The 72,089-nt window shown below is 40.0% G+C and overlaps 1 protein-coding gene and 1 non-coding gene across 2 annotated transcripts; one reads left to right on the top strand and one right to left on the bottom strand.

Moving 5' to 3' along the window:
• Positions 1-27,884: 27,884 nt before the first annotated feature.
• On the bottom strand, positions 27,885-49,160 carry LOC112801670 (uncharacterized). The gene is made up of 2 exons (XM_025844546.3): positions 48,108-49,160; positions 27,885-27,938 (listed from the first exon to the last, which is right to left on the bottom strand). Exons 1-2 carry the CDS (start codon positions 49,158-49,160, stop codon positions 27,885-27,887), a joined length of 1,107 nt encoding a protein of 368 aa, XP_025700331.3.
• On the top strand, positions 34,817-34,924 carry LOC112804527 (small nucleolar RNA R71). Its single transcript, XR_003203139.1, has one exon. It is a non-coding gene; the product is annotated as a small nucleolar RNA R71 (small nucleolar RNA).
• Positions 49,161-72,089: the final 22,929 nt, after the last annotated feature.

Here is a 72,089-nt window from a genome sequence, read left to right on the forward strand (position 1 = left end):
TCAAGGTCCTTTCCGGACTCCACATCAACAGAAGGCTGCGGAGGAAACATAGAAATCGGGACTGCATCGACGGCAACGTCATCCCGGTTTGAAACCTCCACACCAGAGCCATCCCCGGCCAAGGGTAAGGTCGGGTTCACAAACGGAACTTTGGGGTCGGACACCGGAACCTCATCCTCGTTGGGAGCAGGAACAATCTTTCCCTCCACAACGACGTTATCCGTACTGAATAAGCTCAGATCTAGGTCGGGAGCCAGAACCCGGACCTGAGCCTTCAGATTTTCAAACATAGCATCCATACCCTTGGCCACATGACCTTCTAGCTCGTAAAAACCATCCTGAGCAGATTGCAACTTCTCCTTTGTCTCCACAAGCTCGGCATATAACCGAGTATAATTCTCCGTCGCCGCCTTCGCCATCTCCTCCGATGTCTTCGCTGCCGCCACAGCCGCGGTAGCCTTAGCTTTCTCTTTCTCCAAAGATGCCTCCAGCTCAGTAATCCTGGCAGCCTTCAGTTGACTAATCCTCTCAAACTCAGACTGAGCCTTCTCAAGTCGGGAGCTGGTCGCACCAATAGGGGACTTCTTGAACTCCCGGGCAATAGCAGCATGAAGACTGGCCATCCGGACACAGCTCCGCGCCATATACTGAAAATGGTGCTCCATAGACACATCATCAGTAGAAATGAAAGTCTGAGGGAGAATATGCTGTTCAATCCAACCAAGAGCATCGAAATCCTTATCATTAAAACCCGCAAGCTCTTGAGAGGTCTTCTGCTTCTTGGGAGGAGGACCCGAAGACGAAGGAGGAGAAGAAGCAACAGGCCCAGAGGTCGGAGGATCTTGACTTATAGCTCGGAACTGGGGAGTCGGAATAGTCTTCGACCGAGTCTGAACACCCACAGTAGTCTTCTGCGGAGAAGATCGGGCAGAAGCCTCCCCGGCCTCGATATTCCGAGCAGCCACAGACTTCTTCGTCTGACGAAGGAACTTCATGGAATCCGCCTGAGAAGACATCTCTACAAGAAATAAAGAAAAGGATTACCACAACAGAAATTCCACCAAAAACAAGCAAAACCAAAATACTAAAAAAGATGAATCTCGGAAGAGGTCGGGAACTACCTAACTCGGAACGGAGAAGGCTTGGATCTCCCAACATTTTCTTCGTGTCCAAGTGAGGTGCCCGACCCCATAAACTGCTCACCACACCCACAAAGCCTGCTCCACCTCATCTAGACTCTCAAAGGTATACTTAGCAGACACTACATTCTCCTGCCAACAAAGAGGAAAAGAAGGCTCCCCACTCTCATCTAGAAAGAAAGGTCGGACGTCTCCAGTAGCCCGAACCTTGAAATAAAAGTTCTTAAAATCATGAAAGGACTCATCATAAAGGGTACAAAACTTCCTTCCCTGGTTAGCCCTAAAAGAGACCCAAGATACCTTCCCTCCACCCGACCCCGGCTTCGTCAACACAAACAAGTAGGAAAAAGAGAAATAGAGGGAGCAACGCCCAAAAACTGACACAAAAGTTGAAACAGCTTTAAAAACGCCCAAGAATTTGGATGGAGCTGCGTAGGGGCAAGGTTACAAGACCATAACACCTCGGACTCCAGGTCGGTAAAAGGAAGTCGGACACCCAGCTTAGAGAAAAAACAGTCATAAGCGTAAAAGAAGAGCTTCTCGGAACTATCTAGGGGCGGGAAGCACACTCTCTCCTCGGAATCCGGGGCTACTAGTTCATAATCCCTCTCAGACTCTCTATCTTCACATATGCTACATTGCCTACGAAACCTAGCTAAATACTCAGAATCTACCACAGAAGGGACTCTTAGAGGAACAGGATCTACCCAACCAAGACCACTTGGAATCTTGGTCGACATCGCTTGAAGAACCTTTCGAGACATAAAATTCTTGCCTACAAAGAAGAATGCAACAGCAAGCAAAAATCACATAAAAAGCAGACAGCGAAAACCCATTCAGCAAAACAAAGAAACAAAGATCTTTTAGAAGAAAATGCAGCAACCCGGAACAAAATACCAGAGAAAAGAGCCCCCCCCCCCATATACAAAACAAACAAAGCAATGGCGGCGCCTCTTTTCGGGGCAACCCAGGCATAGGGAAAAGAAACAAACAAAGAGCCACACAAAAGAAACAGAAGCATATGTGCACAAGAAAAGAGAGGGGAACAAACCTGGAAGAAAGAAACGAGGACAACGAGCTCCGAAGCAAGGAGAACGGAACGACGGTGCAGAGGAAACCCCGGAAAGACACGCGGAAAGATTCGGGGAAGAAGAACAAAGAAAAAAGAAGCGGTACTCGAAAAAGGAGATGGCAAAACTTAGAAAAACAGGAAGGGAACAGAATAAACGAAGAAAAAGGAAGGGAGCAAATAAATAATGCCTTCACAGAGCCCGAACGGAAATCGAGGAGAAACGGTAAAAAGCAATAAATGCTGAAACGGCCATTTTTTGAATTTTCAAAAACTACTATACCCGAGCTCGACCTCTCAAAAAGGACGAACTCGGGCAGGGGCACTGTTCATACCCTGACCGAGCTCCCCAACTCGGCAAGTTCATAGAAGGTCCGACCTCGCCCTAAGGCCCACACCTAAAGGTCGGACCTCGGACCATAAAGCAAGGAAGGCCCATCAAAAGGAACGCAGCCCAAAACCTAAAGGCCGAAAAGGCCTAGAAAGGGCGGTTCCACAAAAGATAGAGATAAAACTCCCAAAAGATAAGATAAGATAAGAATATCTTATCCAGGGAAGATCACGGCCAACTACTATAAATACACTGGAACACCCAGGTATGGCATTCATTCCACATTCTACACATATCTGCTTGGACCCATGCTAACTTAAGCATCGGAGTGTCATTGCAGGTACAACCACCAACCACTCTACATATCAAGCTCGGGTCATCAGTTCCCCCACCTCGGGACTTCTCCAAGACGACCGAGCTACACGTTTCAGTTAACCCTCGGAACAAACATATTCGGGATGAATTGAGATCTTGAGAACTTGTGTTACTTAACCTCTGTTCATACCCTGGGTCGAGCTGTCCGACTCGGGATGTTCGACAGACAAAGCGACCGACTTCTTCAGGTCAGGACAACCCGAGTTCTTTCTTAGCAAAGCTCGGCCAAGTCACCAGGAAAGCCCAAAGAAGGGCCCAAATAGAGGAACACGCCCCAAATCCTAAGGCAGCCCAAGCCTATAGGGATAAAGGTGGTTCCGTTGAAGATACGCTGACCTCAACTCAAAGATAAAAGATAAGATAAGATAACTAACTTATCTTATCCAAAAGGTCACATCTCACCATTATAAATACACTGGAGCACCCAGGTATAACTCATACTCTGATTCTACTTAATATCTGCTTAATACCCTTGCTAACTTAAGCATCGGAGTCCCTTGCAGGTATCCCCCACCCTCCAGGGACAAAGGAATCAGCACCACCACCAAGTCCAACAAGTCGGACACAACAGCTCTGGCCGTCTCCCACCAGCCGAACACGTTAGCATCGACCAGTACAGAAAATCTCATCCGAGATCGACCTCCAGTTTCAGGTAACCCTCGGAACATTGGCGCCGTTGCCGGGGAACCTGGAAATCATCCCATCACCATGGCAGACGACCATGACAATGACCACGATTCAGGTCTGGAGGATCGGACACCGCACAAAAATGCGGATGTCACGTTACAAAACACTCCGGAAACCAACAAAGACAAAGACTCACCAAATTCAGGGGCAATAGAAGCGCTCCTGGATCGCCTAAAACAACTGGAAAAAGAAACCCAACAACAACGGCAAATTGGAAGAGACCTCCAAAGAGAGGTGCGGCGACGTCGGGAGTTGGAAGAAAAACTACAGCAATTAGAAGCCGATCTCAAATCAAAAGCCCCCGGGCTAATCTCGAGAAAAATTCACGCAAAGAGCAAGACCCGTTCACTAGGGAAATCATGAAAACCAAAATTCCAAAAGACTTCAAACTCTCGAAGATGACCCTGTATGATGGCACCACGGATCCCAACCACCATCTCAGCAACTTCAGAAGTAGAATGTACCTCACTAACGCCCCAGATGCTGTTCGCTGCAAGGCTTTTCCAACAACTCTCACAAAGACAGCGATCCGATGGTTCGACAACCTACCCCCGAAGTCCATCTCAAGCTTTGATGACTTAGCTAAAAAATTCTTAGCCAGATTCTCCATTCAGAAAGATAAAGCCAAGCATGCCCCCAGTTTACTAGAGATCAAACAAGGAGATTGGGAGAGCCTCCGCAGCTACATGGAGAGATTCAACAAAACATGCATGGACATACAAAGTTTACCAACGGAGGCCGCCATCATGGGACTCATCAATGGCCTACGAGAGGGACCTTTCAGCCAATCTATATCAAAAAAGTACCCTACCTCCTTAGACGAAGTGCAGGAGCGGGCAGAAAAGTATATCAACATGGAGGAAAATGCTCGGTTAGGAGAAACCTCAAAATCGGGGGCCTCCTACCGAGACAAAGACAAGGAATCCAAAAGAAAAAAGATTGACAACGGGAAAAAATAAAAAAATACCATAACTACACCCCTCTCAGGGCATCCCTAGTCGAGATATACAATAGAAGCCTCATCCAGGAAATGTTACAGAACCCATCAATCTCGGAAGCAGAAAAAGTCCTAACCATAACAGGCCAGGACCAAGGGTGGATGATCCCCATAATCAACTACCTCAAAACAGGAACGCTCCCCACAGAAGAAAAGGAAGCAAATAGGCTAAAATGGGAGGCACAGTACTACACCATCATAAACAACATCCTGTACAAAAGAAGGATCTCGGTACCATTACTAAAATGCGTTCCGACCTCCCACACCAGGGAAGTGTTAGAAGAGGTACACGGGGGCATTTGTGGCAATCATCTCGAAGCACGGGCTCTCGCCAAAAAGATACTTCGGGCAGGGTTTTATTGGCTAACCTTACAGAAAGAATCTATAGAATTCGTAAAGACATGTCCACCATGTCAGAAACATGCCAACTTCCACATCGCGCCGCCAGAAGAACTTATTAGCGTGACTTCGCCTTGGCCGTTCGCAAAATGGGGACTCGACCTTCTCGGTCCATTTCCCCAGGGATCAGGGCAAGTTAAATTCCTCATAATAGGGGTAGATTAATTTACAAAATGGATCGAGGCAGAACCCCTAGCCAATGCCACCGCCCAAAGAAGGCGAAAATTCTTATATAGAAACATTGTCACGAGGTTCGGAGTCCCATATTCAATAACCACAGACAATGGCACCCAATTCACAGATGCAGGCTTCAGAAAATTAGTAGCTGACTTGAATATAAAGCACCAGTACACCTCTGTCGAACATCCACAAGCCAATGGACAGGCCGAAGTTGCCAACAAAGTCATATTGGCAGGGTTAAAACGAAGACTACAAGATGCAAAGAGAGCCTGGGCAGAGGAGCTTCCACAAGTTCTATGGGCATATCGAACGACGCCACATTCCACCACAAAGGAATCCCCTTTCCGATTAGCATACGGAATGGAGGCAATGATTCCAGTAGAAATTGAAGAAGGATCGCATAGAGTAGTCCATTATAACGAGGGAGCAAACTCCCAACTTCAGAGGGAAGAACTCGACCTACTACCTGAAATCCAGGAAAGAGCTCGAATGAGAGAAGAAGCTTTAAAACGCCGAATGGCTTCCAGATATAATCAAAGGGTAGTACCAAGAAGTTTTGCTAAGAACGATTTCATCTTAATCCGAAATGACATTGGAACAACTCGGCCCAGAGAAGGGAAGCTGGCAGCAAACTGGAAAGGACCCTACCGAGTTATAGAAGTACTTGGGAAGGGCTACTACCGACTGTCCGAACTCGATGGACAATAGCTTCCCAGATCATGGCACGCCTGCAACCTAAGAAGGTACTACAGCTAGAAAAGGCAACGGATATCACTAGTGGATGTGCTCTTTTTCCTGAAAAGGTTTTTTAATGAGGCACCATGTTGAGATCTAGGTAATGCCCGACTTAAAGGGATAAGAAAATTCCCACATCTATATATTTGCATTTTTTCTTTGAATAAAGTCTATTTAGATATTCTACAAAGAATCCAAGATGCATTAATCTAAAGTATTCATCGTCCAATTATAAAGCGACAGGTCGACAGAAAGTGAAAAACAATTTCACCGCACGACCACGATAAAGGTAAATCGTCCGATAAAGGTGAAAACGCGATTCACCCAAAGGACGATCTAAAGATGCCAACCACTTTCTACAAATCGGCAAAGATGAACACAGAATAATGTAAGAAGTTATCGAAAGTGATCTAAAAAAGAACCTGACGAGGTCTTACGGATCGCTAAAATAATAACTTAAGGACTGGTCGAACGAACCATGTCAACCCAAGTTATAAGTAAACCCTGGAAAGAGGTCTGGCCAACCCTATTAAAGAGGATTACTTTAACTTAGAAGGGCCTGACATAACAAAGTCAGCCCAAAACAAAAAGTTATACATGTAGTCCCTGAAAGAGATCTGACAAAGATCCAAGAAAGAGGACTACAAAAAATAACTTAAAGGAGACCGACATAACCAAGTCGGACTCCTATCACTAACAAGTTATACATGTAGTCCCTGAAAGAGATCTGACAAAGATCCAAGAAAGAGGACTACAAAAAATAACTTAAAGGAGACCGACATAACCAAGTCGGACTCCTATCACTAAAAAGTTATACAAGTAGTCCCTGAAAGAGATCTGACAAAGATCCAAGAAAGAGGACTACAAAAAATAACTTAAAGGAGACCGACATAACCAAGTCAGACTCCTACCACTAAAAGGTTATCAAAGTAATCCCTGAAAGAGACCTGACAAAAGTCCAAGAAAGAGGATTACAAAAATAACCTAGAAAGAGATCGACCTAACGAAGTTGATCTCCTACAAACACGTTATAAAAGTAATCCCTAAAAGAGACCTGCCAAAGGTCCTAGAAAGAGGATTACAAAAATAACTTGGAAAGAGGTCAACCTAACGAAGTTGATCTCCTACAAATAAGTTATAAAAGTAATCCCCGAAAGAGACCTGACAAAGGTCCAAGAAAGAGGATTACAAAAATAACTGAAAGGGGGACCAGCGCAAAAGAACCACCAAGAAACAAGTTGGACCCATAAGTCACAACCTCAAAGGATCCAAGCTACAAACAATAAAACAAAGCAATCCGAGGAGGTTGAGATACAAGATTTCAAACATCAGTAGAAAACCGAAAGGATGCCAAGTCAAAAAACTACCTCTATTACTCCACAAAAGTTATAAGGCCCCGGAACAGCGGCCATCAACACCTGCTAAAGTTAGCGAGCTACTTTTTGTTTTTCAAAATAAAGTTGCTAAAACAAGAAACTAGAAACCGTCAGCAAAACAAACAAAGTTTTAAAAAGCCCACAAGCCGGGCCAACTACATAAATATCTAGAAAGAGATCAGCAAGCATTAGGAGCCTTCTTGGCATCATCAGGACAAGGAGAAGGAGGACGAGTCTGAATAGGCATGGCATCTATGGTTCCATCTTCTCGGTTCAGAACCTGGCAATCCGAATCAGGTGCAACCAGAGGAACAGAAGAGGTCGACACTTTGGCAGAGGACACAGGAGGAGGATCAGCATCATCATCACCATTGTCATCAGGGACAATCTTGCCATCCCTGACAATATTGTCCAGGCTGAAAGGGGTGAGATCAGCCTCGGGAGCAATGACCCGAACTTGCTCCTTCAAGTTCTCGTAACCAGCAATCACGCTGCCAACGAGATGACCTTGGAGCTTAGAATAATCTTCCCGGGCATTGTTCAACTCCTCCCTCAGGCGCATCACCTCCCGATAAGTCGTAACGTAACTCTCCTTATGCATCAAGGTTGTGTCCTCGGCCAATCTCAAAGAAGCCGCCAGTGAAAGGGAACTCGCCTTCTCATTCTCTAGATCCTTCTCCAACTTGGTCACCTTTAACTCAAGCTCCTCCTTCAGCCCCTTCATCCGGTCAAACTCCTGCTTTGCCTCCTCCATAAATGCTTTGGTAGCATGGAGAGGAAGATTCTGAGCAGTCCGATGTATAGCAGCTGACATATATGCCATCTTTACATGATTTCGGGCCATAAACTCCAGATGATGGAGAATGGACACATCGTCCATGGAGATGGTACCATAGGGCCCGATTTGTTGATCTACAAACTCAATGGCATTGAAATCAGGGGCATTGAGGTCGAAGGGCTCAGCTGTCTTTTGCTTCTTACTTGGAGGGGCAGCAGATGGAGCGTCAGAAGTAGGGTGAGGATCCACCAAGCGGACCCGAGGTGTTGGGATCACCTTCTTCACCCCGGGGGAACTCGGCACTGATGGCTTCTCGCGCACTTGGGAGGACCCCTCCCCAGCCGCCTTGGCAGCAATATTTCTGGCAGCAGTCGCCTTCTGTGCCCTCTTAAAAGCTTTCATAGATTCGTTATTCTTCATTGCCTCTGCAAATAAAAACAGAAAGTTAAGCTACAAGTCGGACAAGTTGGAAGAACAGCTACAAGCAATATAAACAGATAAAAAAGAAAACACGGATTGGTTAGAAATTTCTTTGTGTTGAGATGGGGAGGTTACCCCAGTGTTCTTCCAAGACAGTCACAAAGGCTCGCTCAGCCTCATCCAACATTTCCCACGTATATCGGGACACCCTCACATCCTTTTGCCATTCCAAGGGAAAAGCAGGCTTGTCATTTTCATCCAGAAAGAAGGGCCGAGCTCCTTCAACAGCTCGGACCTTGAAAAAGTAGTTTTTAAAATCACGGAATGACTCGTCAAACATGGAAAAGACCTTCTTTCCCTGGGTAGAGCGAACGGAGACCCAAGATACCTTCTTTTTTACCACTCCGGGCTTAGTCAAGACAAACAGATAGAAAAAGAGAGATTGTGAAGCAGGGATACCAAAATCATTGCACAACAATTGAAAAATCTTTATGAAACCCCAAGAATTAGGGTGAAGTTGAGAGGGGGCAACATTACAAGACCATAACAGGTCGGTTTCAAATTGAGTAAACGGAAGGGTAATACCCAGCGGACCAAAGAAAAAGTCATAAACATAGAAGAAAGGGCAATCGTCAACAACCCGAGTAGAGAAGCAGACACTCTCTTCGGAGGAGAGAGGGACAAGTTCATAGTTCTTCTCATCACCTGGATTACTACAGACACTATGAAACTGCCTAAGCTGCGCGCAAAAGTCAGAATCAACCAAGGAGACACACATAAGGACCATTGAGTCCACCCAATCAGCCATGCCCTCAGGAACTCGGGAAGGCATCTCTACAACGTTATTGCGAGAAGACATGAGGCCAACTAAATCCTACAATAAGAAAAGAAGAGTGGATTACTAAAAAGCATCTCGGACAAGGGGCAAAAACAACTCGACGGACGAACAAAAAAGGAAAACCCCAAGATTCAAACCAAAATCCTGGGGCATCCTTTGGAGGCAATAACAAAGCAAGGATTCAAGAAATTTCTACAGCTTACGCCCCGGCACTCATCAGAAAGAAAATAAAGTCCCAAAAGAAACAAAGGAAGTAAAAACAAAAACACAAAGTCACCACCTTCCTACAGTCTATCAGCAAAAAGCATTGTCAAACATCAAAAATGGCAAGCAGAAAATCACCAAAGACGCAAACTTTTTCAAAGATCAAGCAAAAAATCATCATCAAAGGCACAACCAGAAGCGGCGACAACATGCAAAAGACCTAAGAAAAGATTCAAGCAACGAAAAAAGCAAAAGACTCGCACCAAAAAATGAAGAAATTCCAGAACACGCAAACAATTAGGCATGGTAAAAACAGAAAGATCCCAACTTTCTCTGAGCAAAATTCAAACTTTCTACCGACATACAAAAGGAGCAGAGGAAGAAAAATCGAACCTGGAGAAATAGAAGAAAAACCTCGAAGCGAAAAACCGTAAAGATAGAAGGAGAAAATCTGGAAATCACCCCTCTTCCACAGAGAGCAATGACAGAACAGACGTTGCAGGAAGAAGTTACGAAAGAAACAGAAAATGAGAGAGTAAAGGGAAAAGTTACAAAGAAGAGCAAAGAAAAGAAACCATTTTTGATTGAGAACATTCAAAATAAAAGCCAGGAAAAAACGGGGCAATTAATACCAATTAAAGAAGGTATTAAACCCTTTCACGTTCCCAAAAGCAAAGCGTTGATATAAAAGCGCACGCCTTTTGAGGAAAACGTTCTACATTCAAAAGATTCTACAAAAAGAAATCGACAAAATGCTTGAGTTCGGCTTCGTCATGAAAGGACCGAAGTCAAAAAACTCGACCTCAACAGAAAGACCGAGCTCAAGCAGGGGCACTGTTCATACCCTAGGTCGAGCAATCCGACCGGGATGTTTGACAGACAAAGTGACCGACCTCTTCAGGTCAGGACAACCCGAGTTCTATCTTAGCAAAGCTCGGCCAAGTCACCAGGAAAGCCCAAAGAAGGGCCCAAATAGAGGAACACGCCCTAAATCCTAAGGCAGCCTAAGCCTATAGGGATAAAGGCGGTTCCGTTGAAGATACGCTGACTTCAACTCAAAGATAAAAGATAAGATAAGATAACTAACTTATCTTATCCAAAAGGTCTCATCTCACCATTATAAATACACTGGAGCACCCAGGTATAACTCATACTCTGATTCTACTCAATACCTGCTTAATACCCTTGCTAACTTAAGCATCGGAGTCCCTTGCAGGTACCCCCCACCCTCCGGGGACAAAGGAATCAGCACCACCACCAAGTCCAACAAGTCAGACACAACAGCTCCGGCCGTCTCCCACCAGCTGGACACGTTAGCACCGACCAGTACAGAAGATCTCATCCGAGATCGACCTCCAGTTTCTGTTAACCCTCGGAACAACCTCTTTTCTTGACAATTTGATCAATAAATTGGAAAATTGATAGCAAGGAGTTGGCAAATTGATTGTGTCAAGAGAAATTGGGTTGTCAAGAGATTGTGACACAATTAATTACAATCCGCCATCGCTTACTTCATATGATTGAGGTTGAAATTCATTGATTCATGAAAAATTAACATCTTCAATCCCGTATGTTTTCCATCTTTAGTTTCCGTCATTTACTCTTTAGCACTTTACTTTCTTGCACTGCCTACTATATTGCAATTTACTTTCTTACTCTTTTACTTTCTTCCACTTTACTTTATTCCACTTACTCTCTTGTAGTTTCTTCCTTGCAATTTACTTTTCGGGCTCTTTCAGTTTCCAGCACTCTAGTTTCAGCACTTTAATCTCCCTACACTTTACATTACTTGTCATTTACCTTTCTTGTACTCTATTGCTTTCATTTACTTTTCTGTCATTTACATTTCCTGCTACTCATTACTCCAACATGATTGTCTGACTAGAATAATCAACTCACTATTTATTGCTTAATTCTTTAATCCATATGGGATTGACCTCACTCTTATGAGTTTTACTACTTGATGTGACCTGGTATAGTTGCCGGTGGTTATGCGGATCAAAATTTTCTGTCATCATATATTTAATATTATTATTTTACCATCGACTTCTTCCTCTTATTTTTTTCTACTTCTTACTATGCTTAGCAAATAGCATGCCATCGTTAGCCCAAACTTTTGACCAACTTTGTCCCTTTCAGATTCAATCACAAAACAGAATTACAACACCTTTTCCTCCGATTTCCTTAATGTCAAACCATTAAATCTTCACCCATTAGATATTTTCTTTTCTTCGCTTTCTCTATGACATTAAATAAAAAAGTATAAAAACATTTTTTTTGAAACTAAACATTCCCTAAATTAATTTTTTTCAATTATAAAGATTTTATATACAGAAGCGAAGAGGAAGAGAAAAGGGAGTAGAAGAATAAGAAATGGGTATATTTGAAATCAAATTATGTTAGGATTAATTTAGATATTTGATGAGTCCATATCTGACGGTAAATTTTGGCTTAAATTTGATGGATTTCATCATATAAACTCACACTTAATCACCAAAATAGCATACTTTTGCGTTTTATCCCTAGTTTGAACCTAAATGTGAAAACATGCGTTTTGTGCTTAAATTGAGCCTTTTAATCCCACTTTTATTCCATTCGATACCGTTATATGTTCTGTGAAGTGATCTCAGGTCAATGACGCAAGAATGGGTTGGTAAAAAGTGGAAGGAAGCATGCAAAATAGGAGAACTGTAACACCCTACCATACAGAGTCTTATGCTTAAGTCATAATTCAGAGATGGCAAGGTATTACGACCTCAAAAATAAAAATTTAGTGTACGTAGTAGTGGAAACAATATTTATAACTAGGAGCCTTTGAAGAAAAGGGGTAAAACAAAATCGTAACTCAAAAGCGCAACACTCTTATCGATAACGTAACGGATAAGGAACAAGCTAAAGCGAGATTATATATATACAAAGGAGTGCCAAAAATAGGAATATCAAAATTCAAAATCCGGTTGCACAGATAACCGATTCGAGCATAGAATATATACAAGTAATAAAATAAGAAACCCCAAGGAAACCCAAAGGGACACAAATACAGAAAACCTATTCTCCAAAATCTCCTTTAAGAAGAGTCATCACAGTTTGTATTATTTAATGGAGATAAAAGTGTCTAAGCAAAACATATAAACCAAAATAGAGTTCGGAGAATCAAGGATCTTTGCTAATCCAGAAGTCTCCAGCATGCTTCAGCGAGAAGCCTCATGTCTTGCATCTGAAAACCATAAATCTGCAGGGGTGAGAATCGGAGGTTCTCAGTATGATAACAGCACCCACATATCTAACATGTAATGTCTTGGAAAAGACAAAGATAATCCTAGAACTTCCACTAGATAAATTCAAAGCTTATAAACAGACTAAACCATAAATGGAAACTGACTAAAGATCTTCAGTCTAGCTAATATTTCCCTTTCCAAATCCTTCAGACCTCCCAACCACGCGCAGAAGTATAATATGGCAAACACATTTATACCAGACAATAAATATACAAATAGGAAACAGATACAGCATGTAGATGATGAGCGGATAATTTATACGCTTTTTGGCATTGTTTTTAGATAGTTTTTAGTAAGATCTAGCTACTTTTTAGTATTATTAGTTTTTAAGAAAAATTCACATTTCTGGACTTTACTATGACTTTGTGTGTTTTTATGTGATTTCAGGTACTTTCTGGCTGAAATTGAGGGACCTGAGCAAAAATCTGATTCAGAGGCTGAAAAAAGACTGCTGATGCTGTTGGATTCTGACCTCTCTGCACTCGAAATGGAATTTTTGGAGCTACATAAACCCCAATGGCGCGATCTCAATTGGGTTGGAAAGTAGACATCCAGGGCTTCCAGCAATATATAATAGTTCATACTTTGCCCGAGTTTTGATGACGCAAATTGGCGTTCAAACGCCAACTTCTTGCCCTATTTTGGCGTTAAACGCCAGAAACAGATTACAAGCTAGAGTTAAATACCAAAAATAGGCTGCAAATTGGCATTTAACTCCAAGAGAAGTCTCTACACGTGAAAGCTTCAATGCTCAGCCCAAGCACACACCAAGTGGGACCCGGAAGTGGATTTCTGCGTCATTTAATTATTTCTGTAACCCTAGTAACTAGTTTAATATAAATAGAACTTTTTACTATTGTACTCACATCTTTGATCATCCTTGATCTTGGGATCAGGTCTTTGAACCCTTTTTCGATTGTTTTATGTTATTACGGAGGCATGGCCTCACGGCCATGTCTGGACCTTCATCACTTATGTATTTTCAACGGTAGAGTTTCTACACACCATAGATTATGGTGTGGAGCTCTGTTGTTCCTCGAGTATTAACGCAATTACTACTGTTTTCTATTCAATTCATGCTTATTCTTGTTCTAAGATATCCATTCGCACTTCAACCTGATGGATATGATGATCCGTGACACTCATCACCATTCTCAATTATGAACGCGTGCCTGACAAACACTTCCGTTCTACCTGCAAAAGCTAGAGTGTGTATCTCTTGGATTCCTGGTCCACGACGCATGGTTGCCTCTGCTAACAACAGAGCCTTCCATTCCGTGAGATCAAAGTCTTTATGGTATAAGCTAGAATCAATTGGCAGCATTCTTGAGATCCGAAAAGTCTAAACCTTGTCTGTGGTATTCTGAGTAAGATCTGGGATGGGATGACTATGACGAGTTTCAAACTCATGACGGTTGGGCGTAGTGACAGACGCAAAAGGATCATTGGATCTTATTCCGACACAAGTGAGAACCGACAGAGGATTAGCGCTACGTAACCCGTAGCTGGACCATTTTCACTGAGAGGATGGACGGTAGCCAATCAACGGTGATCCCCCTATATACAGCTTGCCATGGATAGGAGTATGAATGATTGAATGAAGACAGTAGAAAAGCAGAGATTCAGAAGGAATAACGCATCTCCATACGCTTATTTGAAATTCCCACCAATGAGTTGCATAAGTATCTCTATCTTTATTTCATGTTTATTTATCTTTTAATTATCAAAACTCCATAACCATTTGAATTCGCCTGACTGAGATTTACAAGATGACCATAGCTTGCTTCAAGCCGACAATCTCCGTGGGATCGACCCTTACTCACGTAAGGTTTATTACTTGGACGACATAGTGCACTTGCTGGTTAGTTGTGCGAAGTTGTGAAAAAGAGTTGAGATGACAATTGTGCATACCAAGTTGTTGGCGCCATTGAGATCACAATTTCATGCACCAAGTTTTTGGCGCCGTTGCCGGGGATTGTTCGAGTTTGTACAACTGACGGTTCATCTTGTTGCTCAGATTAGGTCATTTTCTTTTTGTTTCAAACTTTATTTTTTTTTCAAAAAGTTTTCAAAAATATTTCAAAAAATATTTTCTCTTTTTCATTTTTCTAAAGATAATTTTCAAAAAATCCAAAAAAATTAATAAAATCATAAAAATAAAAATAATTTTGTGTTTCTTGTTTGAGTCTAGTGTCAATTTTTAAGTTTGGTGTCAATTGTATGTTTTTAAAATTTGTGCATTTTTTGAAAATTCATGCATTGCATTCTTCATGATCTTCAAGTTGTTCTTAATGAGTCTCCTTGTTTGATCTTCATATTTTCTTGTTTTGTATCTTTTCCTGTTTTTCATATGCATTTTAGAATTATTAGAGTCTAAAAACTGAAAATTTCTAAGTTTGGTGTCTTGCATGTTTTTCTTTCCTTGAAAATTTTTCAAAAACAAGTTCTTGATGTTCATCATGATCTTCAAAGTGTTCTTGGTGTTCATCTTGACATTCATAGTGTTCTTGCATGCATCATTTGTTTTGATCCAAAATTTTTATGTGTTGAGTCATTTTGTGGTTTTTCTCTTTCCTCATAAAAATTCAAAAAAAAAATATATCTTTTCCTTGTTTCACTCATAAATTTCGAAATCTTTGGGTTGACTTAGTCAAAAAGTTTTTAAAATAAGTTGTTTCTTGTTAGTCAAGTCAAGATTTCAATTTCAAAAATTTATCTTTTCAAAATCAAATATTTTTCATTTTTTTCCCTTTGTTTTTCGAAAATTTTCAAAAATCTTTTTCAAAACTTTTCAAAATCGTTTTCTTATCTTTTTTTCATAATTTTTCACATTATTGCTAACAATAAATGTTTTGATTCAAAAATTTCAAGTTTGTTACTTTCTTGTTAAGAAAGGTTCAATCTTTAAATTCTAGAATCATATCTTTTAGTTTCTTGTTAGTCAAGTCATCAACTTCAATTTTCAAAATCAAATCTTTTAAAAAAAAATTTTTCAAATCCTTTTCAAAATAAATTTCAATCATATCTTTTTAATCATATATTTTTCAAATCACATCTTTTTCAAACTTTAATTTCAAAATCTTTTCTAACTTCTTATCTTTTCATAATTGATTTTCAAATCTTTTTCAATTAACTAATTGACTTTTTTTTGTTTTAATATTTCTTATCTTTTTCAAAACCACCTAACTACTCTTCTCTCTCTAATTTTTGAAAATCACCTTCCTCTTTTTCAAAAATCTTTTTTTAACTAATTGTTTTAACTTTTGATTTTATTCCTTTTCTTAATTTTCGAACTCTAACAGAATTTAAAAAAAAATATATTTTCCTTTTCTTTTTAATTATTTTCGAAAACTCTCTCTCTCATCTCTTTCTATTTATTTATTTAATCACTAACACTCTTCTCTTCTTCTTATAATTCGAACACTCTCTTCCTCTCTATGTTCGAATTCTTCTCTTCTCCTTCTCCTATTCTTATCTTCTTCTACTCAGATAAAGGAATCTTTATACTATGAGATAGATGATTCCTCTTCTTTTCTGTTCTCTTCTTTTTCATATGAGCAGGAGCAAGGATAAAGACATTCTTATTGAATCAGATCCTAAACCTGAAAGGACTCTGAAGAAGAAGCTAAGAGAAGCTAAAGCACAACAATCCAGAGAAAACCTTACAGAGAATCTCGAAAAAGAAGGAGACATGGCCGAACCCAACAACAACGCAAGGAAGATGCTTCGTGACTTCACTGCACCAAATTCCAACTTCCATGGAAGAAGCATCTCAATCCCTGCCATTGGAGCAAACAATTTTGAGCTAAAGCCTCAATTAGTTTCTCTGATGCAACAGAATTACAAGTTTCATGGACTTCTATCAGAAGATTCTTTTTAGTTCTTAACTAAATTCTTGCAGATCTGTGATACTGTTAAGACCAATGGAGTTGATCCCGAGGTCTACAAGCTTATGCTTTTCCCTTTTGTTGTAAGAGACAGAGCTAGAGTATGGTTAGACTCTCAACCTAGAGATAGCCTGAACTTTTGGGATAAGCTGGTCATGGCTTTCTTAGCCAAGTTCTTTCCTCCTCAAAAGCTGAGCAAGCTTAGAGTGGATGTTCAAACCTTTAGGCAGAAAGAAGGTGAATCCCTCTATGAAGCTTCGGAAAGATACAAGCAACTGACCAAAAAGTGTCCTTCTAACATGCTTTCAGAATGGACCATCCTGGATATATTCTATGATAATCTGTCTGAATTGTCTAAGATGTTATTAGACCATTCTACAGGTGGATCTATTCACCTGAAGAAAACGCCTGCAGAAGCTCAGGAACTCATTGAAATGGTTGCAAATAACCAGTTCATGTACACCTCTGAAAGGAATCATGTGAGTAGTGGGACGCCTCAGAGGAAGGGAGTTGTTGATATTGATGCTCTGAATGCCATATTGGCTCAGAATAAAATGTTGACTCAGCAAGTCAATATGATTTTTCAGAGTCTGAATAGATTTCAAAATGCATCCAATAGTACTAAAGAAGCATCTTCTGAAGAAGAAGCTTATGATCCTGAGAACCCTATAATGGCAGAGGTAAATTACATGGGTGAAGCATATGGAAACACCTATAATCCCTCATGGAGAAATCATCCAAATTTCTCATGGAAGGATCAACAAAAGCCTCAACAAGGCTTTAATAATGGGGGAATAGACAGGTTTAGCAATAGTAAGCCTTTTCCATCATCCTCTCAGCAACAGACAGAGAATTCTGAGCAGAACCCCTCTAGCTTAGCAAACATAGTCTCTGATCTATCTAAGGCCACTCTAAGTTTCATGAATGAAACAAGGTCCTCCATTAGAAATTTGGAGGCACAAGTAGGCCAGTTGAGTAAAAGAGTCACTGAAACTCCTCCTAGTACTCTCCCAAGCAATAGATAAGAGTATCCAAAAAGAGAGTGCAAGGTCATAACCTTACTTGGTGTGGCCGAACCTAGATTGGAAGAGGAGGACATGAATCCTAGTGAGGAAGACCTCATGGGACGTCCTCTGGACAAAAAGGAGTTCCCATTTGAAGAACCTAAGGAATCGGAGGCTCATCTAGAGACCATAGAGATTCTATTGAACCTACTTCTGCCATTCATGAGCTCTGATGAGTATTCCTCCTCTGAAGAGGATGAAGATATTATTAAAGAGCAAGTTGCTAAGTACCTTGGAGCAATCATGAAGCTGAATGCCAAGTTATTTGATAATGAGACTTGGGTCGATGAACCCCCTTTGCTCACCAATGAACTGAATAACTTGGTTAGGCAAACATTACCTCAAAAGAAAAAGGATACCAAAAGGTTCTTAATACCTTGTACCATAGGCACCATAACCTTTGAGAAGGCTCTGTGTGACCTACGGTCAGGCATAAACCTCATGCCACTCTCTGTAATGGAGAAACCGGGAATCTTTGAGGTTCAAGATGCAAGAATCTTACTAGAGATGGCAGACAAATCAATGAAACAGGCTTATGGACTAGTAGAGGACGTGCTAGTGAAGGTTGAAGGCCTTTACATCCCTGCTGATTTCATAATCTTAGACACTGGGAAAGATGAGGATGAATCCATCATCCTTGGCAGACCTTTCCTAGCCACAGCAAAAGCTGTGATTGATGTTGACAGAGGAGAGTTGGTCCTACAATTGAATGAGGACTACCTTGTATTCAAGACTCAAGGTTCTCCTTCTATACACATGGAGAAGAAGCATGAAAAATTTCTCTCAATACAGAGTCAAACAAAGCCTCTACATTCAAACTCTAAGTTTGGTGTTGAGAGGCCACAACCAAACTCTAAGTTTGGTGTTGAAAGGCTCCAACCATGATCTAATTATCTATGAGGCTCCATGAGAGCCCACTGTCAAGCTATTGACATTAAAGAAGCGCTTATTGGGAGGCAACCCAATTTTATTTATCTATATTATTTTATGTTTTCTTTAGGTTGATGATCATGTAGAGTCACAAAAACAACTGCAAAAATCAAAGCAAATTAAAAAATAACATTAAAAATAGCACACCCTGGAGAATAAACTTACTGGCGTTTAAACGCCAGTAAGAGTAGCAGAATGGGCATTAAACGCCCAGCCTGGCACCATTCTGGGCATTTAACGCTAGAAATGGGCACCAGACTGGCGTTTAACACCAGAACAGGGCACCAACCTGGCGTTAAACGCTAGGAATGGTATAAAAGTTGGTGTTTAACGCTAGAAACAAGCAGCAGTCTGGCGTTAAACGCCAGGATTGCGCATTAAGGGCATCTTTGCACACCTAAATAGAGCAGGGATGAGAAGTTTTGACCCCTCAAGATCTGTGGATCCCACAGGATCCCCACCTACCCCACCTTTCTCTTTCTCTCCCCCCTCACACATCTCTTTAACACTTTACCCAAAACACCACTCACCTATCAAATCCTATCCTCTTCCCTATATTCTCTTCACCAATTACCTTCTTACGTCTTCCCCAAAAACCCCCACCTACTTCCAAAATTCAAAATCCTTTCCCTCCCAAACCCAACCCCAATTACATGAACCTAACCCTTCCCTACCCCTATATAAACCCCTTCATCACTCCTTCATTTTCACACATCACAATCACCTTATACACCCTTGGCCGAATTAACTCTCCCCCTCCATCTCCTCTATTTTCTTCTTCTTCCCCTTCTTTCTTTCTTCTTTTGCTCGGGGACAAGCAAACCTTTTAAGTTTGATGTGGAAAAAGTATTGTTTTTTATTTTTTCATATCCATTTATGGCACCTAAGGCTAGAGAAACCTCTAGAAAGAGGAAATGGAAGGCAAAAGCTTCCACCTCCGAGTCATGAGAGATGGAGAGATTCATCTCAAAGGTCCATCAAGACCACTTCTATGATGTTGTGGCCAAGAAGAAGGTGATCCCTAAGGTCCCTTTCATGCTCAAGAAAAATGAGTATCCAGAGATCCGACATGAAATCTGAAGAATAGGTTGGGAAGTTCTCACTAACCCCATTCAACAAGTTAGAATCTTAATGGTTCAAAAGTTCTATGCCAATGCATGGATCACTAGGAACCATGATCAAAGTATGAACCCGAATCCAAAGAATTGGCTTACAATGGTTCAGGGGAAATACTTAGATTTCAGTCTGAAAAATGTAAGGTTGGCGTTCAACTTGCCAATGATGCAAGAAAATGCATGCCCCTACACTAGAAGGGTCAACTTTGATCAAAGGTTGGACCAAGTCCTCATGGACATATGTGTGGAAGGAGCTCAATGGAAAAGAGACTCAAGAGGCAAGCTGGTTCAATTGAGAAGACCGGACCTTAAGCCTATGGCTAGAGGATGGTTGGAGTTCATCAAGCACTCCATCATTCTCCATGAGATTGGAGAAGATCAAAGAGCTATGAGGGAGGAGCAACAAAGGCAAGGAAGAGACATAGAGGAGCTCAGACATTCCATTGGATCTTCAAGAGGAAGAACTAGCCGCCATCACTAAGGTGGACCCCTTCTTTAATTTTCTTATTCTTATTTTTCTGTTTTTTGAATTTGATGCTTTATGTTTGTCTATGTTTGTGTCTTTACAACATGATCATTAGTTTAATTATTTTGATGTGGTGGCAATACTTTTTGTTTTTGATGCCAGGGCATCTAGCCCAGTTTCACTGACCTTTTCTTTATTGTTTTAGGGTAGTTTCATGCATTTTCCTAGTGAATAAGGCAAGTTTTGGGTGAAAATACACTTACACCTTCCTTTCAGCAACTATTGTAAATTTTGCATGATTTTGTGAGATTTTTTCCAGAATTGCATGATATTTTAATGATGCATAATCTCATGACTTTGGCTAGAGCTTTGATGCACTTTAATTACTTGATTTCAGGACAAATGAAGCATGGAAGAGTCATGTTAGCATTCACGTTAACTTAGTTAACGTGACTACTAACGTGGGATGGCAAATAGCTTTCAACGTTAATGAGAAAAGTAATCACCAATAACGCCTGCGAAGCCATTCATAGCGTACGTTAAGAGCCACGTTAACTAAGTTAACGTGGTACTTAACGTAGAAGAAAAAGAGGACTCCACGTTAATAAGAAACATGAACTCCAATAACGTTTCTCCTCAACATTAGTGGTAAAAGTGAACACCACTAACGTTGGAAAACGAGGCAATGCTCCACGTTAAGAGTCACGTTAACTAAGTTAACGTGAACTCTAACGTGGACGAGGATCAACAATGCCAATATTAGTAACATTCACTTTTGTCACTAACGTTGGATCATTAGCATTGCCTACGTTAACTCTCACGTTAAGATTGTTAACGTGAAAGTTAACGTGGAGTGGGGTTCAAAGAGCCAACGTTAGTGACACTCACTTTTGTCACTAACGTTGGGAGAGGGCTTCATCACTACGTTAAGAGCCACGTTAACTTAGTTAATGTGGGTTCTAACGTAGGGGCTTAAGGCAATTGGAGCGTTAGTGACAAAGGTGAGTGTCACTAACGGTCTCAAAGGTGACAGATGCCTACGTTATGAGCTACGTTAGCTAAGCTAACGTGAGACCTAACGTAAGGGGGCAAGAGGCAAGCAACATTAATGGGAAAAGTGATTCCCATTAATGTTTGCAAAAAAGGGGCACAAGCCAATGTTAATGGGAAAAGTGAGTCCTATTAACGTTGGCCAAAAATTGAAAAGGAATGTTAGAAGTCACGTTAAGACTTCTAACATTGAGAATAACGTGGGCATATAAAGGAAGAACGTTAGTGGAAAAGGTGAATGCCACTAACATTCTCGCAACCAGAATTGTATTCCACGTTAATCTCACTAAATGCCCAAGCCTAATTCATAATTCTCTGCAAGATGGGCCCACTAAAGATGAGAATTGCTTCAACTCAAGGTCCAAAGCCCACATCCAAGACTTGAAGAACTCACTAGAAGATCATGAAGAGTAGTATATATAGGAGTAGTTTTGAACTAGATAAAAACTTTTGGCTTGGTGGGAGCTACTCTCTGCATATTTTTACTTTTTTGTACTTCTAGCATGGATTCTTCTTTCCTGCCAATTTTGATTCTTAGAGCTATGAACAACTAAACCCCTTTCATTGGGTTAGTGAGCTCTGCTGTAATTTGATAGATCAATATTAGTTTTCATTCTTCTTCTTCTATCTTTTCTCTTGATTTTACTAGAAAGCTTTCAATCTTAATTCCATTGGTTAGTTGTCTTGGAAAAGAAACTCTCCATAATTGGATCTCTTCGGAACCTTGGAAGAGGAATGAAGAGATCATGCTAGAAATGCTTTCTCATGCTGGACCAATTTGGGGTTGGATGGATATGTGACTATAATCCTACCAATACTTGATTTGGGAAATGTATGTGGTATAATCAATGACCATACTTCATCTCCTCTCATGAGCAATTGACCAAGGAATTGGCTATTGATCAAGATTTGAGAGATTGGATTACCAAGGAATTGGAATCCAATCATTTAAGATTGTCAAGGAGATCAATGAATGCATTGATTGAGGAAGAGATGAGAATGAATTTGACTCGGAGAATTGCAACATCTCCTAACCCCAATGATCTCCCCAATTCTGATCTTACCCATTCTCTTTAGTTTCTGCCATTTACTTTTATGAGCATTACCCCAATTCCCCATTTAAGATTCTGCACTTTAATTTCTGCTATTTAATTTCTCGTCATTTAAATTTCTGCATCTAAATCTCAATTCTGTTTAGCTCAACTAGCATAATCTTCTAACTAAAGTTGCTTGACCAATCAATCCTTGTGGGATTCGACCTCACTCTATAGTGAGTTTTACTTGACGATAATTTGGTATACTTGCCGAAGGGAGATTTGTTGAGAGACAAGTTTCCATGCATCAAGTTTATGGCACCGTTGCCGGGGATTGATTTTGAATCAACAATGATTAAGCTAGAAGATCACTAGATTGAGCATTTTTTTATTATTTTTCGTTGTTCTTTTCTGTATTCAGTAATTTACCTTAGTTTGTTTTTAATTTCCTTCTCATTCCCTATACCCTCTCTATTTTTTGTTCTCTTTTTCTTAGTTTATCATAATTCAGCTCACTAACCCACTAATTGTTTGATAAATTGCATCACTCACACTAACAATCATTCTAACAAAAACAGTGTTCACTATATCTCCTGTTGTGCATTCTGTTTGTTGTATGACAGGGAGAAGAGAAGGAATCTCAATATCCTTTGATTCAGAACCTGAGAGAACCCTTTGGAGACAAAAAAAGGAGGCAAGAGGAAAAAGAATTATTGGTGCTAAGGAAAAGGAAGAGTATTTTGAACCCAACATGGAAGAGAATTTGGAGAACAATCATGAAGAAGAAGCTCATAATCATGCCAGAGATGGCCATGCAAACCGGACTGGGCATGAAAGGAGGGTCTTAGGATCCTATATCAATCCTAATCCAGAAAACTGTGGAAGCAGCATTCAGAAATCCACCATACATGCCAACAATTTTGAGCTAAAACCTCAGCTCATCACTTTGGTGCAAAATAATTGCTCATTTGGAGGAGGTGCTCAAGAAGACCCTAACCAACATTTGACCACCTTCTTGAGGATTTGTGACATAGTGAAGTCCAATGGAGTCCACCCCGATGTCTACAGGTTGCTCTTATTCCCCTTTTCACTCAGGGACAAGGCAACAAAGTGGCTTGAATCTTTTACAAAAGAAAGCCTGACAAATTGGGAGGAGGTAGTGAACAAGTTTTTAGCAAGATTTTATCCTCCTCAAAGGATTAATAGGCTAAGAATTGAGGTGCAGACTTTCAGGTAACAAGATGGTGAGACACTTTATGAAGCATGGGAGAGATTCAAAGACTTGACAAGGAGATGTCCACCAGAGATGTTTAATGAGTGGGTTCAACTTCACATCTTTTATGAAGGTCTTTTCTATGAGTTAAAGAAGGCTGTAGATCATTCATCAGGAGGTTCTTTAAACAAGAAGAAAACCATTGAAAAAGCCATAGATGTCATTGAAACAATTGCTGAGAATGACTACTTCTATGCCTCTGAAAGAAGTAACACTAGAGGAGTAATGGAGCTGAACCACATGGATGCACTGCTAGCCCAAAACAAGATGATCACCAAGCAACTAGCAGATCTTGCCAAGAAGGTGGAAGAGAACCAAGTTGCAGCAGCCATCACCTCATCACCAACTCATGAAGGAGTAAACATATGAGAAGAAGGTGACTGAGAGCAAGCCAACTATGTGGGAAATTCACCTAGACAAGTCCATGATCCATACTCTAAAACCTACAACTCTGGATGGAGAAATCACCCCAACTTTGGATGGGAAAACCAACAAGACCAAGGACAAGATCAGAGACGTTCCAACTTCAACTCCAACAACAATGCTACTCATAAAAACACTTCACAGAGATATTACCAACATCCATCTAACCAACCTTCTCAACCACCTAATCTCAACCCATCAGCATCCACAGATGATAGGCTTTCAAAGATTGAGGCTCTACTTGAAACCATATGCAGAGAAGTCCATGACAACAAAGTGTTTAAGGAAGAAGTGCGAGCCAACATCAAGAACCAAGGAGAAAACATCAAGAGATTGGAGTCCCAAGTAGGTTATCTATCTCAACAAATTCCCAAACCCATTGATGGATTCCCCAGTGATACAGGGAAGAATCCAAGAGGAGAACCAAAGAAAGTGAGATGGGAAGAATGCAAAATGATAACCACAAGTGATGAGGGGAGTATGAATGGAGTAGAACACTTCCAAAACAACCAAAGGGAAAGTCAAGAGGAAGGAAGCTATGCAACTCCACTCATATCCAAGGAAGAGCTAAAGAAAAATGAGGTATTGAACCCATATGCACCTTTTCCCCACAGGTTTAAAGGTGGTGTAGCAGGGAGAATGTACTCAAGATTTCTTGATATGTTTGCATCTTTAGATGTAAATATACCATTCATTAAAGCCCTCCAACAGATGCCCTTCTACATTAAGTATATAAAGGAGCTACTAGCCAGAAAAAGTCCATTGAAGGGTAGACAAACAATCAAGATGAACAGAGATTGTAGTGCTCTCATTCAACCAGGACCACCCACAAAGAAACAGGATCCAGGAAGCTTCCACATTCCTTGTGCCATAGGAGAAACAATGATTGACAAAGGGCTTTGTGACTTGGGAGCAAGCATGAACTTAATGCCTCTCTCTCTCACAAAGAAGCTCTAAATCAATGAACTAACTCCTACTGATGTAATTATCAGATTGGCTGACAAAACCCAAAAACAAGCAGTAGGAGTAGTTGAAAATGTGCTGGTAAAGGTTGGGAGCTACTATCTTCCCACAGATTTTGTCGTTTTGGAAATGGATGAAAATTCTATTTACCCCATCATTCTGGGAAGACCATTTCTAGCCACGGCTAGAGCACTCATAGATGTAGAACGAGGAGAGCTAGTGCTGAGAATACATGATGAGCAGCTCGCTTTCAATGTTTACAACCTCTCACGAGGAGCAGATCACGAAGACAATAAGATGATAGAAGAGCCAAACGAGGAAGCACAAACAACACAATTGAAAGCCCCATTGGTTGGGGAGCATAGTCAGGAAGAACCATGTTCAAAGATGATCCAAGAGGAATCAGAACCACCAGATTCATGCAAGATCAATAACAAGAATCTCATAGAGCAAGAATCGATAGAAAACAAGAAAACATCAATGGAAACAAAGAAAAGAGTTCCAAGGACATGAGAAGCAGAAAGATACCTGCAGAAGATCTTTCCCCGGGAGACGAACTTCTCAACGATTTCACTGGAGGCAAACATACTGCAAGAGGGGAGGACTTCAAGCACTATCAACCTCCTTGACAAAAAACCAAACGTCAAGCTAGTGACGCTAAAGAAGCGCTTCATGGGAGGCAGCCCATGTTCTAAACCCTCTCTTCTTTAAATTTCTAATAACAATAGCAATAAGGCAATTTCCATGGAATTTCAAATTAATTTTGACAACTGACAATAAGTCCCTCTACATGCAACTTATAGTACACGATAAGTTTGGTGTTCAAAGCACACCAAGTGTGGTTTGAACACACCTTATGAGGAAAGTTCATTCCCCAAACTTGTTGCAGCATGTGATTACAAACAAGTTTGGTGTACCAACGTGCATGCATGGGATGTTTAATGTTTAATTGATTTGTTTTCAGGGAAGGTATTTAGTCATATAGAAATGAAAGAAAAAGAAAAAGAAAAAGAAACATTTTATTAGTTCACACTTTTTCCCACCAAAAATTCAAATAACCCATTGCATCTACTTTTTGTATATAGGGAATCAAAAAGGACATTGATGGTAATTGATAGGACAATTAATACAAGGAGATTCGGCCACTATACCAAGGAAATTCTACACCTGTCTTTATAGGGAATGTCCTTGGAAGTGTTGCCATGCAACATGGGGAATGGATGGCTTTGGAGACCGAACCAAGACCCTAAAAAAGGAGGTGATCCATGTGATAATCCAATCTCAAAACCCCAACCATCCATTATCAAAACAACACCATCAATCCACACCCTTCAACAATTGCCATCCCTCTATATAAACCCCTTCACACAACTCATCCGTACACACCCTTCATCCCCATTCTTTTCTTTTCACTTCTTTCTCTCGGCCATACATACTTCACGCATACCCTATATACTCACATCTTCTCTTCTCCCTTCAAAACTCATTTCCTCAAGACTCATTCTACCTCAACCCAACCGAACTCCATCCTCAACCCCTTAACCTCTACTATTCAATTCTCACTCATGGCAGCATCAAGCTTCAAGAGGCGAAGAGGAAAAGAGCCAATGGAGCAGCCCTCCTTCGACACTGGGAGATTCAAAACAGCCTTCCATGAGCTCGAATTCGAGCGAATAAAGGAAAAGAAGATTTTGCCCGAGTCAACCTTTCAGTTCGATGAAGATGAGTGTCCACAAATTCGAGAGAAGATTGAAAAGAGGGGTTGGGAAAAGCTCACTAACCCAGAAACAAGGGCAAATGCAAACCTCACCAGAGAACTTTATGCAAATGTGGTTAGAGAAGATAAGACCACAACCCCCACCTTCAAGAGCTATGTAAGAGGAATGGAGGTGGATTTTAACCCCAATGCAATCACTAAAGTTCTCCATTTGAAATTCCCACGTTTTGTTGAGTTTGGTTATCAAGAAAGAATAAATAAAGGTGTCGACAATGATGAATTGGAAGAGATTGTGGGTGATATATGCATTGTGGGATCTGGCTGGGAAAGGTATGCAGATAAGACCTCGTTTCATCAGGAGAGGAGACCTCATCCCAGAAGCCAAGGCCTGGTTTGAGCTTGTGAGACGATCTATCCTTCCAGCAGCAAATAATTCTGAAGTCAATATTACTCGAGCTACCATGGTACATTGCTTGATAAAGGGTGGAAGCATCAATGTGCACGAAATTATAGCTGAAGGAATCCAAGAATCAGCCGAGAAAAAGGATTCAGGTGCCAGACTTTGGTACCCCAGCACCATCCTTAGATTATGCATGGAAAGCCAAGGTAGTCTTTGAGGACAGCAATCCAACTTGTCTAGGTCTTGGAAGATCACTTACACTCTAACGCATCACCCATGTGACTCCAGCTCAACAGCAAAAAAGACCCCATCTAAGGAAGAGGACATCAGAAGAGGCACAAGAGGAAGAGCCTCTCCAAGAAGAACCCCAACCCACGAAACATCATCAAGAAGGATATCATGACCTAACCGACATCAACTTGGGTCACATCCGAGGAGCCATTGATGATTTGTCAAGGCTATACATGGAAGGACAAGAACAACAACTGCAACTTCAATCTCAGAGAATGGATCGGCAAGAGGAAATGTTAACAAATTGGATGAATCAACAGAGGGAATGGCAGAAACAGCTAATGGAGCATCAACAAGAGCACTATTCCCAGCTTACTCAAGCCTTCAATCAAGTGTCTGAAAGGCAAGAAAGTCAAGATAAATGCCTCCAGGAACTCAACTAACAACAGATGAATCAGATGAAAGCATTCAACGAATTCAGCGTGCTAAATGAAGGAAGGCAACTGCACCGAGAAGAATTCAGCATCAACACTCAGGCAAAGTTAAACTATGTGGTTGAACATATTTATCACCTACACCCTGACATCCCAAATTATGAGGCAGTTTGCAAGAACTTAACTGAAGAAGAAGAAGGGAAGGTGAAACAGCAAAAGGAAGCATTAAAGAAGAAGATGGAGGATGCTGGATTTTGGAAAAAGTTGATGGGGAAACGTAAAGGGAATGGAGACTCAAGTAATCAAGGAGAATCCCAAGGGAGCAGAAGAGAATGGGCAGGCCAACAAGTGAAAGGTGGTGAAATACCTTCTTAGTTTACCTTCTTTTTCAAAGCTTTAAATAAGGAAAATCATGTATGAAATAGAACATGCTTCCATGGTAGCTTAGGATTTTCAATTCTGCATTTACTTCTCCTTGCTTAAGTCAATGTTATTGAGCCTAATGTCTTGAATGTTCACTTGCACCTTTCTTACTTGTATGCTTGTCTCTTTAAGTTAATCAAAAAGAAAATGTTATGAAAAGAATGAGAGTGGAGTTATTTTGTAAAGTGCATTCTGAATGTTTGTGGTAGGATGATTAGTAAGCTAAGTTGGTTCACCAAGAAAGGAAAGAAAGCAACTATCCATTCTAAGTCCTATGTTTGAGACACATTCTTTGAGGCTAGCTGGTGCGCGAAATTGTGAACAATACTTTTCACAACTCTCACAATCCCCGGTCATGAACCCCAAAAACTTGGTAGCTCAGTACCATGGCATTACACAACTTCGCACAACTAACCAGCAAGTGCACTGGGTCGTCCAAGTAATAAACCTTACGCGAGTAAGGGTCGATCCCACGGAGATTGTTAGTATTGAAGCAAGCTATGGTCATCTTGTAAATCTTAGTCAGGCAAACTCAAATGGATATAGTGATGAACGAAAATAAACAATAAGATAAAGATAGAGGTACTTATGTAATTCATTGGTAGGAACTTCAGATAAGCGCATGAAGATGCCTTCCCTTCCGTCTCTCTGCTTTCCTACTGTCTTCATCCAATCCTTCTTACTCTTTTCCATGGCAAGCTCATGTAGGGTTTCACCGTTGTCAATGGCTACCTCCCATCCTCTCAGTGAAAACGTTTGCCTATGCTCTGTCACAGCATGGGGTAATCAGCTGTCGGTTCTCGGTCAGGCCGGAATAGAATCCATCGATTCTTTTGCGTCTGTCACTAACGCCCCGCCTGCTAGGAGTTTGAAGCACGTCACAGTCATTCAATCATTGAATCCTACTCAGAATACCACAGACAAGGTTAGACCTTCCGGATTCTCTTGAATGCCGCCATCAGTTCTCGCCTATACCACGAAGACTCTGATCTCACGGAATGGCTGGCTCGTTTGTCAGACGAGCACTCGGTTGTCAGGCGATCAACCATGCATCGTGCAATCAGGAATCCAAGAGATATTCACTCAATCGAAGGTAGAACGGAGGTGGTTGTCAGTCAAACATTCATAAGTGAGAATGATGATGAGTGTCATGGATCATCACATTTATCAAGTTGAAGAACAAGTGATATCTTAGAACAAGAACAAGCGGAATTGAATGGAAGAATAATAGTAATTGCATTAATACTCGAGGTACAGCAGAGCTCCACACCTTAATCTATGGTGTGTAGAAACTCCACCGTTGAAAATACATGAGAACAAGGTCTAGGCATGGCCGAATGGCCAGCCTCCCAATGATCTAAGATAGCATAAAAATGAAGATAGCTATCCCGATATCTCAATACAATAGTAAAAGGTCCTACTTATAGAAAACTAGTAGCCTAGGGTGTACAGAGATGAGTAAAAGACATAAAAATTCACTTCCGGGCCCACTTGGTGTGTGCTTGGGCTGAGCAATGAAGCATTTTCGTGTAGAGACTCTTCTTGGAGTTAAACGCCAGCTTTAGTGCCAGTTTGGGCGTTTAACTCCCATTTGGGTGCCAGTTCCAGCGTTTAACGCTGGGATTTCTGAGGGTGACTTTGAACGCCGGTTTGGGCCATCAAATCTTGGGCAAAGTATGGACTATCATATATTGCTGGAAAGCCCAGGATGTCTACTTTCCAACGCCGTTGAGAGCGCGCCAATTGGGCTTCTGTAACTCCAGAAAATCCACTTCGAGTGCAGGGAGGTTAGAATCCAACAGCATCTGCAGTCCTTTTTAGTCTCTGAATCAGATTTTTGCTCAGGTCCCTCAATTTCAGCCAGAAAATACCTGAAATCACAGAAAAACACACAAACTCATAGTAAAGTCCAGAAAAGTGAATTTTAACTAAAAACTAATAAAAATATACTAAAAACTAACTAGATCATACTAAAAACATACTAAAAACAATGCCAAAAGGCGTATAAATTATCCGCTCATCACAACACCAAACTTAAATTGTTGCTTGTCCTCAAGCAACTGAAAATCAAATAAGATAAAAAGAAGAGAATATGCAATGAATTCCAAAAACATCTATGAAGATCAGTATTAATTAGATGAGCGGGGCTTTTAGCTTTTTGCATCTGAATAGTTTTGGCATCTCACTCTATCCTTTGAAATTCAGAATGATTGGCTTCTTTAGGAACTTAGAATCCAGATAGTGTCATTGATTCTCGTAGTAAAGTATGATGATTCTTGAACATAGCTACTTATTGAGTCTTGGCTGTGGCCCAAAGCACTCTGTCTTCCAGTATTACCACCGGATACATACATGCCACAGACACATAATTGGGTGAACCTTTTCAGATTGTGACTCAGCTTTGCTAGAGTCCCCAACTAGAGGTGTCCAGGGTTCTTAAGCACACTCTTATTGCCTTGGATCACAACTTTATTTTTCTTTCTTTTCCCTCTTCTTTTTTTTTCGAAATTTTCTCTTTTTTTTTTTTTGCTTCAAGAATCATTGTAATGATTTTTCAGATCCTCAGTAACATGTCTCCTTTTTCCTCATTCTTTCAAGAGCCAATATTCATGAACCACAAATTCAAGATACATATGCACTGTTTAAGCATACATTCAGAAAACAAAAAGTATTGCCACCACATCAAAATAATTAAACTGCTATAAAATTCAAAATTCATGCAATTCTTTCCTTTTCAATTTAAGCACGTTTTTATTCAAAAAAGGTGATGGATTCATAGGACATTCATAACTTTAAGGCATAGACACTAAGATACTAATGATCACAAGACACAAACATGGACAAACATAAGCATAAAATTCGAAAAACAGAAGAATAAAGAACAAGGAAATCAAGGAACGGGTCCACCTTAGTGATGGCGGCTCTTTCTTCCTCTTGAAGATCCTATGGAGTGCTTGAGCTCCTCAATGTCTCTTCCTTGTCTTTGTTGTTCCTCCCTCATGATTCTTTGATCTTCTCTAATTTCATGGAGGATGATGGAGTGTTCTTGATGCTCCACCCTTAGTTGTCCCATGTTGGAACTCAATTCTCCTAGGGAGGTGTTTAGTTGCTCCCAATAGTTTTGTGGAGGAAAGTGCATCCCTTGAGGAATCTCAGGGATCTCATGGTGAGTGGGGTCTCTTGTGTGCTCCATCCTCTTCTTAGTGATGGGCTTGTCCTCATCAATGGGAATGTCTCCCTCTATGTCAACTCCAACTGAATAACAGAGGTGACAAATGAGATGAGGAAAGGCTAACCTTGCCAAGGTAGAGGACTTGTCCGCCACCTTATAGAGTTCTTGGGCTATAACCTCATGAACTTCTATTTCTTCTCCAATCATGATGCTATGGATCATGATAGCCCGGTCTATGGTAACTTTGGATCGGTTGCTAGTGGGAATGATTGAGCGTTGGATGAACTCCAACCATCCTCTAGCCACGGGCTTGAGGTCATGCCTTCTTAATTGAACCGGCTTCCCTCTTGAATCTCTCTTCCATTGGGCGCCCTCTTCACATATGATCGTGAGGACTTGGTCCAACCTTTGATCAAAGTTGACCCTTCTAGTGTAAGGATGTTCATCTCCTTGCATCATGGGCAAGTTGAACGCCACCCTCACACTTTCCGGACTAAAATCTAAGTATTTCCCCCGAACCATAGTAAGATAATTCTTTGGATTCGGGTTCATACTTTGGTCATGGTTCTTGGTGATCCATGCATTGGCATAGAACTCTTGAACCATCAAGATTCTGACTTGTTGAATGGGGTTGGTAAGAACTTCCCAACCTCTTCTTCGGATCTCATGTCGGATCTCCGGATATTCACCCTTTTTGAGTGAAAAAGGGACCTCGGGGATCACCTTCTTCAAGGCCACAACTTCATAGAAGTGGTCTTGATGCACCCTTGAGATGAATCTTTCCATCTCCCATGACTCGGAGGTGGAAGCTTTTGCCTTCCCTTTCCTCTTTCTAGAGGTTTCTCCGGCCTTGGATGCCATAAATGGTTATGGAAAAACAAAAAGCAATGCTTTTACCACACCAAACTTAAAATGTTTGCTCGTCCTCGAGCAAAAGAAGAAAGAAGAGAGTAGAAGAAGAAGAAAAGAGGAAGAAGGGAATGGCTATGTGTTCGGCCAAAGGGGAGAGAAATGGTGTTTAGGATGTGTGAAAATGAAGGAGTGAAGGAGGGTTTATATAGGAGAGGGGGATGGGAGGGTTCGGCCATTTGAGGATGGGTTTGGGTGGGAAAGTGGTTTGAATTTGAATGGTGAGGTAGGTGGGGTTTTGTGAAGGATGGATGTGAGTGGTGAAGAGAAAGATGGGATTTGATGGGTGAAGGGTTTTTGGGGAAGAGGTGTTGAGGTGATTGGTGAATGGGTGAAGAAGAGAGAGAGAGTTGTAAGGTAGGTGGGGATCCTGTGGGGTCCACAGATCCTGAGGTGTTAAGGAAAAGTCATCCCTGCACCAAATGGCAAACAAAATCACGTTTTTAGCCATTTCTGGCGTTAAACGCCGGGCTGGTGCCCATTTCTGGCATTTAACGCCAGCTTCTTGCCCATTTCTGGCGTTTAACGCCAGTCTGGTGCCCCTTTCTGGCGTTAAACGCCCAGAATGGTGCCAGACTGGGCGTTAAACGCCCAACAGCTAACCTCACTGGCGTTTAAACGCCAGTGGGTGCGTCCTCCAGGGTGTGCTGTTTTCCTTCCTGTTTTTCATTCTCTTTTTGCTTTTTTCATTGATTTTGTGACTTCTCATGATCATCAACCTACAAAAAAGAGAAAATAACAAAATAAAATAGATAAAATATAACATTGGGTTGCCTCCCAACAAGCGCTTCTTTAATGTCAGTAGCTTGACAGAGGACTCTCATGGAGCCTCAGAAATGCTCAGAGCTATGTTGGAACCTCCCAACACCAAACTTAGAGTTTGAATGTGGGGATTCAACACCAAACTTAGAAGTTGGTTGTGGCCTCCCAACACCAAACTTAGAGTTTGACTGTGGGGGCTCTGTTTGGCTCTGCTTTGAGAGAAGCTCTTCATGCTTCCTCTCCATGATGATAGAGGGATATCCTTGAGCCTTAAACACCAAGGATTCTTCATTCACTTGAATGATCAACTCTCCTCTATCAATATCAATCACAGCCTTTGCAGTGGCTAGGAAGGGCCTGCCAAGGATGATGGACTCATCCATGCACTTCCCAGTCTCTAGGACTATGAAATCAGTAGGGATGTAATGGTCTTCAACTTTAACCAGAACATCCTCTACAAGTCCATGGGCTTGTTTTCTTGAATTGTCTGCCATCTCTAGTGAGATTTTTGCAGCTTGCACCTCAGAGATCCTTAACATCTCCATTACAGAGAGAGGCATGAGGTTTACACTTGACCCTAAGTCACACAAGGCCTTCTTGAAGGTCATGGTGCCTATGGTACAAGGTATTGAAAACTTCCCAGGATCCTGTCTCTTTTGAGGCAGTTTCTGCCTAGACAAGTTATCCAGTTCTTTGGTGAGCAAAGGAGCTTCATCCTCCCAAGTCTCATTTCCAAATAACTTGTCATTCAGCTTCATGATTGCTCCAAGATATTTAGCAACTTGCTCCTCAGTGACATACTCATCCTCTTCAGAGGAAGAATACTCATCAGAGCTCATGAATGGCAGAAGTAAGTTCAATGGAATCTCTATGGTCTCAGTTTGAGCCTCAGATTCTCATGGTTCCTCATTGGGAAACTCATTGGAGGCCAGTGGACGTCCAGTGAGGCCTTCCTCAGTGGCGTTCACTGCCTCTTCTTCCTCCCAAAATTTGGCCATGTTGATGGCCTTGCACTCTCCTTTTGGATTTTCTTCTGTATTGCTTGGGAGAGTACTAGGAGGGAGTTCAGTAATTTTCTTGCTCAGCTGACCCACTTGTCCTTCCAAGTTTCTAATGGAAGACCTAGTTTCAGTCATGAAACTTTGAGTGGTTTTGATTAGATCAGAGACCATGGTTGCTAAGTCAGAGTTATTCTGCTTAGAACTCTCTGTCTGTTGCTGAGAAGATGATGGAAAAGGCTTGCTATTGCTAAACCTGTTTCTTCCACCATTATTGTTGTTGAAACCTTGTTGAGGTATCTGTTGATCCTTCCATGAGAAATTTGGATGATTTCTCCATGAAGGATTATAGGTGTTTCCATAGGGTTCTCCCATGTAATTCGCCTCTTCCATTGAAGGGTTCTCAGGATCATAAGCTTCTTCATCAGATGAAGCTTCCTTAGTACTGCTTGGTGCATTTTGCATTCCAGACAGACTTTGAGAAATCATATTAACTTGTTGAGTCAACATTTTGTTCTGAGCCAATATGGCATTCAGAGTGTCAATCTCAAGAACTCCTTTCTTCTGACTAGTCCCATTGTTCACAAGATTTCGTTCATAAGTGTACATGAATTGGTTATTTGCAACCATTTCAATCAGTTCTTGAGCTTCTGTAGGCGTCTTCTTCAGATGAAGAGAGCCTCCAGCAGAGCTATCCAAGGACATCTTGGACAGTTCAGAGAGACCATCATAGAAAATTCCTATGATGCTCCATTCAGAAAGCATGTCAGAGGGACATTTTCTGATTAATTGTTTGTATCTTTCCCAAGCTTCATAGAGGGATTCTCCTTCCTTCTGTCTGAAGGTTTGGACTTCCACTCTAAGCTTACTCAATTTTTGAGGTGGAAAGAACTTTGCCAAGAAGGCATTGACTAGCTTTTCCCAAGAGTCCAGGCTTTCTTTAGGTTGAGAATCCAACCATGTTCTAGCTCTGTCTCTTACAACTAAAGGGAATAGCATAAGTCTGTAGACTTCAGGGTCAACCCCATTAGTCTTGATAGTGTCACAGATTTGCAAGAACTCAGCTAAAAACTGATGAGGATCTTCCAGTGGAAGTCCATGGAACTTGCAATTCTGTTGCATTAGAGAAACTAATTGAGGCTTAAGCTCAAAGTTGTTTGCTCCAATGGCAGGGATAGAGATGCTTCTCCCATAGAAGTCGGGAGTAGGTGCAGTAAAGTCACCCAGCACCTTCCTTGCATTGTTGGCATTGTTGTTTTCAGCTGCCATGTGTTCTTCTCCTTTGAAGAATTCGGTCAGGTCCTCTAAAGAGAGTTGTGCTTTGGCTTCTCTTAGCTTTCTCTTCAAGGTCCTTTCAGGTTCAGGGTCAGCCTCAACAAGAATGCCTTTGTCTTTGCTTCTGCTCATAAGAAAGAGAAGAGAACAAGAAAATGTGGAATCCTCTATGTCACAGTATAGAGATTCCTTGAAGTGTCAGAGGAAAAGAAGAGTAGAAGACAGAAGTAGAAAATTCGAACTTATCACAGGAGATGGAGTTCGAATTTTGCATTAAGGAATAATGTTAGTCCATAAATAGAAGGATGTGAGAAGGAGGGAAGTGATTTTCGAAAATTAAGTGAAAAATTTTGAAAATATTTTTGAAAAACATTACTTAATTTTCGAAAATGAAAGTGGGAAAGAAATAAAGTGATTTTTGAAAAAGATTTTGAAATTAGAAATCAAAAAGATTTGATTGAAAATTATTTTGAAAAAGAGGTGGTTAGGAAAATATGATTGGTTTTAAAAAGATGTGATTGAGAATATATGATTTGAAAAAAACATTTTAAAAAGATTTGATTTTGAAAATTAAAAACTTGACTAACAAGAAAAGATATGATTCAAACATTAAACCTTTCTCAACAGAAAAGGCAACATGCTTGAAATGTTGAATCAAATCATTAATTGATAGTAAGTATCTTTGAAAAAAAAGAAAGAAATTGAATTTGAAAAAGATTTGATTGAAAAGGTATGATTTGAAAAAGATTTGAATTTGAAAAACTTTGAAAACTGAAAAAAAAATTACATTGAAAAACAGAATCTTTCCCCTTGTGCCATCCTGGCGTTAAACGCCCAGAATGGTGCACATTCTGGCATTTAACGCCCAAAACTATACCTTTTTGGGTGTTAAACGCCCAACCAGGTACCCTGGCTGGCGTTTAAACGCCAGTCTGTCCTTCTTCACTGGGCATTTTGAACGCCCAGCTTTTTCTGTGTAATTCCTCTGCTGTATGTTCTGAATCTTCAATTCTCTGTATTATTGACTTGAGAAGACACAAATTAAAAATATTTTTGGATTTTTTTATAATAAAAACAAATCAAAATGCAACAAGAATCAAGTAACAATGCATGCAAGACACCAAACTTAGCAGTTTGTATACTACTGACACTAACAAAATGAAAATGCATATGAGACACAATAACACTCAAGTCAAGAGAATTCAAAGATCAGAGTAAGAAAATCATCAAGAATTACTTGAAGATCCTTAAGACATATGAATGAATGCATGCAGTTGACACCAAACTTAAGATGAGACACTAGACTCAAGCAAGAAATTTTTGGATTTTATGATTTTTTTGATTTTGTTTTTTTGTGTTTTTCGAAAATTAAAAGGAAAAAGATATCAAAATTCTTAATGAGAATTCCAGGAATCAGTGCAATGCTAGTCTAAGACTCCGGTCCAGGAATTAGACATGGCTTCACAGCCAGCCAAGCTTTCAAAGAAAGCTTCGGTCCAAAACACTAGACATGGCCAAAGGCCAGCCAAGCCTTAGCAGATCACTGCTCCAAAAGCAAGATTGATAAAAATCAACAAGCTTTTGTGATGATAAGTTGAAACCTCGGTCCAATGAGATTAGACATGGCTTCTCAGCCAGCCAGACTTCAACAAATCATCATGAAACTCTAGAATTCATCTTCAAGAATTTCGAAAAAAAAAATAAATACCTAATCTAAGCAACAAGATGAACCTTCAGTTGTCCAAACTGAACAATCCCCGGCAACGGCGCCAAAAACTTGGTGCGCGAAATTGTGAACAATACTTTTCACAACTCTCGTAATCCCCGGTCATGAACCCCAAAAACTTGGTAGCTCAGTACCATGGCATTACACAACTTCGCACAACTAACCAGCAAGTGCACTGGGTCGTCCAAGTAATAAACCTTACGCGAGTAAGGGTCGATCCCACGGAGATTATTAGTATTGAAGCAAGCTATGGTCATCTTGTAAATCTTAGTCAGGCAAACTCAAATGGATATAGTGATGAACGAAAATAAACAATAAGATAAAGATAGAGGTACTTATGTAATTCATTGGTAGGAACTTCAGATAAGCGCATGAAGATGCCTTCCCTTCCGTCTCTCTGCTTTCCTACTGTCTTCATCCAATCCTTCTTACTCTTTTCCATGGCAAGCTCATGTAGGGTTTCACCGTTGTCAATGGCTACCTCCCATCCTCTCAGTGAAAACGTTTGCCTATGCTCTGTCACAGCATGGGGTAATCAGCTGTCGGTTCTAGGTCAGGCCGGAATAGAATCCATCGATTCTTTTGCGTCTGTCACTAACGCCCCGCCTGCTAGGAGTTTGAAGCACGTCACAGTCATTCAATCATTGAATCCTACTCAGAATACCACAGACAAGGTTAGACCTTCCGGATTCTCTTGAATGCCGCCATCAGTTCTCGCCTATACCACGAAGACTCTGATCTCACGGAATGGCTGGCTCGTTTGTCAGACGAGCACTCGGTTGTCAGGCGATCAACCATGCATCGTGCAATCAGGAATCCAAGAGATATTCACTCAATCAAAGGTAGAACGGAGGTGGTTGTCAGTCACACGTTCATAAGTGAGAATGATGATGAGTGTCACGGATCATCACATTCATCAAGTTGAAGAACAAGTGATATCTTAGAACAAGAACAAGCGGAATTGAATGGAAGAATAATAGTAATTGCATTAATACTCGAGGTACAGCAGAGCTCCACACCTTAATCTATGGTGTGTAGAAACTCCACCGTTGAAAATACATGAGAACAAGGTCTAGGCATGGCCGAATGGCCAGCCTCCCAATGATCTAAGATAGCATAAAAATGAAGATAGCTATCCCGATATCTCAATACAATAGTAAAAGGTCCTACTTATAGAAAACTAGTAGCCTAGGGTGTACAGAGATGAGTAAAAGACATAAAAATCCACTTCCGGGCCCACTTGGTGTGTGCTTGGGCTGAGCAATGAAGCATTTTCGTGTAGAGACTCTTCTTGGAGTTAAACGCCAGCTTTAGTGCCAGTTTGGGCGTTTAACTCCCATTTGGGTGCCAGTTCCAGCGTTTAACGCTGGGATTTCTGAGGGTGACTTTGAACGCCGGTTTGGGCCATCAAATATTGGGCAAAGTATGGACTATCATATATTGCTGGAAAGCCCAGGATGTCTACTTTCCAACGCCGTTGAGAGCGCGCCAATTGGGCTTCTGTAGCTCCAGAAAATCCACTTCGAGTGCAGGAAGGTCAGAATCCAACAGCATCTGCAGTCCTTTTTAGTCTCTGAATCAGATTTTTGCTCAGGTCCCTCAATTTCCGCCAGAAAATACCTGAAATCACAGAAAAACACACAAACTCATAGTAAAGTCCAGAAAAGTGAATTTTAACTAAAAACTAATAAAAATATACTAAAAACTAACTAGATCATACTAAAAACATACTAAAAACAATGCCAAAAAGCGTATAAATTATCCGCTCATCACTAGCTAAACAATAAGGTCCCAGCAAGAAAAGAAAAAAAAAAGAAGAGCAATACAAGTGAAAATAAGATAGGGAACACAATAAGAAACAATGCTAGGCACCAAGGGTTTTGAAACTGAGGCATGTGTCTGTGGTGTTTATGTACAAGGGATATACTTGGATGAATAAGCTCTTAGGGGTGCCTTATCACTTGGTAACTTGGATTAACTAATCCGGGATTATCAGCTGAAAGTCCACTATCAAGAGTAACCCTTGTTACAGAGCACTTAGTAACCCAAAGAGGTGCTGGACACCAAGGTCTCAAGAAAGAAAGAATAACAAACCATGTGCTTGTGGTGTGTATGTATGAGGGAAAGAGACTTGAGGGAGTAAGTCCTTAGGGGTGTCTTAACACCTAGCACCCTAAAACCAACTGGTTTGGGAGTGTTGGCTGAAAACTTATCATAAAGAGACGCCCTCTTACAAAGCACCGAGCAAAAAGAAAAATAAACTTTGAAAATAAAAAAGAAGGATCAATAAGAAAGAAGCCTCAAGCGATGCAATCAAGAGAGTGACTAGGGATTTGATAAAGGCTTGAAACCTAAAAGGAAAGAACCTAAGTTGCTATGCATGAAACTCCATGAACCATGAATGCTGCTTCCATCTTATCTTCTTATTCTTTCATTTCATTTTTCTTATACTTCAGTACTTGCTTAGGGACAAGCAAGCTTTAAGTTTGGTGTTGTGATGCCAGGGCATCTAGGCCAGTTTCACTGACCTTTTCTTTACTGTTTTAGGGTAGTTTCATGCATTTTCCTAGTGAATAAAGCAAGTTTTGGATGAAAATACACTTAAAGATGCATTTTCCTAGTGAATAAGGCAAGTTTTGCCAGAATTGCATGATATTTTAATGATGCATAATCTCATGACTTTGGCTAGAGCTTTGATGCACTTTAATTGCTTGATTTCAGGACAAATGAAGCATGGAAGAGTCACGTTAGCATTCACGTTAACTTAGTTAACGTGACTACTAACGTGGGATGGCAAATAGCTTGCAACGTTAATGAGAAAAGTAATCACCAATAATGCCTGCGAAGCCATTCATAGCCTACGTTAAGAGCCACGTTAACTAAGTTAACGTGGTACTTAACGTAGAAGAAAAAGAGGACTCCACGTTAATAAGAAATGTGAACTCCAATAACGTTTCTCCTCAACATTAGTGGTAAAGGTGAACACCACTAACGTTGGGAAACGAGGCAATGCTCCACGTTAAGAGTCATGTTAACTAAGTTAACGTGAACTCTAACGTGGACGAGGATCAACAATGCCAACGTTAGTAACATTCACTTTTGTCACTAACGTTAGAGCATTAGCATTGCCTACGTTAACTCTCATGTTAAGATTGTTAACATGGAAGTTAACATGGAGTGGGGTTCAAAGAGCCAACGTTAGTGACACTCACTTTTGTCACTAACATTGGGAGAGGGCTTCATCACTATGTTAAGAGCCACGTTAACTTAGTTAACATGGGTTTTAACGTAGGGGCTTAAGGCAATTGGAGCGTTAGTGACAAAGGTGAGTGTCACTAACGCTCTCGAAGGTGACAAATGCCTACGTTAAGAGCTACGTTAGCTAAGCTAACGTGAGACCTAACGTAAGGGGCAAGAGGCAAGCAACGTTAATGGGAAAAATGATTCCCATTAACGTTTGCGAAAAAGGGGCACAAGCCAACGTTAATGGGAAAAGTGAGTCCCATTAACGTTGGCCAAGAATTGAGAAGGAACGTTAGAAGTCACGTTAAGACTTCTAACGTTGAGAATATCGTGGGCATATAAAGGAAGAACGTTAGTGGAAAAGGTGAATGCCACTAACGTTCTCGCAACCAGAAATGTATTCCACGTTAATCTCACTAAATGCCCAAGCCTAATTCATAATTCTTTGTAAGCTGGGCCCACTAAAGATGAGAATTGCTTCAACTCAAGGTCCAAAGCCCACATCCAAGACTTGAAGAACTCACTAGAAGATCATGAAGAATAGTATATATAGGAGTAGTTTTGAACTAGATAAAAACTTTTGGCTTGGTGGGAGCTACTCTCTGCATATTTTTACTTTTCTGTACTTCTAGCATGGATTCTTCTTTCCTGCCAATTTTGATTTTTAGAGCTATGAACAACTAAACCCCTTTCATTGGGTTAGGGTGCTCTGCTGTAATTTGGTGGATCAATATTAGTTTTCATTCTTCTTCTACTATCTTTTCTCTTGATTTTACTAGAAAGCTTTCAATCTTAATTCTATTGGTTAGTTGTCTTGGAAAAGAAACTCTCCATAATTGGATCTCTTCAGAACCTTGGAAGAGGAATGAAGAGATCATGCTAGAAATGCTTTCTCATGCTAGACCAATTTAGGGTTGGATGGATATGTGACTATAATCCTACCAATACTTGATTTGGGAAATGTATGTGGTATAATCAGCGACCATACTTCATCTCTTCTCATGAGCAATAGACCAAGGAATTGGCTATTGATCAAGATTTGAGAGATTGGATTACCAAGGAATTGGAATCCAATCATTTAAGATTGCCAAGGAGATCAATAAATGCATTGATTGAGGAAGAGATGAGAATGAATATGATCCGGAGAATTGCAACATCTCCTAACCCCAATGATCTCCCCAATTCTGATCTTACCCATTCTCTTTAGTTTTTGCCATTCACTTTTATGAGCATTACCCCAATTCCCCATTTAAGATTCTGCACTTTAATTTCTGCTATTTAATTTCTCGTCATTTAAATTTCTGCATCTAAATCTCAATTCTGTTTAGCTCAACTAGCATAATCTTCTAACTAAAGTTGCTTGACCAATCAATCCTTGTGGGATTCGACCTCACTCTATAGTGAGTTTTATTTGACGATAATTCGATATACTTACCGAAGGGAGATTTGTTGAGAGACAAGTTTCCATGCATCAGTTTTCTGAATGAATGCTTGAACAGTGCATATTTTTGATAGTGAAGTTTATGAATGTTAAAATTGTTGGCTCTTGAAAGAATGATGAACAAAGAGAAATGTTATTGATAATCTAAAAAATCATGAAATTGATTCTTGAAGCAAGAAAAAACAGTGAAAAGGGAAAATCTTGCGGAAAAAAATGGCAAAAAAATATTTAGAAAAAGAAATAAAAAGAAAAAGCAAGCAGAAAAAGCCAATAGCCCTTTAAAATAAAAGGCAAGGGTAAAGAGGATCCAAGGCTTTGAGCATTAATGGATAGGAGGGCTCAAGGAAATAAAATCCAGGCCTAAGCGGCTAAATTAAGCTGTCCCCTAACCATGTGCTTGTGTCATGAAGGTCCAAGTGAAAAGGTTAAGACTGAGTGGTTAAAGTCATGATCCAAAGTAAAAAGAGTGTGTTAAGAACTCTAGACACCTCTAACTGGGGACTTTAGCAAAGCTGAGTCACAATCTGAAAAGGTTCACCCAGTTATGTGTCTGTGGCATTTATGTATCCGGTGGTAATACTGGAAAACAAAATGCTTAGGGCCATGGCCAAGACTCATAAAGTAGTTGTGTTCAAGAATCAATATATTGAACTAGGAGAATCAATAACACTATCTAAAATTCTGAGTTCCTATAGATACCAATCATTCTGAACTTCAAAGGAAAAAGTGAGATGCCAAAACTGTTGAGAAGCAAAAAGCTACAAGCCCCGCTCATATAATTGGAACTAACCAATCCAGCTTCCAACCCTGGCATTCAAACGCCAGTGAGGGATCAGACACATACAAGTGCTGATAGCAACCCCTCTAAAAAGGCTTTTCCAACCACATCTGTAGGAAATAAACCAACAGCAACTAAGGTTGAGGAAAACAAAGCCAAAATGCCTTATCCTCAGAAACTCCGCCAAGCATAACAGGATAAGCAATTTGCCCACTTTGCAGACTATCCTAGGACTCTTGAAATAAAGATTCTGTTTGTAGAGGCACTTGAGCAAAGACCCTCTTATGCTTAGTTCATGAAAGAGATCTTAAGTCATAAGAAGGATTGGAGAGAAACTGAAAAAGTTTACCTCACTGAAGAATGCAGTGCAGTCATTCTGAAAAGCTTACCTGAGAAGCTTAAAGATCCTGGAAGCATCATGATACCATGCACATTAGAAGGTACTTCTACCAAGAAAGCTCTATGTGATCTTGGAGCAAGTATCAACCTAATACCTACATCCACTATCAAAAAGCTTGGTTTGACTGAAAAAGTCAAACCAACCCGGATATGTCTCCAACTTGCTGATGGCTCCATTAAATACCCATCAGGCGTGATTGAAGACATGATTGTCAAGGTTGGGCCATTTGCCTTTCCCATTGACTTTGTGGCACTAGAATGGAGGAGCACAAGAGTGCAACTCTCATTCTAGGAAGACCTTTCCTAGCAACTGGACGAACCCTTATTGACGTCCAAAAAGGGGAATTAACCCTGAGAGTCAATGAGGACGAGTTTAAGTTGAATGTTGTCAAAGTTATGTAGCATCCAGACACCCCAAACGACTGCATGAGCATTGATATTATTGACTCTCTGGTGGAAGAGGTCAATATGACTGAGTCTCGAATCAGAGCTAGAGGATATCTTTAAAGATGTTCAACCTGATCTGGAGGAACCAGAGAGAATAATAGAACCTCTGAAAATCCCTCAGGAAGAGAAGAAACCTCATAAACCTGAGCTCAAACCATTACCACCATCCCTGAAATATGTATTTCTGGGATAAGATGACACTTTTCCTGTAATCATAAGCTCTACCTTAGAGCCATAGGAAGAGGAAGCACTAATTCAAGTGCTGAGGACATGCAAGACAGCTCTTTGGTGGTCCATCAGTGATCTTAAGGCCATTAGCCCAGCCAGATGCATGCACAAGATCCTATTGGAGGATGACGTTAAGCTAGTGGTTCAACCACAGAGGCGGCTGAATCCAGCCATAAAGGAGGTGGTGCAGAAGGAAGTCACTAAATTACTACAGGCTGGGATTATTTATCCTATTTCTGATAGCCCCTGGGTGAGCCCTATCCAGGTCGTCCCTAAGAAGGGTGGCATGACAGTGGTTCATAATGAAAAAAATGAACTGGTTCCTACAAGAACTGTTACAGTGTGGCGTATGCGTATTGATTATAAAAGGCTCAATATAGCTACCAGAAAGGATCATTTTCCTTTACCATTCATAGATCAGATGCTAGAAAGACTAGCAGGTCATGATTACTACTACTTTTTGGATGGATATTCAGGTTATAATCAAATTGCAGTAGATCCCTATGATCAAGAGAAAACAGCATTCAAACAGCATTCAGATGTCCATCTGTAGTATTTGCATACAGAAGGATGCCATTTGGTCTGTGCAATGCACCTGCAACCTTTCAAAGGTGCATGCTCTCTATTTTCTCTGATATGGTGAAAAAATTTCTGGAAGTCTTCATGGATGATTTTTCAGTATTTGGAGACTCATTCAGCTCCTGTCTTGACCATCTAGCACTTGTTCTAAAGAGGTGCCAAGAGACTAACCATGTTTTAAATTGGGAGAAATGTCACTTTATGGTGACTGAAGGAATTGTCCTTGGGCATAAAATTTTGAACAAGGGAATAGAGGTGGATCAAGCTAAGGTAGAGGTAATTGAAAAATTACCACCACCTACCAATGTTAAGGCAATTAGAAGCTTTCTGGGGCATGTAGGATTCTATAGAAGGTTTATTAAGGATTTTTCGAAAATCACAAAATCTCTGAGCAATTTGCTGGTTGCTGATACACCATTTGTCTTTGACAAAGAGTGTTTGCAGGCCTTTGAGACTCTAAAAGCTAAGTTGGTCACAGCACCAATTATTTCTGCACCAAACTGGGCATTACCATTCGAACTAATGTGTGATGCCAGTGACCATGCCATTGGTACAGTATTGGGATAAAGGCATGATAAGCTTCTGCACATCATTTATTATGGCAGCCGTATTCTAAATAATTCGCAGAAGAACTACACAACCACAGAAAGGGAATTGCTTGCAGTGGTTTATGCCATTGACAAATTTAGATCTTATTTAGTAGGATCAAAAGTGATTGTGTACACTGACCATGCTGCTCTTAAATATCTACTCAGAAAGCAGGATTCAAAACCCAGGCTCATAAGATGGGTGTTGCTTTTGCAAGAGTTTGATATAGAAATAAGAGACAGAAAAGGGACAGAAAATCAAGTTGCTGATCACTTGTCCCGGATAGAACCAGTAGCAGGAGCGCCCCTCCCTCCTACTGAGATCTCTGAAACCTTTCCGGATGAGCAATTGTTTGCTATTCAGGAAGCTCCGTGGTTTGCAGACATTGTAGACTAGATTAAAAGCTCATTAATAGTCCAGCTAAAGACAGTAAAGAAGCGCTTGCTGGGAGGCAACCCAGTCATGAGTTTATTTTATTTGTAATTTTAATTCTAAATTAGATAATACATTTCAGTGAATGATACAGAGAAATAAAGGTTCAGGACATAAAGCAGATGAATCACAGAAAAAAGGACATCACTAGCGCAAAAGCACCAGTAAGGAAGGTTTCTGGTGTTGAACGCCAGAAAGAAGTAGCAAGTGGGCGTTAAACGCCCAAAACAAGCAAGGACTGGGCATTAAACGCCCAAAGGAAGCATCTCCTGGGCGTTTAATGCCAGGATTGTGGGGAGGAGGTATTTTTGTTTTCACTTCAAATTTTTTCCATTTTTCATGTTTCAATTTATGATTTCTTGCATAAACATGTTACAAATTCTCATCTTTCAACTTCAAAATGCAAAAAAAATTCTTAATCCTAAAAATATTTCTTCATTCTTCTTCAATCTCTTTTCAAATCTTTTTCAAAACTCATCTATCTTTTTTAATTATTTTCAAATCTTTTTAATTTCATCTCAAATCTTTTTCAAACTCATCATATTATCTTTTTAAATTCAAAGTTATCTTTTTCAAAATCTCATAATATCTTTTGAATTTTCGAAATTGCCTCTCCTTCTATTCCTCTCCTTTCTTTTCTTTTGCTTGAGGACAAGCAAACTTCTAAGTTTGGTGTGTTTTTCTGTGATCACTGAGCTAAAACACATCAAGATCATTGCACCTAAGGGAAAGCAAACTACTTCAAGAGGCAAGAAAGAGAATATTCCAAAACCACTTTGGAATCAAGAGAAGTTCTTAACCAAAGAACATGCAGACCATTGCCACAAAATAATGGGTCTGAGATTAGTAATCCCAGAAGTTAAATTCGATCTGAAAGAAGACAAATATCCGGAGATACAGGAGCTGAAGCACTAGAAGCTGTCTCTTGAAGGACTAGACACCCCACAGGTTGAAGGAGCACCCATCATCTCCCAAACTAAAGGTTGTTGAGTCCTAATCTTAAACTTAAATCTGTGATAACTTTTATTTTTAGGAACCTATCTGATTATTAGTAATTAGAATCTTTATTTTTATCTCCAAATAAGTTATAATGTATTTCTCTCATCATCATTAAACATGAATAAAATAATGGATTTTTTAGAATAAAGGAAGCAATTTTTAATATTTCGAGTTCTTAATAAGAAAAATTCAAATTACTTATATGTGGTGGCAATACTTTTGGTTTTCTGAATGAATGCTTGAATAGTGCATTTTTTTATAGTGAAGTTTATGAATCTTAAAATTGTTGGATCTTGAAAGAATGATGAAAAAGGAGAAATATTATTGATAATCGAAAAAAATTATGAAATTGATTCTTGAAGCAAGAAAAAGCAGTGAAAAACAAAGCTTGCGAAAAAAAAGATAAAAAAAAACAAAAGAAAAAGAAAAAGCAAGTAGAAAAAGCCAATAGCCCTTAAAACCAAAAGGCAAGGGTAAAAAGGATCTAAGGCTTTAAGCATCAATGGATAGGAGAGCCCAAGGAAATAAATCTAGGCCTAAGCGGCTAAATCAAGCTGTCCCTAACCATGTGCTTGTGGCATGCAGGTCCAAGTGAAAAGATTGAGACTGAGTGGTTAAAGTCATGATCCAAAGCAAAAAGAGTGTGCTTAAGAATTCTGCACACCTCTAATTGGAGACTTTAGCAAAGCTGAGTCACAATCTGAAAAGGTTCACCAGTTATGTGTCTGTGGCATTTATGTATCCAGTGGTAATATTGGAAAACAAAGTGCTTAGGGCAACGGCCAAGACTAAAAAAGTAGCTGTGTTCAAGAATCAACATATTAAACTAGGAGAATTAGTAACACTATCCGAATTCTAAGTTCCCATAGATGCCAATCATTCTAAACTTCAAAGGATAAATTGAGATGCCAAAACTATTCAGAAGCAAAAAGCTACTAGTCCCGCTCATCTAATTAGAATTTAAGCTTTATACAGAAACTCTAAGATGATTTTGCCTCTGGATTTTCTTTCTATCCTATTTTATTTATCTAGTTGCTTGAGGACAAGCAACATTTTAAGTTTGGTGTTGTGATGAGCGGATATTATATATGCTTTTTGGGGGTAATTTCATGTAGTTTTTAGTATGTTTTAGTTAGTTTTTAGTATATTTTTATTAGTTTTTAGGAAAAATTCATATTTCTGGACTTCACTATGAATTTTTGTGTTTTTCTGTGATTTCAGGCATTTTCTGGCTGAAATTGAGGGATCTGAGCAAAAATCTGATTCAGGCTGTAAAAGGACTGCTGATGTTGTTGGATTCTGACCTCCCTGCACTCGAAATGGATTTTCTGGAGGCAGTGGCGGAACCAGAAATTTCATAAGAGGGGGGCCAATTAAATATAAAATATAACAAAAAATTAACAAAATATGATTTGTAGCATATATATCAAAAAAGTAATTATATTATATAAAAGCCAATGTTCAACTACATACTTTAAGATTTTGATATTTTTAAACTTGCTCGACGATGCTTCATGGAACTAAAATCATCAATTATCATCTCTGAAGTGAATTTTGAAGCAATTTCCTTTTCAATATATACAATCATACAATCTGCTAAAAATTCATCTTCCATCTTGTTTCGAAGCCTTGTTTTAATAATCTTCATAGCTGAAAAGGCCCGTTCAGTTGTTGCTGTTGTCACAGGAAGAGTCAAAACAAGACGAATTAATCTATCAATTAAAGGATATATATTTGATTTTCCTGTCTCTGTCAATTTTTGACACAATTCAGCAAGAGTAGACAAATTCTGAAAATCTGGAGCTTTAACCACATCAAGTTCATAATGTTGTAACTCATAATCCAATTGAATCTTTTCTTGCTCAGAAAAATCTAAAGAATAGAAATTCTTTACAAGATTGCATATGTTGCAAACACTGAATAACTTGAAAGCATCTTTAGGATCTAGAGATGTACTCAGTATGAGGAGCTCGGTTGCTTGCTCACTAAATCTACTATTTAGCTCTTTCAATTGAAAATCTATCACGCTAGTAAAAATGTCAACACGATAGTGGTGTTCAACAGTGACAACATCCTTTTTACGACGAGACCGAATTATGTCACTAAAAGAAGCACCCATATCAGGTATCTGAATAGCATGATCATTGCAGAAAGAACTAACTTTCTCCAAAAGTGCTCCCCAACTACTATCTCTTAACTGTTGAATCAATGACTTTGTACTAGAAACCAGATGCATAGCATTCAAAATGTCTTGAGATTTTTGTTGCAATGCTTGACAAAGTTTATCAGTGATTCCCATGATTTCTTTCATCATATGCAAAATGAAAACAAAATCAAATGATAATAAAGATTTAAGAGCATAAGTAGCATCACCACGTTGAGAATATGTAGATCCATTAGTAGCCAAATCTTCCAGAACTGAAGTTGTTGCTCCAAACATACGTAAAAGGCTACAAATTGAGTTGAAGTGAGAGCTCCACCTGGTATCTCCTGATCTTTTTAATGTGCCAATTTGATTTGCTCCTCTTCCTGTTTCAATTTGATTAGTTGCAACTAAATGGGAAATTTCAGTTGCATAAGCAGATCGTAATTCATCATTGCGTTTGCAAGAAGAGCACACAACATTGATAATATTACTCAAACTTTGGAAAAAAGCATGAACATCAACAACTTCTTTAGCCGCAGCAACAAAAGCTAGCTGTAATTGATGAGCAAAGCAATGAACATAATATGCATAAGGACATTCTTGAATAATTAAAGCTTGTAACCCTTTCCACTCTCCACGCATATTACTAGCTCCGTCATACCCTTGACCTCGAACATTTTGAATGTTGAGATTGTGATGAGATAATGCAGAACAAATCTCTTGTTTTAGAGTAGCAGAAGTAGTATCTTTGACATGAACAACATCTATTAGCCTTTCTTTGACAAATCCATGCTTATCAACAAATCTAACAACAAGTGCCATTTGTTCTCTTCTAGATTCATCTCTAGCTTCATCAACAATCAAACAAAACTTTGCATTACCAATCTCATTGCAAATTTCATTTTGCACCTTTCTAGCAAAAACATGTAGAATTTCCTTTTGAATAGAAGGTGATGTGTATATTGCATTTTGAGGAGCATTATCCAAAACAACTGCATCCACTTCTTTATTGTAAGAAGCTAATAATTTTAACATTTCAAGAAAATTTCCTCGATTCTGAGACTCATGACTCTCGTCATGTCCCCTAAAAGCACAAGCTTGAAACGTTAACCATTTGACAGTATCAATAGAGGCTTTAAGACGCAATCTATTGCTTAAAACTTGTTGTGAGCTTTGCTTAGCCAATACTTTGTCAATGTGACATAATTGATTAAGCAAATCTTTACAAGACTTAACAGCAATATTATGAGGAGAATTAAGAGATTTACCCACATGAGATAAAAATGCACAATCCTTTCCATTATTCACTTTTTTCCAATTGCGAAATCCTCCTGATGTGAATGGACTTGATTTTCTAGAAAATAAATAGCATGGAAGACAAAATGCAGCATCCACTTCTGGCGAATATTCTAGCCAAGAAAAACTCTTAAACCAATGAGCTTTGAAACGACGAGGATGACTTTCTAGACCAGAAAGAGGGTACTCATCCATAATAAATTGATATGGTCCAAACGTTATGTATGCTCTACGGATTTCATCTTGTTGATTGATAGGATAATTCCAAATTTGCGGACGCTTTCCGGGATCACGCATCAATGTATCAATATTAACTTGATCTATTTCAGTCCTTGCTATTTTGGAAGCAGGGGGTTGAATATCTTGCTCAACAAGTTGTGTCACAGGTTGTTCAATAATATTTTGAACATTACTCAAAGAATCTGAAGCTGAATTTTGTTCATCATATATTCTCTCTTTTCTCTTGAAAAATGAGTGAATTGTTTTCATCTTTGACATTTTTAACTTAACTTGAACTATCTAACAAAAAAAAACAAAAATAATTGCATATATATTATTTTCTTAAAAAAAAATATTAAACCTATTGAGCAATAACAAATAATTTTAAAAACACAAATATATAATAACCAAAAATAAAGTTATTGATTTACCTGATTATTTTTTGTTCCAAGTCTCACAAAAAAATAATTCTATTGAGTTTTGTCCTCACTTCAATCTTTGAACACTGTCCATTATTAAAAAAAATAAATTAATTATTTTAAATAAATAATGTAAATAATACTTGACATTGTCATTAACTTAAAAAAAATTGAAATATACCTCTTTGAATCTTTGTTGTGCATTCAATGGTTAATATTTTGTTGTTCACTTCTCTTCAATGGTTTTTCTTCATATGTCTTGTTTTGGTATGGAAAGAAAATTAGAATGAGAAGAGTAGAAGACCAAAAGTTTGGGAATCACTAAAAGAGAGAGAAAAGTGGCGCTATGCCTATGATAGTTTGAAACAAATATTTGAAAAATGTACTAGGGTTACTTTAATTAATAGTATGGGCTTGGGCTAGTATAATAGAACCATTTTTATTAATTATTAGAATGGGCTATTTGTTAACAAGAGCAACAATAATTCAAATATCTAATACATAATGCAGTTTTTAGTTTTTTTAATTTATAAAATTTTGTAAGTTATATTTTTTTTAATATTATATATAAAAAAATTTAATATTATTAATTATTACTATTTACTATTTTTTTTAAAAAAATTTGGGGGGGACCATGGCCACCTTAGGTCCCCCCGTGGATCCGCCACTGTCTGGAGGTACAGGAGTTCAATTGGCGCGCTCATAATTTCGTTGGAAAGTAGACATATAGGGCTTTCGAGCAATATATAATAGTTCATAGTTTGTTTAAAGATAAACGATGTAAACTGGCGTTTAACGCCAGTTCCATGTTTCATTCTGGCATTAAACGCCAGAAACAGGTTGCAAATTGGAGTTAAACTCTAGAAACAGCCCAGGCACGTGAAAAGCTCAAGTCTCAGCACAAGCATACACCAAGTGGGCCCCAGAAGTGGATTTCTGCACTATCTATCTCATCTTACTCATTTTCCGTAAACCTAGGTCACCAGTTTAGTATTTAAACAAATTTTAGAAATTTATTTTATATCTTATGACATTTTTAGATCTGAACTTTGTACTCTTTTACGGCATGAGTCTCTAAACTCCATTGTTGGGGGTGAGGAGCTCTGCTGTGTCTCGATGAATTAATGCAATTACTTCTATTTTCCATTCAAACACGCTTGTTTCTATCTAAGATATTTATTCGTACTTAACCATGATGAATGTGATGATCTGTGACACTCATCACCATTCTCAACCTATGAACGTGTACCTGACAACCACCTCCGTTCTACATTAGATTGAATGAGTATCTCTTGGATTCCTTAATCAGAGTCTTTGTGGTATAAGCTAGAATCCATTTGCAGCATTCTTGAGAATCTGGAAAGTCTAAACCTTGTCTGTGGTATTCTGAGTAGGATTCAGGGATTGAATGTCTGTGACGAGCTTCAAACTCACAAGGATTGGGCGTAGTGACAGACACAAAAGGATCAATAGATCCTATTCCAGCATGAGTGTGAACCGACAGATGATTAGTCGTACGGTGACAGCGCATCTGGACCATTTTCACTGAGAGGACGGATGGTAGCCATTGACAACGGTGATCCACCAACACACAGCTTGCGATAAGAGGAACCTTGCGTGCGTGAAGAAGAAGACAAGGGGAAAGCAGAGATTCAGAAGACAAAGCATCTCCAAAACTCCAACATATTCTCCATTACTGCATAACAAGTATTATTTAATCCATGCTTTTTATTTACTATCAATCAAAACTGAGAATTATCATTATCCTGACTAAGAATTACAAGATAACCACAGCTTGCTTAAAGCCAACAATCTCCGTGGGATGCGACCCTTACTCACGTAAGGTATTACTTGGACGACCCAGTGCACTTGCTGGTTAGTTGTGCGAAGTTGTGAAGAATTGTGATTTCCAATTTCGTGCCCCAGACCACACAATATATCTCAACCATTCAACAACATCAACAATTCAATTCCTGTCTTAGGGCTCTATCCTAAGTTTTCACACCACATTACATTTTAGATACAGAAAACTGAGACCATACCTTAGCCGATTTCCCCCGTTCAACCGATGCACTTCCAAATCACTTTTCTACAAGCTCTCAAGGTTTCAACACCTCCAAGAACAGATTTTTATCACACCAAAGCCCTTTTCCAACCATTCCAAAATCTCAATCAAGCTTCAATATTCACATACACACTATCTAAGCCTCAATTATCATACCCAAATACCAGAACTCATACCCAAGCATCATAAAATAACAAATTACACTAGGGTTGAGAATCTTACCATACCCAAAGTTCAAGGAGATAAGATTAATATTCTCCTTCAAGAGAGTTTGTTCCTATAACACGAAAGAGCCCAAAATCTCAACTCTTTTCTCCATGAAATTCGAAATAAAGGGATGAAGAACTGAACCAAAATCATGGCTTACCTCATAAACAAAGTAGTGGATTTTTTGGAGCTTGTCGCGGTGAACGCGTGGCCACAAACGATGTGGCAATCGGAGATCCGGATCAAAAGTTATGGTGGTTTGAAGATGGAATGAGAGATAGAACTTTGGAAGAGTGTTCTTCCCCTCCCATTTCCTTTTTCAGCGTGTTCTAGTGTGTAGAAAGGAGACAGAGTGCTGAAAATTAGGGTTTTGGTTCAGTTATGTTGGGCCAAAGGTCCACTGTGGGTTCGGTTGGCCCGGTTTGGCCCGTTCGGTCCAATCTTGGTCCGATATCAATAAAATTGGTATTGAAATTCTCGTCTCAATCTCCTCTATCATATTAAGCCATAAAAAAAATCACATTTTTGGCTTTCTAGAATAAATTCTCATTTATGGGTCAATAGTCATTAATTAACTGGGTCTTACATTCTACCCACCTAGTTGGGAATTTTGCCCACGAAATTCGAATTCAATTACCTAAGAATAAATACGGGTAACCAGCTCCCATCTCCAACTTAAGTTCCCAAGTGTGTTCCTCAACACCACCTCGACTCCATGCCACTTTGACTAACGAAACCTCCTTTCCACGCAACCATTTGATACTAGTATCATCAATTCTGACCGGAGCCACTGGAAGCGTCAAATCTTCTTTTAACTGAACAGATTTAGGTTCCAACACATGGCTAGCATCAAGAGTATACTTTCGAAGCTGTGACACGTGAAATGTGCAGGTTCGAAAGATGAGGTGGTAGAGCCATCCGATACGCCACCGGTCCAACCCTCTCCAGGATCTGAAATGGACCAACGTACCGAGGATTCAGCTTCTTTGCTTTAATCACCCTACCTACTCCTGTGGTTGGAGTAACCTTAAGGAAAACATGATCTCCTTCCTCAAATTCCAAGGGCTTCCGCTTCTGAACGAAGTAACTCTTTGGATGACTCTACACTGTAACCATCCTATCTCGAATTTTCTTGACTTGTTTAGGGGTCTCAGCTATCATCTTCGGCCCCAACAAGCCTTTCTCCCCAGCTTCATACCAACATAGTGGAGATTGACATTTCCTCCCGTACAAAGCCTCATACGGAGCCATTCCGATGCTCGTATGGTAGTTATTATTGTACGCAAACTCCACTAGTGGCATATAGCGATCCCAGCTCACCGGATGATCCAGAACACAAGCCCTCAACATATCTTCCAAGGTTTGGATCGTCCTCTTGGATTGACCATCTGTTTGAGGATGGTAAGCTGTGCTCAAGCTTAATCGAGTTCCAAAAGCTTTCTGAAATGCACCCTAAAGCCTTGAATTGAAACGAGGATCTCTATCAGAGATTATAGTAGCACGTACACCATGAATTCTCATAATCTCCTTTATGTATAACCGTGCAAGCTCCTCAAGGGTATAAGTTATCCGAATGTGTAAAAAGTGAGCTGACTTCTTCAATCGGTCCACAATCACCCAGATAGCATCAAAACCGGCCCTAGTCCTTGGCAATCCCGACACAAAGTCCATCGCAATGCTTTCCCACTTCCATTGCGGAACCTTTAAAGGTTACAACATCCCGGAAGGTCTCTGATGTTGAATCTTACTTTCTGACACGTTAAACACTTTGAAACATATTTTGCCACATCATTCTTCATCCCTGGCCACCAAAACATCACCCTTAAATCATGGTACATCTTAGTACTCCCGGGATGAATAGAGAATCCACTTTTTGTGCATCTTTTAAGATATCTTGCCGCAAAGTGCCAACATCCGGCACAATGATCATACCCTTGAATCTCCATAACCCATCTTGATCCTCTGACACTCTCTACTGCTTCCTTTGCTCAATAGTTGGTAACACCTTCGGTAACACGTCATTGTTTTCATGAGCCTTTAGGAGTACGGATTTAAAATCACTCGAGATTTGTAATCAACTCAAACACAGAGTCTCAGACACTTCTTGAACACCAATCTTCAGACACTCAAATTCCTTGAGCAACGTTTCCTCTCGAAGCATCATCCAAGCAGCATACAACGACTTCCGACTTAACGCATTCGCCACTACATTCGCCTTTCCCTGATGATAATTCATCTCAAAGTCATAGTCATTTAACAATTACATCCACCTCCTCTGTCACATATTGAGCTCTTTCTAATCAAAGAGGTATTTCAAGATATTGTGATCAGAGAAGACGTAGAACTTAATCCCAAAGAGGTAATGTCTCTACACCTTTAGCGCAAACACAACCCCAACAAGCTCCAAATCGAACGTAGGGTAATTAACTTTATGAGGTCTCAACTGCCGTGAGGCATACGCCACCACATTACGATGCTGCAACAGCACGCACCCTAGACCCTTCAGTGAGGCATCACAGTACACCTCAAATTATTCATTTGGCTCAGGTAACACCAACACAGACGCGGTGGTCAACTTTTGCTTCAACGCCTGAAAGCTATCCTCACACTCAGGAGTCCAAACAAATAGTACGTCTTTGCAGGTTAACCTTGTCAATGGCAAAGCTATCTGCGAAAAGCTTTTGATGAATCTCTGGTAGTAACCAGCTAATCCCAGAAAACTTCTTATCTCAGTCACTGAGGTTGGTCGCCTATAATTCATTATTGCCTCCACTTTAGATGGGTCTACTGATTTCCCTTGCTTACTCACCAAGTGACCCAAAAACTTCACCTCACTCTTCCAGAATTCACACTTGGACAATTTTGCATAGAGTTTCTTGTCCTTTAGTATTTACAACATGGTCCTCAAGTGCTCTGCATGCTCCTCTTCTATCTTGGAGTAAACCAGTATGTCATCAATGAAGACAACAACGAATTTATCCACACACATATGGAAAACTCTATTCATATAATCCATAAACACTGCAGGAGCATTTGTCAGCCCAAAAGACATTATAGTGTACTCGTAATGACCATAATGAGTCCTAAAAGTGGTTTTAGGGATATTTGATGGATGTGAGAATTTATGTTGGTTTAGAATTGGTCAAAATAAGAATCACTTTGTTAGTAGCACAGTCCAAAGCAACAACGAACTCTCACAATCAAATTTAGTTCAAAAGGGTAGTCACAATCAAAACAAGATTTCCGGGAGTTTGAAGTCCCGGGTCATCTCCCAAGGAAGCACTTAAGAAGCAATGAGTGTGCAAATTCCAGTTGTAGCAATCAAAGGGTTTTCAATGAAGAAATAAACATGTAAAGCAATAAAAGAACATGCAAAATTGTAATGATTGAACTAATAAAGAAATAAAAGAACCGACTATGTAATATGAACAAGTACAGTATAAAAGAGATTAACATGGCAATGTATGAAAGGTTAGAAACTTAAAAAGAGGTCTTGGCTTGGAGTGAGCTAAGGATCCTTTCCTTGTTGGAACCACAACTATGACAATTGTGTTGGATTAGTCTCACTTGATCAACCCTCACATCGGAAGGTAAGTTAAATAAGCATAAGTGTTATTAACCCACAATTTCTTAATTGCTTGCTAATTGTCTTAGCAACAAATTAGCGTTAGTGGGAAAAAGAACAATTAACAACCCAAGAAATGACACTAAATGTTGGACATTCCAACTCTAGGAACCCCATTGCTCACTTCATCCAAGCCAAGAAGCAAAAATTTAGCCTAAAACCATGTTTGACATTTTGTCAAACACTTGGTGGGCAAAAAGCTTAATCATGAGAAAAATAAGAAAATACTTGGAATTAGAAGCAACAATTAATCTCAATCAACAAGGATAACATAAGAAATCATGAAATGAACATCAAATATCAAACTCATCAATAATAAAGTGAAATTTCAAAAGAGAAACAAAATTTGACTATATCTTGAATGAGAAGAAAGAGTAATGATAATATAACCATAAAGAGTAATAACAAGAGAATACTTACAATGAGATTAGCAAAATCCAATGATCAAAAATGGAAATGGCACTTGGAATATAAAACTTTAATAAAACCCTAATGGAGAAGATGAGAAAACTTAGAGAAAACTAAACTAAAAACCTTCTATTCTACTCCTAAAACTATACTAATGCCATGCTATGTTATTTCCTTCATTTTCCCTCCAATATGAGCTCTAAGACTTCAGAAATGGGCCGCCAAAACCCTCAAATCGCGAGGCACGTGCTTTCTAATAAGGTCATGCGCGGACACCTATGCAGACGCACAGGCGTGTGCGTCCGCACACTTTGTGAAAATTCCCTCCTGTGCGTACGCACAAGAGGCTGTGCGCACGCACACTAGGCGATGCTAGGCGGGACGCGCGATGCGCTTGAACTGATCCACGCACTCTATTTAGGCTCATGTGCGGGCGCACAGAAGGCTGTGCACATGCACACATCTCTGAACTCTTCTCCCTTGATTCTTCATGCTTCCTCGATTTTGCATGCTCTTCTTCCATTTTCTCCAACCCGTTCTTACCTTATAAACCTGGATTCACTCACAAACAACATTAAGGCATCAAATGGAAGACAAATGGAATAAAAATAGATCAAATTAAGCATAAAAGAGCATATTTTCAATATCAAGCACAATTTGGGAGGAAAGTTCAAAAGCATGCTATTAAAGGGAATAAGTGCAAGTTTTTGTGATGAAATCTATTCAATTCTAACCAAAAATCATCATTAAATATGGATTCATCAATGTCCTCACCCCTCACCCTTATCTAGTGATAACCGGATCGCAAATCGATTTTGGAGAAAACCCCGGCTCGTTGTAACTGATCCATGAGATCATCAATCCTCGGCAGTATGTACTTATTCTTTATTGTGACCTTGTTCAGCTGCGTGTAATCCACACAGAGCCGCATACTCCCATCTTTCTTCTTTACCAGTAACATTGGCGCAGCCCATGGGGAAACACTTGGTCGGATAAAGTTCTTACCCAACAGATCCTCTAACTGAGACTTTAGCTCGGCCATTTCTAGTGGTGACATCCTATAAGGAGCACTCGAGATTGGTCCAGCCCCAGGCACCAACTCAATAGTAAACTCAACCTCTCGGTTAGGTGGAAATTCATCAATATCATCGGAAAACACCTCCGAAAACTCACACACAACCGGAATTTGTTCCAATCTTTGATCATCACCCAAAACACCCGCAGTTAACAGCAATATACCCTGACATTCGGTCCCAGAATAATTCACCATCATAGAATTCAAGTAATAACTATTCAATATAACCGGTCCTTCTGTATCTTCTGGCATAAAGTACACTGATTTTGCAGAACAATCGAGGAGGACATGATTCTCAGATAACCAGTCCAATCCCATGATAAGATGAAGATCGATCATCAGCAAGCAGATAAAATTATGGACAAAATCACGTTGCTTAACCCTAAATGAAACTTGCGGACATCCTAGCCTAGTTACCATGGCTTCATGGGTGGAAATATACACCTTTAGATCATAACCTAAAACTACAATCTTCAACCCTAACTCACTAGCTTTTTGGAATGCAATGAATGAATGTATTACTCCCGAATCAAATAAAGCATTTAAAGTTTGACCACCCATTTCACAGTTACCTCAGATAAGTGTCTCGGATCCCTCGGCACCAACAGCTGAGGTGGTGAACACCCGGTCTGGCTGATGTGCTCTCCCTGTACCTTGCTTCTGCTTATCCGGACAATTTGCGGCTTTATGCCCCGCCTTACCACAAGAATAACACAAACCCCATTCGGCCTTGCACGCGGCTCCCAAATGTTGACTTCTGCACCTAGCACAAGTTTACTCATTCTGAGGTTGTTTCCTAAATTGCCTCCCTTGGGAGTTGTTGTTGTTGGCCCTCTTGAAATTGTTTTGACCCTAAGTCTGGTGTGACCCAGAACCTCCCCGATTGAAGGGCGGACCTCTTGGGGCAAAGCTCTTCCCTCGATTCTGTGGGAATGATCCCCTATGACTTCTTCTCTCTGCAGCCGCCTTCTTCACACACTCTTTAGCAACCCTACTCTTGTTTACCAACTCTAAAAAAGTTCTGATCTCCATTGGTCCCACTGAGCTGAAGATATCACTTCAAAGTCCTCCTTCATACTTTATGCACTTCCATTCCTCAATGTCTCCTGGAGCTCCCTGACACATACGGAAAAACCTGAACAGCTCCTTAAACTTGTCAGAATACTCAGATACGGACATATCACCCTATTTCAGCTGCAGTAACTCGAGTTCCTTGGTCATCTTGGCAGAAGTTGGAAAGTACTTTTTATAGAACTCCTCCTGAAAGGCATCCCAGGTGATATAGTCGTCACCCTGCTACAGGAGACATCAGACTCCTTGCCACCAATGCGATGCTTCCCCAGTGAGCAAATAGGTAGCAAACTGATGAGCGGATAATTTATACGCTTTTTGGCATTGTTTTTAGGTAGTTTTTAGTAAGTTCAAGCTACTTTTAGGGATGTTTTCATTAGTTTTTATGTTAAATTCACATTTCTGAACTTTACTATGAGTTTGTGTATTTTTCTGTGATTTCAGGTAATTTCTGGCTGAAATTGAGGGACTTGAGCAAAACTCTGAAAAAGGCTGACAAAAGGATTGCTGATGCTGTTGGAATCTGACCTCCCTTCACTTGAAATGAATTTTCTGGAGCTACAGAACTCCAAATGGCGCGCTCTCAACGGCGTTGGAAAGTAGACATCCAGAGCTTTCCAGCAATATATAATAGTCCATACTTTATTTGGAAATTGACGACGTAACTTGGCGTTGAACGCCAAGTACATACTGCTGTCTGGAGTTAAATGCCAGAAACACGTCATGATCCGGAGTTGAACGCCCAAAACATGTTATAACTTGGAGTTCAACTCCAAGAAAAGCCTCAGCTCGTGGATAGATCAAGCTCAGCCCAAACATACACCAAGTGGGCCCCGGAAGTGGATTTATACATCAATTACTTACTCATGTAAACCCTAGTAGCTAGTTTATTATAAATAGGACTTTTTACTAGTGTATTAGACATCTCTGGACGCCTAGTCCTTAGACCATGGGGGCTGGCCATTCGGCCATACCTGAACCTTTCGCTTATGTATTTTCAACAGTGGAGTTTCTGCACACCATAGATTAAGGGTGTGGAGCTCTGCTGTACCTCAAGTTTCAATACAATTACTATTACTTTCTATTCAATTCTCTTTTATTCTTATTCCAAGATATACGTTGCACTTAACTTTGATGAATCTGATGATCCGTGACACTCATCATCATTCTCACCTATGAACGTGCGTGACTGACAACCACTTCCGTTCTACTCTAGGCCGGGCGCATATCTCTTAGATTCCCCAACAGAATCTTCGTGGTATAAGCTAGATAGATGGCGGCATTCATGAGGATCCAGAAAGTCTAAACCTTGTCTATGGTATTCCGAGTAGGATTCTGGGATTGAATGACTGTGACGAGCTTCAAACTCCTGAAGGTTGGGCGTGATGACAAACGCAAAAGAATCAAGGGATTCTATTCCAACCTGATTGAGAACCGACAGATGATTAGCCATGATGTGACAGAGCATAGGAACGTTTTCACTGAGAGGATGGGATGTAGCCATTGACAACGGTGATGCCCTACATACAGCTTGCCATGGAAAGGAGTAGGAAGGATTGGATGAATGTAATAAGAAAATAGAGATAGGAGAGGAGCACAGCATCTTCACACACTTATCTGAAATTCCCACTATTGCTTTACATAAGTATTTCTATCCATTTTTATTTTCTATTTATTTATTAATTTTCAAATTCACCATAAACCAATTTAATCTGCCTAACTGAGATTTACAAGGTGACCATAGCTTGCTTCATACCAACAATCTCTGTGGGATCGACCCTTACTCACGTAAGGTATTACTTGGACGACCCAGTACACTTGCTGGTTAGTTGAACGGAGTTGTGTCCACACATAAGTGCCATAATAATGATTCCATACAACAACAAAGAATACTACATTGATGTGATCACAATTTCGTCCACCACAAACTCAACACAGTGTCCTTCAGGTGCCACCTGCGTTTGCAGTGCTCGCTCCATAGCCTGAAACTAGGTATCGGCTTCAATCGGGCTAGTGGTTCCCTTGAACTTAGGGGGATTAACCTTCAAGAAAGTTGCCAGTGTCATCATGCCTGAGCTCCAATTCCGTCATTGCCATGGTTGTTCATGTATTGCCCAAGAACCTCTGATGTGGCCTACATAGCAACAGCCATGTTCTCTAACGCCGTCATAAAGTTTACCGGGTCATTTGGATTGATATCCGGCCCTCGAGCGTTAGTACGACCTCTCCCATGGCCTTTACCGTATCCATGAGGCGCCATCTGGTTCCTATACATACCAAACAATCGATATTAAGTTGATGAGTCTTAATATCGGAAGTTTAGTTCTTCAAAGTCCCAAATGCATGCTCATGAACGTTTATGCCAGTTATATCAAGTAGATATACTAATAGCACATAACACACACACACAGAATGCACAGAAGCATAGTCAGTCCGTCCTTCAAGCTCTATAGGAACGAACTACTCTGATACCATAATGTAATACCATATCATACATAGTCTTATGCTTAAGTCATAATTCAGAGATGGCAAGGTTTTACGACCTCTAAAATAAAAATTTAGTATACGTAGTAGTTGAAACAATATTTATAACTAAGAGCCTTTGAAGAAAAGCGGTAAAACAAAATTGTAACTCGAAAGCGCAACATTCCGATCGATAGTAACGGATAAGGAACAAGCTAAAGCGAGATTATATATATACAAATGAGTGCCAAAAACAGGAATATCAAAACTCAAAATCCAATTGCGAAGATAACCGGTCCGAGCATAGAAATATATACAAGTAATAAAATAAGAAACCCCAAGGAAACTTAAAGGGACAAAAATACAGAAAACCTATTCTTCAAAATCTCCTCTGAGAGGAGTCATCACAGTTTGTATTATTTAATGGAGATAAAAGTATCTAAGCAAAACATATAAACCAAAATAGAGTCCCGAGAATCAAGGATCTTCACTAATCCAGAAGTCTCTAGCATGCTTCAGTGAGAAGCCTCACGTCCTACATCTGAAAACTACAAAATCTGCATGGGTGAGAACCGGAGGTTTCAGTATAGTAACAGTAGCCACATATCTAACATGTAATGTCCTGGGAAAGCCAAAGGCAATCCTAAAACTTCCACCAGATAAATTCAAAGCTTATAAATAGACTAAAGCATAAATGGCAACTGACTAAAGATCTTCAGTCTAGCTAATACTTCCCTTTCTAAATCCTTCAGACCTCCCAACCACTAACAGGAATATAATATGGCAAACATAGTTATATCAGATAGGAGATATACATATAGGAAACAGATACGACATGTAGACAATTAGTAAGTAATATGCAGTCAATTAGGCAATTCCAAACAATTCACATAATATGCATATGATGTATACCTGTCCTAATGGCTGATGAGTCTCATCTTTCAGTGATAAAGCAAACCCGACAAGTCCTGGTAGCTAACCATTGGACTGTACCTCTGTCGTGCATTCCCAACTCGAGTTATACTCAACATAATTCATAATTCATATCCATCACCCTCACTAGTGTACATTCCCAGCAGAGTATTGAGTCTCCACTTGGAGCACGTGGTGGCTAGCCACTGCTTTCTCCCAGGGAAACTCGTATCTCAGATAGTGGAATTGCAAGATTCACATTTCATTTAATAAGCATATATGTAATTATACTCAGCCATAATTTAATAATGGCTCTGCCGTAGCTCGGCAATAACTCAGTCATCCGTCTCATAATTCAATCGATATCCAGCCAATTTATTAACAAATACAGCTCATCGGATCATGGCACATAAAGCACTTCCACCGCCATCCTCCGTATCTCATACAATCATATCTGATCATAATTGATCATTATTTCTCCCCTTTCTTTATTCACAAGTTACCTGATGAGCGGATAATTTATACGCTTTTTTGCATTGTTTTTACATAGTTTTTAGTAGGATCTAGCCACTTTTTAGTATATTTTTATTAGTTCTTAAGCAAAATTCACATTTCTGGACTTTATTGTGAGTTTGTGTGTTTTTCTGTGATTTCAGGTATTTTCTGACTGAAATTGAGGGACCTGAGCAAAAATCTGTTTAGAGGCTAACAAAGGATTACTAATGCTGTTGGATTCTGACCTCCCTGCACTTGAAATGGAATTTTTGGAGCCACAAAAGTTTAAATGGCAAGCTCTCAACTGCGTTGGAAAGTAGAAATCTAGGGCTTTCCAGTAATAAATAATAGTCAATACTTTGCCCTAGTTTAGATGACGCAAACTGGTGTTTAACGCCAGCTTTCTGCCCTATTCTGGCGTTAAACGCCAGAAACAAGTTGCAAAGCAGAGTTAAATGCCAGAAACAAGTTACAAACTGGCGTTTAACTCCAAGGAAGACCTTTACACGTGAAAGCTTCAATGCGCAGCCCAAGCACACACCAAGTGGGCGTGGAAGTGGATTTCTGCATCATTTACTTAATTTTGTAACCCTAGTAACTAGTTTAGTATAAATAGAACTTTTTACTATTGTACTTATATCTTTTTTGTTCATCCTTGATCTGGGGATCGGGTCTTTTTCCCTATTTTTTGAATTCATATGCCATTTAGGGATGCTGGCCATTTGGCCATGCCTAGACCTTGTTCTTATGTATTTTCAACGGTGGAGTTTCTGCACACCATAGATTAAGGTGTGGAACTATGCTGTTCCTCGAGTATTAATGCAAAGTACTACTATTTTCTATTCAATTCATGCTTATTCTTATTCTAAGATATCCATTCGCACACAAGAACATGATGAATGTGATGATTATGTGACACTCATCTCCATTCTCACTTATGAACGCGTGATTGACAACCACTTCCGTCTACATGAAGACAAGCTTGAATGTATATCTCTTGGACTTCTAATCAATGATTCACATCGACTCCCCTCTGATAATGGGGCATCTGAATCCAAGATCAAAGTCTTCATGGTATAGGCTAGAACCCATTGGCAGCATTCTTGAGATTCGAAAAGTCTAAACCTTGTCTATGGTATTCCGAGTAGGATCTGGGATGGGATGACTGTGACGAGCTTTAAACTCGCGACTGTAGGGCATGGTGACAGACGCAAAAGGATAGTAAATCCTATTCCTACACGATTGAGAACCAACAGCTGATTAGCCATACGATATCTGTGCATGGTATTTTTCATCCGAGATGAGCAATCTAACAGTTGATTAGCTGTACAAAAACCGTAGAGGACCATTTTCACTGAGAGAATGGGAAGTAGCCACTGACAACGGTGACACCCAACATACAGCTTGCCATGGAAACTTGTCTCTCAACAAATCTCCCTTCGGCAAGTATACCGAATTATTGTCAAGTAAAACTCACTATAGAGTGAGGTCGAATCCCACAAGGATTGATTGGTCAAGCAACTTTAGTTAGAAGATTATGCTAGTTGAGCTAAACAGAATCGAGATTTAGATGCAGAAATTTAAATGACGAGAAATTAAATAGTAGAAATTAAAGTGTAGAATCTTAAATGGGAATTGGGGTAATGCTCATAAAAGTAAATGGCAGAAACTAAAGAGAATGGGTAAGATCAGAATTGGGGAGATCATTGGGGTTAGGAGATGTTGCAATTCTCCGGATCAAATTCATTCTCATCTCTTCCTCAATCAATGTATTCATTGATCTCCATGGAAATCTTAAATGATTGGATTCCAATTCCTTGGTAATCTAATCTCTCAAATCTTGATCAATAGCCAATTCCTTGCTCAATTGCTCATGAGAAGAGATGATGTATGGTCACTGATTATACCACATACATTTCCCAAATCAAGTATTTGTAGGATTATAGTCACATATCCATCCAAACCCAAATTGGTCCAGCATGAGAAAGCATTTCTAGCATGATCTCTTCATTCCTCTTCCAAGGTTCTGAAGAGATCCAATTATGGAGAGTTTCTTTTCCAAGACAACTAACCAATGGAATTAAGATTGAAAGCTTTCAAGTAAAATCAAGAGAAGAGATAGAAGAAGAAGAATGAAAACTAATATTGATCCATCAAATTACAGCAGAGCTCCCTAACCCAATGAAAGGGGTTTAGTTGTTCATAGCTAGAAGTACAAAAAAGTAAAATATGCAGAGAGTAGCTCCCACTAAGCCAAAAATTTCTATCTAGTTCAAAACTACTCCTATATATACTACTCTTTATGATCTTCTAGTGAGTTTGTCAAGTCTTGGATGTGGGCTTTGGACCTTGAGTTGAAGCAATTCTCATCTTTAGTGGGCCCAGCTTACAGAGAATTATGAATTAGGCTTGGGCATTTAGTGGGATTAACGTGGAATACATTTCTGGTTGCGAGAACGTTAGTGCATTCACCTTTTCCACTAACATTCTTCCTTTATATGCCCACGTTATTCTCAACGTTAGAAGTCTTAACGTGACTTCTAACGTTCCTTCTCAATTCTTGGCCAACGTTAATGGGACTCACTTTTCCCATTAACGTTGGCTTGTGCCCCTTTTTCGGAAACGTTAATAGGAATCACTTTTCCCATTAACGTTGCTTGCCTCTTGCCCCCTCACGTTAGGTCTCACGTTAGCTTAGCTAACGTAGCTCTTAACGTAGGCATCTGTTACCTTCGAGAGCGTTAGTGACACTCATCTTTGTCACTAACGCTCCAATTGCCTTAAGCCCCTATGTTAGAACACACGCTAACTAAGTTAATGTGGCTCTTAACGTAGTGATGAAACCCTCTCCCAAAGTTAGTGACAAAAGTGAGTGTCACTAACGTTGGCTCTTTGAACCCCACTCCACGTTAACTTCTACGTTAACAATCTTAACGTGAGAGTTAACGTAGGCAATGCTAATGATCCAACGTTAGTGACAAAAGTGAATGTCACTAAAGTTGGCATTGTTGATCCTCTTCCACGTTAGAGTTCACGTTAACTTAGTTAACGTGACTCTTAACGTGGAGCATTGCCTCGTTGCCTAACGTTAGTGGTGTTCACTTTTACCACTAACGTTGAGGAGAAACGTTATTGGAGTTCACGTTTCTTATTAACGTGGAGTCCTCTTTTTCTTCTACGTTAAGTACCACGTTAACTTAGTTAACATGGCTCTTAATGTAGGCTATGAATGGCTTCGGAGGCGTTATTGGTGATTACTTTTCTCATTAACGTTGCAAGCTATTTGCCTTCCCACGTTAGTAGTCACGTTAACTAAGTTAATGTGAATGCTAACGTGACTCTTCCATGCTTCATTTGTCCTGAAATCAAGCAATTAAAGTGCATCAAAGCTCTAGCCAAAGTCATGAGATTATGCATCATTAAAATATCATGCAATTCTGGCAAAAATCTCATGAAATCATGCAAAATTCACAATAGTTGCTCAAAGGAAGGTGTAAGTGTATTTTCACCCAAAACTTGCCTTATTCACTACGAAAATGTATGAAACTACCCTAAAACAGTAAAGAAAAGGTCAGTGAAACTGGCCTAGATGCCCTGGCATCACAACACCAAACTTAAAGCTTGCTTGTCCCTAAGCAAGTACTGATGTATAAGAAAAATGAAATGAAAGAACAAGAAGATAAGATGGAAGCAGCATTCATGGTTCATGGAGTTTCATGCATAGCAACTTAGGTTCTTTCCTTTTAGGTTTCAAGCCTTTATCAAATCCCTAGTCACTCTCTTGATTGCATCCCTTGAGGCTTCTTTCTTATTGATCCTTCTTTTTTTCTTTTTCAAAGTTTATTTTTCTTTTTGCTCGGTGCTTTGTAAGAGGGCGACTCTTTATGATAAGCTTTCAGCCAACACTCCCAAACTAGTTGGTTTTAAGGTGTTAGGTGTTAAAACACCCCTAAGGACTTACTCCCTCAAGTTTCTTTCCCTCATACATACACACCACAGGCACATGGTTTGTTATTCTTTCTTTCTTGAGACCTTGGTGTCCAGCACCTCTTTGGGTTACTAGGTGCTCTGTAACAAGGGTTACTCTTGATAGTGGACTTTCAGCTGATAATCCCGGATTAGTTAATCCAAGTTACCAAGTGATAAGGCACCCCTAAGAGCTTATTCATCCAAGTATATCCCTTGTACATAAACACCACAGACACATGCCTCAGTTTCAAAACCCTTGGTTCCTAGCATTGTTTCTTATTGTGTTCCCTTTCTTATTTTCACTTGTATTGCTCTTCTTTTTTTTCTTTTCTTGCTGGGACCTTATTGTTTAGCTAGCCTCAAAGAATGTGTCTCAAACATAGGACTTAGGATGGATAGTTGCTTTCTTTCCTTTCTTGGTGAACCAACTTAGCTTACTAATCATCCTACCACAAACATTCAGAATGCACTTTACAAAATAACTCCACTCTCATTCTTTTCATAACATTTTCTTTTTGATTAACTTAAAGAGACAAGAATACAAGTAAGAAAGGTGCAAGTGAACGTTCAAGACATTAGGCTCAATAACATTGACTTAAGCAAGGAGAATTAAATGCAGAATTGAAAATCCTGAGCTACTATGGAAGCATGTTCTATTTCATACATGATTTTCCTTATTTAAAGCTTTGAAAAAGAAGGTAAACTAAGAAGGAATTTCACCACCTTTCACTTGTTGGCCTGCTCATTCTCTTCTGCTCCCTTGGGATTCTCCTTGATTACTTAATTCTCCATTCCCTTTACGCTTCCCCATCAACTTTTTCCAGAATCCGGCATCCTCCATCTTCTTCTTTAATGCTTCCTTTTGCTGTTTCACCTTCCCTTCTTATTGTTCAGTTAAGTTCTTGCAAACTGCCTCATAATTTGGGATGTCAGGGTGTAGGTGATGCATATGTTCAACCACATAGTTTAACTTTGCCTGAGTGTTGATGCTGAATTATTCTCAGTGCAGTTGCCTTCCTTCATTTAGCACGCTGAATTCGTTGAATGCTTTCATCTGATTCACCTGTCATTGGTTGAGTTCCTGGAGGCGTTTATCTTGACCTTCTTGCCTTTCAGAGACTTAATTGAAGGCTTGAGTAAGCTGGGAATAGTGCTCTTGTTGCTACTCCATTAGCTGTTTCTGCCATTCCCTCTGTTGATTCATCCAATTTGTTAGCATTTCCTCTTGTCGATCCATTCTCTGAGATTGAAGTTGCAGTTGTTGTTCTTGTCCTTCCATGTATAGCCTTGACAAATCATCAATGGCTCCTCGGATGTGACCCAAGTTGATGTCGGTTGGGTCATGATATCCTTCTTGATGATGTTCCGTGGTTTGGGGTTCTTCTTGGAGAGGCTCTTCCTCTTGTGCCTCTTCTGATGTCCTCTTCCTTAGATGAGGTCTTTTCTGCTGTTGAGCTGGACTCACATGGGTGATGCGTTGGAGTGTAAGTGATCTCCCAAGACCTAGCCAAGTTGGATTGCTGTCCTCAAATACTACCTTGGCTTTCATGCATAATCTAAGGATGGTGCTGTGGTACCAAAGTCTGGCACCTGAATCCTTTTTCTCGGCTGATTCTTGGATTCCTTCAGCTATAATTTCGTGCACATTGATGCTTCCACCCTTTATTAAGCAATGTACCATGGTAGCTCGAGTAATATTGACTTCAGAATTATTTGTTGCTGGAAGTATAGATCGTCTCACAAGCTCAAACCAGGCCTTGGCTTCTGGGATGAGGTCTCCTCTCCTGATGAACCGAGGTCTCTTATCTATATACCTTTCCCAGTCAGATCCCACAATGCATATATCACCCACAATCTCTTCCAATTCATCATTGTCAGCACCTTTATTTATTCTTTCTTGATAACCAAACTCAACAAAACGTGGGGATTTCAAATGGAGAACTCTAGTGATTGCATTGGGGCTAAAATCCACCTCCATTCCTCTTACATAGCTCTTGAAGGTGGGGGCTGTGGTCTTATCTTCTCTAACCACATTTGCATAAAATTCTCTGATGAGGTTTGTATTTGCCCTTGCTTTCGGGTTAGTGAGCTTTTCCCAACCCCTCTTTTCAATCTTCTCTCGAATTTGTGGACACTCATCTTCATCGAACTGAAAGGTTGACTCGGGCAAAATCTTCTTTTTCTTTATTTGCTCGAATTCGAGCTCATGGAAGGCTGTTTTGAATCTCCCAGTGTCGAAGGAGGGCTGATCCATTGGCTCTTTTCCTCTTCGCCTCTTGAGGCTTGATGCTGCCATGAGTGAGAATTGAATAGTAGAGGTTTAGGGGTTGAGGATGGAGTTCGGTTGGGTTGAGGTAGAATGAGTCTTAAGGAAATGAGTTTTGAAGGGAGAAGAGAAGAGGTGAGTATATAGGGTATGCGTGAAGTATGTATGGCCGAGAGAAAGAAGTGAAAAGAAAAGAATGGGGATGAAGGGTGTGTACGGAAGAGTTGTGTGAAGGGGTTTATATAGAGGGATGACAATTGTTGAAGGGTGTGGATTGATGGTGTTGTTTTGATAATGGATGGTTGGGGTTTTGGGATTGGATTATCACATGGATTACCTCCTTTATAAGGGTCTTGGTTCGGTCTCCAAAGCCATCCATTCCCCATGTTGCATGGCAACACTTCCAAGGACATTCCCTATGAAGACAAGTGTAGAATTCCCTTGGTATAGTGGCCGAATCTCCTTGTATTAATTGTCCTATCAATTACCATCAATGTCCTTTTTGATTCCCTATATACAAACAGTAGATGTAATGGGTTATTTGAATTTTTGGTGGGAAAAAGTGTGAACTAATAAAATGTTTCTTTTTCTTTTTCTTTTTTCTTTCATTTATATATGACTAAATACCTTCCATGAAAACAAATCAATTAAACATTAAACTTCCCATGCATGCATGTTAGTACACCAAACTTGTTTGTAATCACATGCTGCAACAAGTTTGGGGAATGAACTTTCCTCATAAGGTGTGTTCAAACCACACTTGGTGTGCTTTGAACACCAAACTTATCGTGTACTATAAGTTGCATGTAGAGGGACTTATTGTCAGTTGTCAAAATTAATTTGAAATTCCATGGAAATTGCCTTATTGCTATTGTTATTAGAAATTTAAAGAAGAGACGGTTTAGAGCATGGGCTGCCTCCCATGAAGCGCTTCTTTAGCGTCACTAGCTTGACGTTTGGTTTTTTGTCAAGGAGGTTGATAGTGCTTGAAGTCCTCCCCTCTTGCAGTTTGTTTGCCTCCAGTGAAATCGTTGAGAAGCTCGTCTCCCGGGGAAGGATCTTCTGCAGGTATCTTTCTGCTTTTCCATATCCTTGGAACTCTTTTCTTTGTTTCCATTGATGTTTTCTTGTTTTCTATGGATTCTTGCTCTAGGAGATTCTTGTTATTGATCTTGCATGAATCTGGTGGTTCTGATTCCTCTTGGATCATCTTTGAACATGGTTCTTCCTGACTATGCTCCCCAACCAATGGGGCTTTCAATTGTGTTGTTTGTGCTTCCTCGTTTGGCTCTTCTATCATCTTATTGTCTTCGTGATCTGCTCCTTGTGAGAGGTTGTAAACATTGAAAGCGAGCTGCTCATCATGTATTCTCAGCACTAGCTCTCCTCGTTCTACATCTATGAGTGCTCTAGCCGTGGCTAGAAATGGTCTTCCCAGAATGATGGGGTAAATAGGATTCTCATCCATTTCCAGAACGACAAAATCTGTGGGAAGATAGTAGCTCCCAACCCTTACCAGCACATTTTCAACTACTCCTACTGCTTGTTTTTGGGTTTTGTCAGCCAATCTGATAATTACATCAGTAGGAGTTAGTTCATTGATTTTGAGCTTCTTCATGAGAGGGAGAGGCATTAGGTTGATGCTTGCTCCCAAGTCACAAAGCCCTCTGTCAGTCATTGTTTCTCCTATGGCACAAGGAATGTGGAAGCTTCCTGGATCCTCCTTCTTTGTGGGTGGTCCTGGTTGAATGAGAGCACTACAATCTCTGTTCACCTTGATTGTTTGTCCACCCTTCAATGGACTTTTTCTGGCTAGTAGCTCCTTTATATACTTAATGTAGAAGGGCATCTGTTGGAGGGCTTTAATGAATGGTATATTTACATCTAAAGATGCAAACATATCAAGAAACCTTGAGTACATTCTCCCTGCTACACCACCTTTAAGCCTGTGGGGAAAAGGTGCATATGGGTTCAATACCTCCTTCTTCTTTAGCTCTTCCTTGGATGTGAGTGGAGTTGCATAGCTTCCTTCCTCTTGACTTTCCCTTTGGTTGTTTTGGAAGTGTTCTACTCCATTCATACTCCCCTCATCACTTGTGGTTATCATTTTGCATTCTTCCCATCTCACTTTCTTTGGTTCTCCTCTTGGATTCTTCTCTGTATCATTGGGGAATCCATCAGTGGGTTTGGGGATTTGTTGAGATAGATAACCTACTTGGGACTCCAATCTCTTGATGTTTTCTCCTTGGTTCTTGATGTTGGCTCGCACTTCTTCCTTAAACACTTTGTTGTCTTAGACTTCTCTGCATATGTTTTCAAGTAGAGCCTCAATCTTTGAAAACCTATCATCTGTGGATGCTGGTGGGTTGAGATTAGGTGGTTGAGAAGGTTGGTTAGATAGATGTTGGTAATATCTCTGTGAAGTGTTTTGATGAGTGGCATTGTTGTTGGAGTTGAAATCGGAACGTCTCTGATCTTGTCCTTGGTCTTGTTGGTTTCCCCATCCAAAGTTGGGGTGATTTCTCCATCCAGAGTTGTAGGTTTTAGAGTATGGATCATGGATTGTCTAGGTGAATTTCCCACATAGTTGGCTTGCTCCCAGTCACATTCTTCTCCTATGTTTACTCCTTCATGAGTTGGAGATGAGGTGATGGCTGCTGCAACTTGGTTCTCTTCCACCTTCTTGGCAAGATCTGCTAGTTGCTTGGTGATCATCTTGTTTTGGGCTAGCAGTGCATCCATGTGGTTTAGCTCCATTACTCCTCTAGTGTTACTTCTTTCAGAGGCATAGAAGTAGTCATTCTCAGCAACTGTTTCAATGACATCTATGGCTTCTTCAACGGTTTTCTTCTTGTTTAAAGAACCTCCTGATGAATGATCTACAGCCTTCTTTGACTCATAGGAAAGACCTTCATAGAAGATGTGAAGTTGAACCCATTCATTAAACATCTCTGGTGGACATCTCATTGTCAAGTCTTTAAATCTCTCCCATGCTTCATAAAGTGTCTCACTATCTTGTTGCCTTAAAGTCTGCACCTCAGTTCTTAGCCTATTAATCCTTTGAGGAGGATAAAATCTTGCTAAAAACTTGTTCACTACCTCCTCCCAATTTGTCAGGCTTTCCTTTGGGAAATATTCAAGCCACTTTGTTGCCTTGTCCCTGAGTGAAAAGGGGAACAAGAGCAACCTATAGACATCGGGGTGGACTCCATTGGACTTCACCGTGTCACAAATCCTCAAGAAGGTGGTCAAGTGTTGGTT

The sequence above is a fragment of the Arachis hypogaea genome, chromosome 5, assembly GCF_003086295.3.
Source record: "Arachis hypogaea cultivar Tifrunner chromosome 5, arahy.Tifrunner.gnm2.J5K5, whole genome shotgun sequence".
Taxonomy (NCBI): Eukaryota; Viridiplantae; Streptophyta; class Magnoliopsida; order Fabales; family Fabaceae; genus Arachis; species Arachis hypogaea.

Bases quoted from the DNA above. Each gene is read 5' to 3' on its own strand.
- LOC112801670 (XM_025844546.3), bottom strand. From the start codon at position 49,160: ATGGCACTTGTTGTTAGATTTGTTGATAAGCATGGATTTGTCAAAGAA. The intron at 27,939-48,107 runs GTTTGCAACATA...TTGGGATGTCAG, and splicing joins ATGCTTTCAAGTTATTCAGT to GGTGTAGGTGATAAATATGT.